General features: G+C 41.0%; 5 protein-coding genes and 4 non-coding genes across 9 annotated transcripts; 2 read left to right on the forward strand and 7 right to left on the reverse strand.

Annotated features, from left to right (window-relative positions):
* Positions 1–12,004: 12,004 nt before the first annotated feature.
* On the forward strand, positions 12,005–21,678 carry map2k1 (mitogen-activated protein kinase kinase 1). The gene is made up of 11 exons (XM_041038897.1): positions 12,005–12,228; positions 17,997–18,207; positions 18,712–18,858; positions 19,076–19,153; positions 19,345–19,396; positions 19,820–19,944; positions 20,321–20,528; positions 20,931–20,995; positions 21,127–21,185; positions 21,327–21,372; positions 21,463–21,678. Exons 1-11 carry the CDS (start codon positions 12,146–12,148, stop codon positions 21,574–21,576), a joined length of 1,188 nt encoding a protein of 395 aa, XP_040894831.1. The 5' UTR covers positions 12,005–12,145; the 3' UTR covers positions 21,577–21,678.
* A 304-nt stretch (positions 21,679–21,982) lies between these two features.
* On the reverse strand, positions 21,983–25,863 carry rpl4 (ribosomal protein L4). Its single transcript, XM_041038899.1, has 10 exons — positions 25,727–25,863; positions 24,809–24,980; positions 24,569–24,675; positions 24,180–24,318; positions 23,775–23,899; positions 23,225–23,354; positions 22,792–22,948; positions 22,499–22,582; positions 22,194–22,314; positions 21,983–22,108 (listed from the first exon to the last, which is right to left on the reverse strand). The coding sequence occupies exons 1-10, from the start codon at positions 25,727–25,729 to the stop codon at positions 22,037–22,039; spliced, it is 1,110 nt and encodes a 369-aa protein (XP_040894833.1). The 5' UTR covers positions 25,730–25,863; the 3' UTR covers positions 21,983–22,036.
* On the reverse strand, positions 22,386–22,453 carry LOC121182764. The gene has a single exon (XR_005894163.1). It is a non-coding gene; the product is annotated as a small nucleolar RNA SNORD18 (small nucleolar RNA).
* Positions 22,663–22,734, reverse strand: LOC121182763. Its single transcript, XR_005894162.1, has one exon. It is a non-coding gene; the product is annotated as a small nucleolar RNA SNORD18 (small nucleolar RNA).
* Positions 23,987–24,086, reverse strand: LOC121182767. Its single transcript, XR_005894166.1, has one exon. It is a non-coding gene; the product is annotated as a small nucleolar RNA SNORD16 (small nucleolar RNA).
* LOC121182765 lies at positions 24,384–24,483 on the reverse strand. Its single transcript, XR_005894164.1, has one exon. It is a non-coding gene; the product is annotated as a small nucleolar RNA SNORD16 (small nucleolar RNA).
* Positions 25,864–26,240: 377 nt separating the features above from the next.
* Positions 26,241–31,497, forward strand: zwilch (zwilch kinetochore protein). Its single transcript, XM_041038840.1, has 18 exons — positions 26,241–26,414; positions 26,554–26,596; positions 27,024–27,116; positions 27,346–27,485; positions 27,608–27,798; positions 27,940–28,019; positions 28,096–28,251; positions 28,485–28,556; positions 28,646–28,739; positions 28,838–28,890; positions 29,000–29,102; positions 29,189–29,268; positions 29,372–29,528; positions 29,688–29,716; positions 29,798–29,934; positions 30,039–30,134; positions 30,601–30,716; positions 30,816–31,497. Exons 1-18 carry the CDS (start codon positions 26,365–26,367, stop codon positions 30,902–30,904), a joined length of 1,779 nt encoding a protein of 592 aa, XP_040894774.1. The 5' UTR covers positions 26,241–26,364; the 3' UTR covers positions 30,905–31,497.
* On the reverse strand, positions 31,487–35,737 carry lctlb (lactase-like b). The gene is made up of 14 exons (XM_041038841.1): positions 35,611–35,737; positions 35,338–35,498; positions 35,148–35,235; positions 34,856–34,965; positions 34,625–34,753; positions 34,405–34,500; positions 34,258–34,312; positions 33,990–34,151; positions 33,627–33,904; positions 33,349–33,475; positions 33,017–33,216; positions 32,768–32,831; positions 31,867–31,911; positions 31,487–31,674 (listed from the first exon to the last, which is right to left on the reverse strand). Exons 1-14 carry the CDS (start codon positions 35,735–35,737, stop codon positions 31,559–31,561), a joined length of 1,758 nt encoding a protein of 585 aa, XP_040894775.1. The 3' UTR covers positions 31,487–31,558.
* Positions 35,738–37,937: 2,200 nt separating this feature from the next.
* Positions 37,938–40,439, reverse strand: snapc5 (small nuclear RNA activating complex, polypeptide 5). The gene is made up of 4 exons (XM_041038844.1): positions 40,286–40,439; positions 39,729–39,856; positions 39,558–39,638; positions 37,938–38,848 (listed from the first exon to the last, which is right to left on the reverse strand). The coding sequence occupies exons 2-4, from the start codon at positions 39,816–39,818 to the stop codon at positions 38,645–38,647; spliced, it is 375 nt and encodes a 124-aa protein (XP_040894778.1). The 5' UTR covers positions 39,819–39,856; positions 40,286–40,439; the 3' UTR covers positions 37,938–38,644.
* Positions 40,440–69,912: the final 29,473 nt, after the last annotated feature.

A 69,912-nucleotide genomic window follows, 5' to 3' on the forward strand; every position in this document is an offset into this window, starting at 1 on the left:
TATTGTTTTCATTTCCTCTCCACAGACGTGCAAAATGTAAATGCCACAGCTTTCAAAAGTAAAGCAAAATCCAGGTCCTGCCTCCATATATTTCATTAACTTTTGTTAATGCAGTTGCTATGGCTCCAGGGTATTTGCTCAATGTTCAATGCACTTTTGCTGAAATAATAAGATCTATCACTCAGCACGAAGCAAAAACAGCTTAATTTGCAGAATAAAGGTCATTGGAGCTGTTACTTTTGTGGGGCTCTGACAGAGAACAGTGTTCAAAACAAACTCCAGAAGAAACTCTTCCTTCGAATATTACAGTATTCGGAGGTGTTCACGTGTACTTCTCAAAATTTGTGTCAAGTTTAAAACGCTGAGCTGACTATTGTGATTTGCCCTCGTGAACTGGACCCAACCCACTCATTATCCTACAAGCACACTGAATGTTCTGTATATACCACTGCTGCTAGAGAGTACTCGCACTGCCAGAGGCATATCTGACCTGTAGGGGAAAACTGTTTTCAGCGTATGTACTGAGGAATATATCCAAATCTTTTAATTCATTTGTGATTAAGAGCTTATCGAGCCTGCTTGGGTCCAAACCAGCAAATGATGACGTGTTTAACTGTATTTATTGAATATTTAAAGAATGAATTAGGGTGCTCTCTAAATCAAACAGAAATTTAAATTGTACTCACACTCTTTTCTCATATATTCATTCATTATGTCTAATTTACATTGTGAGTGGCTAAGTAAAATCAAATTCTTACCATGAAAAGCAATTTCTCCCTGGTTGCCAATAGAATGCGTCCTTGTGAAGTGAGAAAGCTGTCAGCCTTCCACAGCCACACACTTTCATTAATCAGCACTAATTAAATGTATTGATTGAGCCAAACATCAGGATTTCCAGTTGAAAGGGTTTACTAGACTGTAAAGCGTGCACACACATGCACAAAAAAAAAAACCTCTACTAAATGCACAAGCCACTTATGTGCCCTTGAAGGATCCACTGGTTTAGAAGAGCTCAGAAAATGACAACAAAGATGTGTCTGCTCACTTCTCATTAAACAACGTCAAATTTCACGGCATCTCAGTGGCAACTGTCGTCCTTGGCTTTACTCAAAGCTGAGGCTACTGAAGCTGAACTGAGTGTCAATTGTTTTTCTGGCAGCCTGACCTCTCAAAAAGCTGTATGGAATCACAGCGTGAACCAAACCAAGTCCTGGACGACCACCACCCTGTATAAAACCACAACCTACAGATCATATGTTTTAATGAACAGCCGCTTCATTAGAAGGGAAAAATAACTTTAAACTTTACTGAACGTGTTACAGTACGTTCAAGTGCATAATAAATCCTGACAGATGGAAACTATTTTATGTGGGTCCTGAAAAAAAAACAATGCCTAAATAAATTAACAGATAATGCTGTCCAAAGAAAACCATGTATGTCCAAATTTGGTAATTCTGAATTTATCATTTAAAATGAGGGAGTAAGAAAATTATCCCACTTAAACATAAACATGTAAAAAGTCACGAAACTGAAAAATCCATTGTCAAAAGTGCAGAAAAACAAGGTGATTTTTCTGTGTTCATGGGAAGTTGACATTTTGGAGACACAGTTTTCACAGGTCAGTGTGGATTTAGACAGCCTGTTTTACAGCCTAAATTTCAGCTACATGGAGGTCACAAGAAAAGGAAAATGAAAACGCAAAAGATGTTAGTCCTCATTTTTTTTATTCTGAAGGGTCATAGTGGTCCAAAGTCACAGCTGGCTTTGTTGTTTCACTAGAATTGAAACCGTTTCAGTGTGAAACTGATCATCTACCGTCTTAATACAAAGCACACAGTAATTGTAAGTTAAATGAGTTTACAAGATGTGAATTATTTATTTGTGAACGCACAATTGCTGTGTTTGTGTAGTTATCTGAAGAAAAAAAAGAACGCAGGATGTTAAAATTGTAAAGTGATGAAAAACAGTAAATTTTTAGCTCAAAAAAAAGAAAAGAATTAAAGACATAAAGACATAAAGTCATCCAAGCAAACACAAAGCTAATCTTAATTTCTGAAAACATGATGTCTCAGCGTACTCGAAGTGTCAGTCTCAGGGTCAAAATAAAATCTGCATTGCTGTAGTGCCAGAGTGGATTTATAATAAATTACTTTATGACAAATTGCGACGATGCAGGGAACCCATGCGGAGCGTGGGCTACAATGTACGCAGCTCCAACAGGGCAAAACAACAGTAGCTACTGTAAGGCTCCAGTTGTTTCAAATGGGAAAGTGTGTGTGTGTGTGTGTGTGTGTGTGTGTGTGTGTGTGTCTGCATGTGAGCATGTGTGAGTGTGCTGCTAATGTATCTGCAAGTGATTTGATAAAAATCATTGATTTTACAAAAGGGCTCCTTGGTCTGTTTATTTTTCCACAAAGAAAATCAACAGCAGTAATGGTTTCATTATTAAACCATGGTGCAGACCTGCTCATTGACTAATAGAGTAATGCAACTTTAATCAGCTGCTTTAGCTTGCACTCTGTTGTCATCTAGTGGCTCAACAGTGTCATAACATACTAAATGTCTTTTTTTCTTTTTTTTTTTTCTTTTCCAGGCTGAATCAAAATGTACATCACAGCTTCTGGATTCACGCATCCTCCTTGACTTTGAAGGACAAAACATTATCTTAAACCCTGGCTCAAGAAATTCATCTCAGGCTGAGAAATGCACTGTGACATTGGTAAAAGGCAGGCGCCACTTAAACCTACATTGATGTCAAATGTCATGTTTAATAGGAGCCCAGAAATGAAAGACGGTGATCAGCTACAGTCAACAAACTTATCAGAAACGGGAAAACCATTAAGACCAATAGGACATAATCACAACTTGTACTGAAGCAGTTCAGACCAACTGCTGCTTATGCATCCAGTAACACGCTTCTAAATCATTAGCATTCACTGCATTACAACAGGCTTTTAAATCAATGTATCTTCAAACTAATAGTTTTCCTGGCAGAACATAGGCTACAGGCTATGAGCCATGTACAAAACAAAAAAATACATAGCTGCAGTAGATAATAAAACTCTCCGGAATGAAACAGCCCTTTTCTTTGGCACATCACGCACATTTCCATGGGATAGACTCGCCAATAGCCTAATTAAATAGAAAGCACAATTTGTCACATCAACCAGCCAACAGCAGCTCTTTCCACATGCCAAAAAAGACTGCGCCCCAAGTTAGTAGGCTACTGCGGGGCCGCTTCAACAACACAAACAAACATCTGCAAAGCTGTTAATCACCACAGATACTGTCGATGGTTATGACATGCCTCCTGCAGCATCATTCGCATTCTCAGCCGAGTAAATCAATCTCTCTTTTTCCTTCCTTCTTTTCTTTTCTTTTCTTTTCTTTTTTTTTCGATTGTCAGGGAAAAGCATTTGAACTCACCCGTCGGGAGACTTGAGATTTAAAGTTATCGCCCTCGGCAAAACGGAATTCAGCGGGTCCACGGTGCAACGCGGTCTTCCATCTTTAACTGGTGTGTGAAACTCAGCACGCAGGCAGGGCGAAGCGGGTAGTTTCTTGGGAGTTCAAACCGGCATTTTCTGAGACACGGCGACGCGCAAGAAGTCAGGTGTTGCGAGAGGAGCCGCCGCCGCTGCTTCCTCCCTCTTCTCTCTCCTCTCCTTCACTGGGTGAAGCGCGGCCCACTTTAAACTCCGGTGACGTCATGGGCGCTGATGCTGATGCTGCCCCCCCGACTTCTCACCCCCTCCCAGGGTCCAACCACCTGCCCACCCCTTACCGTACACCCCCTAAAACACACACACACACATAAAACACACATATATACTTCAGTTCAATTTAAATGTGCTTTATTGGCATGAAAGTGGAAAAAACAATGTTTCCAAAGCATCAAAATAGAATTTAACCAACTACCTCATAAAAAAAGAATAAAAACAACACCAAGACTGATATACATGTATGTGTTTATTTTATGTTTACGGTATTTTCTGTGTGTTTGTGTGCGTCTAGGTCATTCACTGTCCATCAGGTTGTGTCCTGTGAATATATACTGGGCAGAAATATTTGTCCTTTTTCCTTCTCCGAGCACTAACTTTAATTTTAAGATGTCATATAGTTAACTGAAATTTGGAATTACAGAATTGAATTGGTTACAGAAAATGTTCCTTGTTTCGTTGAATGATTTAACTTTTAGGAGGAAGTGCATCTCTGTCTCAACCTTACCTATCGAACACTGACTACATGTTACTGTGATTTTTTTTTGTTTTCTTTGCTCGATTGTGAGTTTGTGGTCACAGATTAGCACAAACTAGGATCTGCCTCTGTTTTCTATCTCTGTTAAGACATAGTTTCTTCTTTCCCCTGTTTCTGTACATTGTGTTGTGATTTTGTTCTCTCTGATTGGTGTTTGGAAACCAGTGTCATTGTGAAACTATTCAGACTGAGTTGGAGAGGCAGTTAGCCTCACCAACTGGCATAAGGGCCTCTTTTCTGGACTCAGCGTATAGGGCTTTCCTTAAACACAACTCTGTAACAGCATCACAGCGTTCCTACAGCAACTTGAAAATATACCGTTAACAGGCACAGAATCTGTAGGATAATTTTTTTTGAAAAAATTACAAATGCAGATACTTTTTTTCCAATTCCTTGAAGGATTATCTGTCTTCTTTCCATACGTGGCTGCAACATTCAAAATTATATGAGGTGAAAGAGGGTAAATTGCCTGGAACAGCATAATTATAATAATTAGATCCTATATTTTTCTGCAAGGGTGAACACTTCAGTTCTCCTCTGAACCAGGAAAAAAAAGATCCAGTCAGATCAGGTAGAATCAGGTTTTCCCTCGGTATTCAGCCGATCATTGAAAAGTCCACCTGTATGATGACAGATTTATGCTCCAGTTTAGATAAGAAGTTGACTAATGATTGATCTCATTGATCGATTTTCAGTAGTGAACCTGAGCAAGATTTCTAACCCTGCAATTCTAATGTTTTCAAGGACAGAAAAGATTCCCCTTTTAATTTTTCACATGGATGATTTGGAAACCTAGTAATGTTTCTCACACTGACATTTAACAAAGAGATGTTTCTCAGTGGGAGGGCAGAAGGAGCTGAGTGTAGTGGACAGAAATTTTAAGGTAAACGTTCCTTCTTCATTGGACGATTGTGTCACCTGAAAAACAATATTTTTCAATGACAAATCTGGTGATGCTCCTTTTTTTCCCTTTCTTTTTCTTTTTAGCAAGTGAAGCCAGTGGAAGAGGCTAAAACAGCAAAGTGATCCTAACAACAGGTGTTGTTTTTTTCTGTATTTAAAGCCTGGTGTAGCTTCATACATCTGTCCACAGAAGAATTTTGAAAGAAACTCAGCGTTTGAAAGCTTGGAATTTTATTTATTTATTTATTATTATTTTTTTTTTTGCAGTGTTGCACAATGTTTTGATAGGTCGAGAAGATTTTCACATATCTGTAAACATTATTTTGTAATTTGAGTTGTCCTTATTCACAACTGCACAACCGCAGCGCATAGCGTTTCTCCAGCACATTTTCAGAGTTTCACTGTTCTCCAGGTGTGTTAGTTTGTTTTCCGGGTTTGACATCGTGTGGCGTGGGACCTGAAAACTGATACGCACATGTTGGGGAAAATTGTCCAAGTTCTGAAACGTTGAAACTTGACAAATCTTTACTTTGAAACTTTTACCAGTCGTGTTGGAGACTGTTCTTTCAGAGCTCAGTTTAAAACACCCACTCCTCAAAGATCTGCCCACACAGTTGCGAACTTGCGAGTCACGTGATTTCAAGCGGCATTGTCTCTCAGATCAGGTGTGAAACTCTGAAACAGACGGTTTGAAAAAATCAGTTCTACATTGAATTACTCCCTGGGCGATACCCCCTCCGAGCGCCCCCCCCCAAAAAGAAAAGACATTTAACACAAACAGCCATGTTTTAACAATATTTATATGACAACAATCTCCAACTCCAACTCCAACTATTTAGAAATTAAAGTTATCAGAAATTAAATAAATATACTCTATATACACAAAAGTGGCAAAAATATACACAATCACACATAACAACAGCAGAGAATAACAATAATATAAAAAAAATATAATTTTATTACTTGAGTACGACTTGATCAACTTTAGCTTTGAAAAGCTCCTCTCTGCTTGAGCCACAGTGACTGGCAGAGTAAGTGTGATCCTGAGAGCAGGATTATCAGAAAAACAAAACCGTGCAGGTATTATAGGCCTGTATTTATAATATGAATGAAATGTGCGTTACTTGGAAGAAAGTCGAGGTGATTTTAGCCCACTAATTCCATAAGAGTATTTGTTTACATAACCTTGGTAAAATCCACTTTTGCTTTATACATCCCATACAATACCCACAATGCCCAACCGCCCCTCCCTTCTGTCATGGTGTTGCTTTATACACGCCTCCCAATACCCACAATGCCCAAACCAGTCAGGTGATTTGTATCACAGCTGAAGCACTCACCTGCTTTGGATGTCACTCAAGTGCTTCAGACGTCAGTGACCAAACCACACCTCTGCACAGTGGTTCAATACAACTGCCCCATGAGCTACCGTGCATGTGTCAGAGCCTCGGGTGTCAGAGGGCCATCACTAGGGACGACTCCCACACTCTTCCAACCTAGCCACCACCCTGAGTCAGGGTGCCGTTTCTACATGCATATGCTGGTGGTGCATGACGTCAATAGGGATGACGCCAATTCCCAAATTCCCCACACAGTAATATGATAGATAACAGAAAACAGCTTAGCGGCACAGATGATTTTTTTTTTCACGCGGTTGTGCCGCCCTGGGTGGCTGCCCGGTTCGCCCGTGCCAAAAACCGCCACTGGGTGGAGGAGGACCTGTCAGAGCAGAGGGAGGATGAAGGAGGAGCCCAGCGCGATCAGGGGTTTATATATAGGATTATGCTCAAGTGTGAGAACTTTCACTTACCTGCAGCTGGTCTGCCTCCTGACTACAATTGTTAGTCTGAGCGAATATGTGAGTTCTTTTGTTCTTACATTCACATTTACAGTACCATACTGCCTGAGGTGGTTATGTGAAAGTTAGAATGATTATATGGGTGATTATATTCCTGTTAGAACACCCGCTGCCTGAATCAGCTGCTACCTGCCATCTCCTGGCAACAAAGTCTTTCCTATAAACTATGGTTGGATTGGACTCTTTGACTGATATTATATCTGACATTATCTGATTGTTAATAGTGATGCGTCTATGTGTGAGCAGCATTTTACTGTTGCAGCTGCTCAAAATGGAGCCGCTTTATCTACTTTGGTTTGGTCGTTAGGTAAATGAATCTGTTGGCTCCAGTCCTCGGTGGGCGCAAGTCGAAGAAGAAAGTTATAAATTAAGAGGGGTAAAATGGGAACACTGACAAATAAATCAAATTAACATAAATCATGGATGGTCTGTGAAAGTTGTGTTTACTACATATTCCTTATTATAAGGGAATAGTATAAGATAGTCTTGTCAGAGTCAGTTACTGCAAAAGCAAAAAACTGTGTATAGCAGTGCTGTATAAAAGCAGTAGCAGTATATATAAAACTGAAAACTGACACATGTTTTATTCAGGATCTCTCATCCCACCATTATATCCTCATAAATTATCCAAAATCTGGGATAACAATGATGCATTTGGCCCTTCCAATAATTTCCATCCTGATATGTATTTTTTTCAATGATAGTGTTTGTGGTAGTTTGTCCTTTTACTAGGTTAGACTAGATGATATATCCAAATAAAGAGGCAAAAATAATCTACTGAAAAAATTAAAAGCACAAGGGATGAAAAAGTAAGATTACTTTCATGGAAGTTGTGTGTTGTTATTATGCTAATAGGGTAAATGCTTCTAATGCACCAAACTAATGTGAACACATTTGAAAGCCACTTCATGTGATTAATTCATCACATGAAGTCATTAATTTCTGATCAGAATGGAATACGTTTATGACCAGTGGCCATTAAACAGAAACCATATAAGTTCTAATTTTCGACAATGTGAAAGATACCAAATCTAAGAACTTGAATATTTGAAGCGATTCCCTGTTTCTGTCTGTTGCTCCGACATTACTCCAAACCTCCAAGCTTTTTCATTTTTGGTAACTAACCAGTACACTTTCATTTGAAGACGGCCCTTTAAAATCATTTTAGCATTTTAGGTTATCGTCAGCCTCTCAGACATCAAGTGAACGTTTCTGTACATGCTCTTCCCCTGTTTTATTTATTTCCGCCCAGAATCATCAGAGATACAGTGTCTGATTTCATCCACAGCAATATCCTCCCCTCTTCAATACTTCCCTTTATACATTTGTCATCTTTTGTTATTGTTGACACTCTGTGGCCGCTCAGAGGATCATAATAAGCAGCTGATGATTGTTTTTATGTTGTACAAGAGGTCTGATTTTTTTTTTTTTAATAGGAAATCAGACTTAGCCACAACAGTCCTGTGCTTTCTTTTCTTTCCCACCAAGGCTCTGCCCAGCATTTATACACTTGTGTCAAATGACTTTTAAATGTGACAAAGCCGTTTTGTTAACTATAACAGCTTGTAGCAATTTTCTTTTGTATAGACGTAGAAAAATTGAAAACTTTTCGATCTATCCTCTCCTTTTTGGGGTACATGTATCACTCAGACTGTTTGACCTCTGTGGAAAAAATTAATCAGAACTAGCAATGAAGGGTGTCACCTGTTAGACAGAAGCCCATCACCTTCCCTAATGAATGATATGTCAGCTGTCAGCCTAACCGAACCATGTAGATTAGATATCAAGCACAACTTGCTGAAACTGGCTGCCATTTTTACAGTCTGCTACGAAGTCTGTACACATTGTCCTGACAGACACAAGGCCACTGAGCCGTGCCCGGTTTACCAAAAGCATCTTGCTGCTAAAATCATCTTTTTCTTCATAAACCGGGACTGACAGAGAGGAAAGATTGGTCGTGTCCTATCTCGAGCCCATGGACAGGAACCGTGTGAATTCTAAGTTGCTTTTGACAAATTGGTTTGTGGGCACTTGAGCATTTCAGACCTGACTACAAGGGAGACTGGTGTCCCACATGGACCATAAAACATCTGCAACAGTGTTTTTTTCTCTCTGACTACCACAACTTTTTCGGGGGAATTAAAAAAAAAAAACATACCATACACAAAATATTATTCAAAGCAAAGTATTTCTTAACATGTCTGGAGGGCATCTTTTAATCATTTGTGAGTCAGTGTCCCTGAAACTATAATGATAATATGAATCCATATATAACCCACAGACCTCACTGTCAACAGTTTTTATGAGGGTTATTTCTTTGTTAGAATGTAGTTACCATGAAAACTTTTGACAGTGAGGTCTGTGGATTGTTCAGAGCAACAGGGACACATTTTGGAAAAAGATATTGTTCATTTTCAAAGCAGTGGACACCACAAGCAAAATCCAGCTTTCCTTAATTGCATTGTAAAGGCAGCAGAGACACTTATAAACCCCCCTTTCCTCCACCACAATTCCACAATATTAAATTTTTTGTATAATTTAATCTAACCCAAATTAATTTTGGGATATGCAAAATTTTCTCCTAAAACAATGATCTTAAAATTATAAACTTAACTAAAAGACACCCAGCCCCCTTCTCCAGCCTTCTCCTGAGCCATACTGCCAGACCTGCCTTCCTCAAGCTGTCCACTAGATGTCCTTGGACTTTCTCTCCTTTGTCTCATCACCTGACTGCCACACCCATACACACACCTGGTCCTGCTATGTTATGCAAATAAAACTAAAACTGCTGCTATGGATACCATGAGCAAAAAGAATGAGCATTGCCAAATAATTTGTTTTTGCTGTATTTTGTAACTGTCAGAGGAGGAAAAACTAACTGTCCATTTTGCACTGGCAAACAAGTAAGAAATCACTACTGAGCAGAGAAATTTGGGTCCTTATAAAAGGAAGATGAAAATTGAGAAATGAAGCGGACATCACAAAGACCTGCAACCTGCAGCCGTGGCCCGGTCAGAACCAGCTGCACTTGCAGTATGAAACTTTATTTACTGTGCTTTCCAGACATCATTGTGCCATGAGGAGACAGCAGATGAGACATAAAAGGAACAAGCTCAGATGCTAGGATCGAGGACCAGCAGCAGCCCTGGAAAACCAGAATACGTTATGTCTTATTTGATGCTGTGGATTTGTTGCCTCTTCCACCACTACTTTGTCCGGGGAGTTGGGGATTTATGGCCAGGGATTACAGCAGGCCACAAAAGCAGCTTCTGAAGCAGACGATAACAGCAGCCAGTTGCTCCGGCTGAGAAGAAAGGCCAATAGTTGGAGTCCCAAACATACACATATGCCCAACTCTAAGACAGAAACTTAACCACAGGATGCGACAGCTACAGTTTGGCAGGACAAGTGGATACTAAATACAACTACTTAACATACAGAACCAAATTATTTGCTATTTATTTAATTTCAAATTCCATCACAGACAAGGTACTCACCCGCACCACATGGACCTAATTTTCATTTTTTTTGTCATTGTCTCCTTCACCTTGGTATGTTTAGCTGGAGAGTAAAGCCAGTGTCTTAATTTAATTTATTTCCTATATTTCTTTGCAATCTAAATGTTTAAATTTTGCCTAAGGTAGTATGTTGTCTTGACTAATGGCAAACATGGTTGCAGGGAAATCTTTGAAGAAACAATATAACAATATATGCATGAAAAGGAGGGGGAAGAAATAACTTCAGGAGAGCATTTTTCCAAAAAGGAATTTGTTTGCCAATCTTTGAGTGGTGTGATGGATTTTCATGTTTCATCCCGAACATAATGCCCCTTAGCCAGTGGCAATGGGAAGGTGGAGCTGTGTCTTTCTGTTCGAGTAAGATAACTCAGCAAGCTGCTACAGAGGCAAAGGCATCCGTGTGTTCTTTTACTTTTGGGCGCATGTAGTTCATCTGGAGCAGGGCCAAAAACAGTGCGCAGAGGACTGCACGCGCTGAATGTGACCTCAAACACATTTCTGATAAAGTGTGAAAAACAAAAGTCCAACACCCTGAGGCAGAACAAGTCCGTGTAAATGACTGAGACATGAACACACACACACATACAGAAAAGACACAAGTGGGATCCACCTCTGGGAATACTGCAGGAGATGGACAACTGCACATGTTCATGACAAAATACACACATGCAGCATCCTCCTGAGAGTTCCAGATTAAGAGAACACACTAACAATACAGATTTAGTGCATCAAATTTCTTTATAAATAAACATTCCATAAATCTGAAGGGAGTGGCGGTGGGCATTGTGGGTATTGGGAGGCGTGTATAAAGCAACACCGGGCCAAGCGCCAACTGGGACAGGGGAGCAGGTTTCATATGATGACATTATTGATGATTTTGCATCAAGGAAGGCCAGAAAGGTCAGGTTTTAGTTTTAGTTTTTGTTTGTTAGTTTTTTTTAATAATGTTATAATTAGATTTCCTTTAGTGTGTTTTTATTTGTGTGATGAAGGATTTGTGCTATTCAGAATATTTATTCTATATTTTATTACATTGTTGTTATTCTCTGCTGTTGTTATGTGTGATTGTGGATATTTTTAGAGTATATTTATTTAATTTCGGATTAATTTCTAAATTGTTTTGGCAATGTTGGAGTTGGAGATTGTTATAATATAAATATTGTTAAAACATGGCTGTTTGTGTTAAATGTCTTTTCTTTTTTTTGGGGGGGGGGGGTGGTCGCTCGGAGGGGGTGTCGCCCAGGGAGTAATTCAGTGTAGAACCGCCACTGCCTCCACCTCTCCCACCTCCGGTCTGAATGAAACGGTTTCAGCATTGTAATCCCACCCATCGCCAGCAGAGGGGGGCGCTTCCATGCTTTCCGGAAGAAGACGAGTGTAAATATTTTTGTGACGTTTCATCTCCCGGATCATTCACATCCACCCATTAATAAGAAGAATATCAGTCCTTCTGTCCCTGCAGCGCATGACAACACTGCTCGGTTTCTTATTCTGTCACTTCTGGCCTGACTGTGTCTGTGTTTGATAGCGGAGCTCTTTCTTCTTCTCTCTTTTTTTTCTTCGGGTTTTCATCCATAGTGCTGTAGTTTGTGTGTTTTCTGTGTAGAAAATGCAGAAAAGGAGGAAGCCAGAGCCGATCCAACTCAACCCGATCCCGGATGGAAACACTATCAACGGCACCGGAGCCACAGAGTGAGTGACAGTCTTCATCTACCACTGATATTCAGACTGGTGGATGTGGTATATTGATAACGTTTTTTTGATCACTCACATAAGATTCATGTGCAGTGTGCTATAAAGGCCAATGACTACTGCCAATACCATAGATAACTATAGATAACCGATTAGTGCCTGTACTATCTGTGTGAACTTCTGCCTTGGGTCTCTAATATGAGACTCTGCACCAGGTGTGTGTGTGTGTGTGTGTGTCTGTGTGTGTGTGTGTGTGTGGTCTTACTGTGGTTTACTCTAGATATTAAACTAATGGTCATTTTCATTATTATGAATTCATATGACTTTAATTAATTGAATAATTGAGTACCTAAGTTCCCAGAGACCAAGGTGAAATCTTCAAATAAGCAGTAGTAGTAGAGATTGCACTGATTGATTTCATTATTGATTTATCAGCCCATATATTTTCAATGAAGCAATTAAGACTATAACATTTCTGAAAATTGTGAAAAATACTCCCGAGACCAAGCTGATCTCTTCAGACTGCATTTTCTAAAATACAGAGATTATCAATTCAAAAATCAACAGTAAAAATTCAATATTTAAATGATTAGGTTGATTCATTTTATGTCGATCAACTACTCAGTAAATGGAGTGATTGTTTTAGCTCTAACACCTGAAAGTCCAAAGATGTTTTTATATTTATAATGATATCAAATAGAGAAAACTAGCAAATGCTCATATTTTAGAACCTGACACCAGTAAAACTGGAACTTTTGCTTGATACATAACTGCCAAAAGTTAATTGATTATCATATTTACTGTCAATCAGCCATTCATTTCAAGCACAACTTTGTATTAAATACACTGGCATACACTGGTTTATTTTTTTTATATTTTATATATACTTATGCCAAAGCTTTAGGACACTCTCATACTGTAAATGCATTTTGTTACAGTACTTCCCAACATAAATGATCTAAACATCATTGTCTGTAGTGTGCAGCTCTCAGGTCCTCAGGTTATCTCTTCAACGTGTCATTGATGAGTAGGCCGCTCCATCGCTTTAACAGCGCAGTGAGTGCAGACAGTGATTAGTCAGAGATTGACCTTTGCAGGGAGGCAGCGTATACAATAATATTTCTGTTTGTTTAAGAAGTTTTGTGTAGGCTTGTTCTCACCGCTGTTTGACAAAACACAGTAATGGAGACATTAAATTGTTATGACACTGTGCTCTAGTTCTCAGTTCACAGAGAAAAGCCCAGTCGGTCCGGCAGCAAGCTGGATCAGATGAGATGAGAATTACATAACGTGCCATCCCTGTGATGGCTGATTTTCTAATGTGTCGTAGAGGCAGAATACTTCATTGTTTCATCGTTAGATCATACAACTGCTTTTTAAAGTCAATTCCGTAAAAAGCGATGGATTAAAATCAAATCAAATCATGCATTAAATCTGAATATGATTCTACATTAAATTTTTAGGTGTCACTTTCTATAGCTCAGCATTTTAATACAAATTCATAGTGCAGCATTCAGCAATTATTTACCATTGACTCGTCAGGTATTTTCTTGATTGATTGACTGACTGATTATGAAATGCTAGAAAACAATTTTTATTTTTAAGACAAAGAAAAGCAGGCACTTTAGTATATCAGAATCCTAAAGTATATTTGCTGATGTTAAAGTTACTTTGTGCGTTTATGTTGGAGGATAAGCATGCTGAAAATGTTGAGCAGAGGAATTGTGCTTTGGCTTTGTTCAGTTGTTGATGATGACATAATGTTTGGCAAGCGCACATCACATTCCAGCTGTTGCTGCTGCTGCTGCTGTTGGGCAGGCTGTAACGGGCCAAGGAGCAGAATGTCAGGACGAAGCAACAATCAGGAACTCAGATTCAAAGATTTGGCATTCTCTGATGTGGAGGGATCCCTTTTGCCACCACAGTCTGTGTGTGTGTGTCCAATAATACTGCAGTGTTGTGCACTGTGACATTCAGATTGACATTCTGCTAACAGAAAGAGGTCTGCAGGTACACAGCTGGGATAAACATTTTGTTCCTTAACACAGCATAAAACTAAACTCTTGCACCCCAACACAAAAAAGGAAGGGGGGGTAAAATTTGCCGTGGCCACACAGTTGTGGCATTTCAAGTACAATGTTATTTATTTAATAATGAACTTGTTGTACAATGATACATGTACAATTGATGCCAAGATAACAAAGACATTTTATATATTCCTGATTCACAGAAAAGCATATCTATTATTTTGCCCACCCATTCATTTCAGTGAGGGCAGCCGAAATATCAGAAACATCTCTGGGTATAATGCAATACAATTCGAGAGCACCACAAACTACATCCTCCAAAATTATACACTTCAATCAGCACCCCTCCAAAAAAGTTTGAATGAAAATTGAACATTATAAACTTCAGGAAGGTAGGGTTTATTAAAGTAGGGTAAATATAGTAAGATGTTTAAAGAATGATAATGTCCTGGATGGATGAGAGGTTAAAGTCTGGAGAGTCATCTTTAAACCCCAAATGAAAAATAAATGACATTAAAGTGCTGCTGTCCAGTTTCATGTAAGAGCTGAGCAAAGGGCATCTGAGATTCTAAGTGTTATAGAGAAGTGGACCACCCCAACATCACAGCTGGCTGTGATCAAGTGCTGTGTGAAAAAGAACAGCACAGAAAAAGAAAAAGCACAGATAGAAACAATGAAATTAATAGTAATAGTAATTAATTAGTAGTTGTTAAGTACAACTGAGGTCTAACTAGCCAGTGACTCAAAACACCTGTGTGGGTGTGCCTCTAAAGTTGAGCTCACACTTCATTTTGATTATGTTAACTATTAGGCAATAATGACTGCTGTGACATCAAAGGAGGTTTTGTGCCTTTGTCAATCAGTCCCATCAGAGCAAGTGGGGTTTGTGTGCCTTTGCTCGTGGGCACCTTGGCAATCCTAAAGCACCATAAACTGCATCCTGATTAAGATTCCCGATGGTTTGGACATTGATCCGGCAACTTTAAGGTCACAGTGACATTCCTGGCTGAAAGAGAATTTGAGCTGCAGTAGCATTTCAATGGACAGACTACAAATTTTAAACTGTTTGTTTTTTAATTTGCCAGTATCATGGCCAGTATCAGTGATGCAATATTTTGTCAGTGAGTGTTTATGGTTGGTGCTTTCATATAGTATTTCTATATGAAAAAAAAACGGTACTGATGTAGTGCATGAGAATGTTAGATAGCAATAATTGCAGATTATATTTGGTCTCATTAAACAATATCTATATATAAACAAATCCCACCAGCTGTTTTGAATAGAGAAGGGAGAAACAGCTCATGTTTCAAAACTGGCACATATAAATTATTTGGACGAGCACACAGGAGGTACGATGCTCATACTGGCAGCATGGCCTGGGTGTTGCATATTGGGTGTGCCTAATGCGATCGACGAGCCTCTTACTGAAAGTCTATTCCACTGTGGTGAGAAGGAATTGCCGGTCCAGCCCGCCAAATGCTTCCTCAGCGTGAAATGGCTGGCAGCCATGGGAGAGCTGTACTGAGTGGCCCACATAATGCCAGCCAAGCATGTAATATTATCAGAGGAGATCTAAGAACAAACAAAAACAACCTGTTCTGGATGGACCTGTTCAAGCAATTTGCTACTGGCTGAATATCTTGGATAAGATCCTACTATCACAAACAGTACATCCAGACTCCAGGTATCTACCTCTAATCTTTTGGGAATGAAGTCATCTAACCTATTGGTATTATTTCTGTTCTAAAGGCTGTAAGGGTTTTATTGACGTACATGATGTTCATTCTCACAGGTGAACGCAAAAGCAAGTGTATGTGTTAATGTGTGAAACTGAAATTAATAATTAACCCATATAACAACCACATCTTTCACTGGTTACATACCACTTACTATATCCTGTTCTAGCACAAAGGAATTGACATTTGTTTGCCATGCACAGAGATATGGATGTTGGGCTGCAGAAGCATCAGTTTTCCCTCACTTTGTACGCTGTTGTATTTTCTTGTTGGACAAAATCTGTACTGTAACGATTGACGATGTGATTATCTTGGATCCTTAATAACTGATGCTTATCTCTGAATGAAATACTGATTCTGTAATTCTCCTGTTTTCTGGCACTGAATCCATCAGTTATCTTGCTGTCCACCGTGATCCATATTGTTGGTCTTGTGGGAAAACAGCGGCAGTGAAGTAAAAACACTGTGTAAGCCTCTCAACTGTAGCCTCTCAAGTTGATCTATAAATAAATTTCATTTCATTTCAATTTAATCACTTAAAATTTCATAGGGTTTTTATATTACTATATTGTAAAATACCATTCTTGGACAAATTGAATTTAAAAAGATTTTTATAGTGTACGAAATAGTGTTAAAAGTTAAAACTCAAATCACAAACCAAAACCTGATCTGGCTCCTGATTACGATAAATGTAACATACAACAGCGATGCTATCTTCTTTCTGGCGCTTTATGGTAAGCTGCAGAAATATTTCATCTCTTGCATTCAAGTTCTGCTGGTTGTCCTTGGACATTGTGTGGATGGAGGCACAAAAGGCCACCGTCGTGCTCGCTTCCTCGTGTGGTGTACGGGGGGGGCTGCAGTGTGCGGCAGCTGTAGTCCCTCCCACATATTGTGTGGAGTGTGTTTCAGGCTGCTCCTCTTAGTATCTCCAGCCTCCTCCACCTCCAGCTCTTGTCGACAAAACGCCCATGCCACCCACAGCCAACTCAAACTCAGCACCTCGTCTCCATGGATATGCAGGCCTGCTATCAAAAATAAAACCACTTAACCCTCTCTTTGCTGTGTGGTGAAGCAGCAGAGAAAAGAGCGTAGCACCGTGCTCTAACAGCTCTCCACTGAGTCGTGATTGAGTATGAAGACTAAAAAGAAAAACATAATTACCACTAAGCTTGATGAAAAGCATCTTCATCACCAGATGATTGAAGAACACGTGCAGATGTGAAATGTCTTTCAGCTCAAACCATACATGCTTATGTTTGATTCATTGATCATTTGCAGCGTGAAGTATTTTTCATACAATGCTCATTTTTCTCTCTTCCTGATTATTCTAAATGAACAGAAATCTATGCTTTTGGGGTTTTTCATAACAACAAAAAAATCTGACAGTTGACAGACCAGCTGTTTGACCACCTAATCAGCTCAAATGACATAATGACTCCTTGGTTATTATGTCATTACCATTGTTTTGACTGACTTTATGTTGCAGTGTGTGGAGTTTTTCATACAGAGGAGTGAGAGAACAAGGAGAGGTCAAAGAGCAGCAGGTGAACAGAGTTCACTCTACAATTGACTAGTCAAGGAAATGCATCACTATGACAACAGTGCCAAGGGAGCATTGTCAGTGCTCAGAGGAAGTCCGAGCTTCCTCACATTGGGATCAGGGAAGGAACGCTCAAACACAACCTGCGGCCGTCTCTGTCTTCCCGCTGGCTCTTTGGTTGGTTGCCATTGTTCGCAGTGGTACATGCAGCAGTAGCTGTCACACGCCAAGGTCTGTCTTTTCTCAGAGGATTCAATAATATATCAGATACAGTAGATCTGAAAGCACCATGCATTACCTCACTTCTCCTTAGGGGACAGCCAGTACCTCCAGTAAAGAACATCTGCAAAAGCTGTGTCTGAATGAACTCAAGAACCTTTTATTTAGGCAAGAATACATTAATAATAATATACAAATTGCTCATCTTTCTCCTTGTCTTTTCTTTATCCTGCTCTTTGTAAGAACAAACTTGGAGGCACTGCAGAAGAAACTAGAGGAGCTTGAGTTGGATGAGCAGCAGCGAAAACGCCTGGAGGCCTTTCTGACACAGAAGCAGAAGGTGGGGGAGCTGAAGGACGATGACTTTGAGAAGATCTGTGAGCTGGGTGCAGGCAACGGAGGAGTTGTCTTCAAGGTCTCCCACCGACCCTCAGGCCTGATTATGGCGAGGAAGGTAAGCTGTGGCCCTGATGGTTGGTTATAGGCAGGGATAAATTTTGTGGAAAAAAAGACAAAAAGGCTAAAGCCTAAACTGTGTCTAGTATAGATGTGTATACAAGTATTACATAACTATGTACAGATTTTTGTCCAGTATGTCAGACAGGCATTTATTTTTACAGAAATCATCACTGTTTTCAGAGAGCATGCAGGGAAATTTGTCTCTTTTTTTTAAGTATTTTGTGCACAACATAGAATCCAGGTTACTGGGACAAGTCTGTCCAAAAATATAGTAGCCACAGTATGATGTCTACGCTTTGTGTTCAGATTTTAAAAATTAAGCAAAAACATGCATCCAAATGAACACATTTTCTACATACTAACATGCATGTAGCGTGTCTAATTTGTGTGTGCGCACACCCAGACATCCAGTAGGAAGAGTGCATCACCCAGTATTTATGTATTTATGTCCCATGTGATATGAGAACATAAATAAAACCTGCTGTCTCTTTTGTTCCAGCTGATCCACCTGGAGATCAAACCAGCCATCAGGAACCAGATCATTAGGGAGCTGCAGGTGCTACATGAGTGTAACTCCCCCTACATTGTGGGCTTCTACGGAGCTTTCTACAGTGATGGGGAAATCAGCATCTGCATGGAGCACATGGTACAGCCCTCTAATACGTTACGGCTGCCAGGATTCACTTTGAGTGCTGCTTTACAGATCGTACTGAAAGTGGCCAGCATTTGTTTCTTCCGTGTTCAACATCTTTTGGAGGAAACTAATTTGTTTTCAGTGTGTTGAATGTTACAAATCATACTGTGGATTTCAAAGAGCCATTTCAGTTGATGCTTTCCATATTTTCCCTCCCTGCTGGCTGCAGGACGGTGGCTCCCTGGACCAGTCGCTGAAGAAAGCAGGCAAGATCCCAGAGCAGATCCTTGGCAAAGTCAGCATCGCTGTGGGTAGCTCCAACACCTCTCCCACTAATTTTGTGCTCTGGCCGTCACATTGCAGCTATTTTTGTGTTGTTTTTGGATGTAAAACTGGGGTTTTAACTGATAACTGCATATGTACTAGTAGATTATTTGTTTTGTAGTACCAGATAATTTCTATCTTTACTATGCTGATATGCGGTATTTGTCTTTCCAGGTCATTAAAGGGCTGTCCTACCTGAGGGAGAAACACAAGATCATGCACAGAGGTCAGTCACTAATTTACTAAAATATGTCACAAAAAAGTACAATTTGCTTAGCAATTAGCTTCAGATCATTTTTGCACACAACAAGGATTGCGGATTTTGTTTGCTATCACTTACACTGAAAGCACATTAGGCACAAATCTCTTAATGGCCAGTCTAAGTAGGAGAAATGATTCCAGTTCCAGTGCCCATGTGGGTACCTCTTCTGTTTTAACACATTTGAAAAACTGTGGATACTGTTGGCTCTAAACAATTTGAAGCAGGGCTTTACTTTATAGTAATTCCCTATTTCAGATACGCAGACTAGATGTTTGTTGCATATGAATTAATGTGAAGAAATTAAAAAAAAAAAAAAAGGCTGCCTGCTGTTCTGCACTGAACACTTGCCCACTGTGTTCTCCTAAATACTGCATGTCCCTCTTTCAGATGTCAAGCCTTCCAACATCCTAGTGAATTCCCGGGGTGAGATCAAGCTGTGTGACTTCGGAGTGAGTGGACAGCTCATAGACTCCATGGCCAACTCCTTTGTGGGCACTCGCTCTTACATGTCTGTGAGTTCAAAAGGACACGCTCCTCGCTCCCTGCTGCACTCAGTCACAGATTAGGCTTAAGGATTTTTGCCACAGCTGACATAACTGAGTCCTGTCAAGTAGGCCATATAGCTTTTCAGCGTTAGCAGTGTTTAAAGAAGGCCCACATGTGGACATAGGCTTTGAAATTTATATAATTTATACTACTGATGTCATAATGTGTCAGTGAGATAATTATCAGCTAACATGTATCATGTTGCATCTGTATGTCAGCGTACACGGTGAATTTCACCTTCCCGCCTTTTTAGCCGTTCATTTTTGATGCTGTGACTTTTTACTTAAATTACAAAATACTAATTGTCAGAATAATTATCTAATTGCCTCCATCTTCTTGCAGCCCGAGCGATTACAGGGCACCCATTACTCTGTTCAGTCAGACATCTGGAGCATGGGTCTGTCCCTGGTTGAAATGGCCATTGGTCGCTTCCCTATCCCACCGCCTGATGCTAAGGAACTGGAACAGATTTTTGGCTTCCCGGTGGAAGGGGAAGCAGCCCCCAGCGAGTCCTCCCCAAAGCCGCGGCCTCCTGGGCGACCAGGCAGCTGTAAGTCTGAGATGACTTTAGTTCAGGGGTGGGCAAACTGTTCCACAAAGGGCCGGTGTGGCTGCAGGTTTTCATTCCAACCAAGCAGCAGCACACCAGACTTGACTCATTTAATCAACGGATCTCAGTCTTCAGACAGTTGATTGGTCAAACTGTGCGCTCTTCATTGGTTGGAACAAAAACCTGCAGCCACACCGGCCCTTTGTGGAACAGTTTGCCCACCCCTGCATTAGTTCATCCTGATTCCTCATGGCAGCATTTTTTTTTTAATTTACAACAGCCTTTATTTCAATTATTGCCATAGTAAATAAAATACAGCATTGTCATAAAGGGACAGCTGTTGGTGACCTTGAGTGATGTTTAGTGCAGAAGACACAGTGAATTTTTTTTTCTCCCTCAAAGCATACGGACCTGACAGCAGACCACCAATGGCTATATTTGAGCTGCTTGATTATATAGTCAACGAGGTGGGTGTCCTCACTTTATTACCATGATGAACATGCCTGTGTTCTAATGTACATTGTGCTAATGTCTTTTCCTGCAATTTGATGACATCATATTTGAACTATTCAGTGATGTCTGTTCTTCTAATTTTTAGCCTCCACCAAAGCTACCAGGGATATTTAGCTCTGAATTCCAAGATTTTGTGAACAAATGGTATGTAGAAGAAGTGCTTGGATATTTACTGGAATCAGGCACCAGTGGAATTTCTGTAAAATCTTTTAAAACTGTGTGCCACCTAGTGGTGTCAAAATGTACTACACCTCCTAAAGTTTTTTTTTTGTCTCTTGACTGCAGTTTGATTAAAAATCCTGCGGAGAGGGCAGACCTCAAACAGTTGATGGTGGGTGTTGCATGTTGAACAAATGTTTTCATTTGCTGCTAATTGGTTTTCTACCCTTTAACCAGCTCACACCGCTCTCCATTTCTCCAGGTGCATCCCTTTATCAAGCAGTCAGAGGCAGAGCAGGTCGACTTTGCAGGCTGGTTGTGCAGCACCATTGGACTCAATCAGCCTGTGACACCCACCCACGGTACCGCAATGTGAGACCTGTTCCATTAACAAACCCCCATATCCAAAGGTCCTCTGTTGACTGGATTTGTATTATGGATAAATGTATCTGTTTATACTGAGTACTCAATGGGTTAAGAAAAAAAAAAAAAAAAAGTTGTGCAATCATGTTATATATACATATATATTTAGTGTACAAACCTACCTGCCAAGTGAAATTAACTATGTATCAAACAATTCTTCAGGCTATATTGCAGGCCTGCCTGAAAAGCCATCTTTTTCTAATGATCAAATTATTTAATCATGACAAATGCTGCTAAACCTGTGTGCTTGACATTTCTCTTTGCCCCCCATGTCCTTTCAGCGCCAACAGATTCTCTTTGTAGCTTATGTGAAATAGTCTTGTGAATTAAAAATTTGAATGACATGGCTGACTCGTGAATTTGAAACCATTCTTTTATTGTTACTGAACTCCAGTCTGTATGTATGTATAAATTTATGCCTTGGGTTTGGCAGGTGCTCCCTTCTTTCCAGGCTTCTTCTTGGGTTTCAGCATCTTGGCCTTGATCTGTGGAAAAACCACACAAGATTTCAAGATCACAAGAAACAAGTACACAATTTTTGCTGCTAGATTGAATTGTTTCACTTCTTACTGCAGGGTCATGCTTGAGGATGGCATGACGTCTTGCTGTCTTGGCGTAAGGGTTCAGTTTGAGCATTATCCTCAAGTTCTTCAGAGGGTTCTTCTTCAGTACCCTGCGGTTGATCTTCTTGCTGTAATGACAATATAGCCCAGTCTTAATGTGAACTGCTAAACTGCATTATTTGTAATCCATCCCCTTATGTCTCTCAGGACTTCCATAATAATCAGGGTTCAGAAACACGGACCTGAAGTGGAACATCATCATAGTTGACCAGCCAAAGCAAATTTCAAGAACTTAAACTGAGCAGTGCTTACCTGGGTGTACGAAGTGCTTTCTGGATCTCCTCACTCTTGAGAATCCTGCTCAGGTCTGTGTTGGTCATCTTGTGCATTGGCAGGCTGAAATAGGAGGCATTAAGACTTAGGTTAATGTGTGGGAATAAAACAAAAACAGAAAACTGACCAGTCTTGTGACAGTCAAACTCAGAACTTCGTTAAATATCACACAGTTTCAAAAACACGGACCATGAAGTGGAAGCTCATCACTGTAATGTGATCGACACCAGTTTTTGCTTGTGCTACAGACGGCATGCTCCTTAAATACTCACTTGTAGTCAACCTTCAGGGAGGCAGGTTTACGCCAGGTGCCGTAAAGCTCATCCAGCTTGCGGAAAGCGCTTTCAGTCCAGATGCAGAAGCGTCCGACGTGACCACCAGGGGCGAGCCTCAGGAGATTCAGTTTGTTCACGTTCTGCAGAGTGATACCTGCATGATACAGCACCAGCAATAATTTAACACTCAGGTTGAGAGTACATCATCTTGTTGCTTCTTTTAAGGAATAATTTGATGTTTACTTATTCAAAACTGAAAAAAAAAAACTGCCATACAATTCACTAGTTGAATTTTGATATCTACATAAATATAGTTACACAATGTGTAAAGCAAAGCACAATGCCACTGCCCATCTTACTACCATGTCTCGCCTTCATTTAAGTCTAAGTTAATGCTCCAACATCTGTCTACATACACAACAAAACACACCTGGGATATTTCTGAAGGCTTTGGTGACACCAGCATCTTGGTTGTAGATGATGCATGGCCCTCTGCGTTGGATTCTTCGGCGGTTCCTCATCTTACCTTTACCGGCACGCATGCGCTGAGAGGCGTAGACCTGAAAATAAAATATTAACAATGTTAGTCCCATACAACACTGACACAAACACAAAAAAGACAACCAGTAATTCACAAAAAAATACACTAAAGCTGATCCCCTACCACTGGATGAGGCACTGTTTTTCAAATAACCCAAGTGACAACTTCAGATTCATGATTTTGTGCTACGTTCCACATCATTCATATGAATTGGGTGTACTGTTGTACTGCTGCCTCTGCAGCTTATTGTCTTCACTCTTTTATCCAAATAAGTGAAATATGTTCAAGTAATTCCTGTTCCATTCACAGAATATGGACATTAACATAAAACATCATTTAAGCTAATGTCTTTTTTTAATGTTTAAAACAGCACATCTGACACTGCCCAACCTAAAGACCAAAAATTTTAAACCTTTAGCTTATGACCAAATTAAGTTACCTTTTTGATGTCATTCCAGGCTTTAAGCTTCTTCAGCAGGAGCACTGCCTCCTTAGTCTTCTTGTAGCCCTCAACCTTGTCGTCAACCACCAGTGGAACCTCAGGGATTTCCTCAATGCGGTGTCCTAGCGGACAAGATCAGTAATCAACTAAAAGGTATCCACACACAGAAACATGTTGTGATCTTCAGACACTAAAGTGTTACTAGAGCTTGCTCAGAATTTAACACACATCAATACCCTGTGACAGCTTTGAGACAGCAGGCAACTGTCACTGTTCACTGAGTCAGACGCAAATTACACCATCATGGCAAGTATAGTTCAACATATTTAAGAGTATTTAAATAGCCTTTTCTCTATCTACAGCTGTCCGAGTACTATACAAACATGGTTTACTAGATCTTACCTTTGGACATCACAAGTGCAGGAATGGCAGAGGCAGCAAGGGCAGAGCAGATGGCATAGCGCTTCTGGGTGGTGTTGATCCTGCGGTGCCAGCGGCGCCAGGTTTTGGTGGGGGCAAACATGCGACCTCCACGACACATCTAGATCGAAGTTAAGGAAGTCTGACAATTGCTGAGGTGCCTTAAGTACTGAAGTAACAAATACCCGCTCAGACTCAATGTTTCGTCAGCCATCTGTGCCAGCATATGACAGCAGGCATTCTGTCACTGGTCACAGAGTCAGACGCAAATTACACCATCACAGCAAGTCTAAAACTTTAGCTCATCATGATAAAGCATTTTTAAAAGAGTGAGAAAAACTGTAAAGTTTCAGTTCTGGTCAAAAGGATACATTTCCAAAAGCACCCTGGCCAGAGCGGTGAGTACCACCACCTCTCACACGAGGGATACGGGCCACAGCTCGCCCTGTACCCCAGGACTCTGCACTGGTCTGGTGGCCTGAAACATACAATTACATATTAGAGTCATAAAGTTTTTATAATTTTATATAAACCAATGATCTAGAACATCAGCTTCAAAGAGACAGGAGCCTTGCTCAACATGCCAGTTCAAGACTGACAGAAACACTCACCTGCCAGTTCACTAACTGCGTAAGGCTGGCGACTGTTCTTGCGCATGTTGGTGTGCACAAAATTCACAACATCAGGGCGAATTGGAGCCTTGAACACAGCAGGCATGACAACATTTTTGCCTGATGATTCTCCTTTCTCGGAATAAACCGAGATCAGGGGTCGAGCACAGGCCTGGGAAGCAAAACGAGGAGAAACACTGAGCTTCGGGCAGGCAGTTACACAATGCTGTATTTGAGAGGTGCATATCTTGTAAGATACAATAGGTCATTCAGAATAATATTTAAGACAACGTGTTTTGGGAACAAGCCATCGTGTCGACTAGCATGTGCGGACAAACCTGCCCGGTGAAACGTGATGTAGATGGATGGATGGTTATGTCAAGTCACAGCTATCTCTCGTATAATACACATAATCATATAATACAAGATATTACGCAGCCTCCTTGGTATCACGCATTTTGATAAATTCACCTAGAAGTATGCGGCTGATGGCCTTAGCTTAGCATGAGTCTGCTAACGTGACTTAGCAAGCCAATCTTTAAGTTACCTTGGCCACTCATTGTAAACGGCATTAACCTATATTAGGGTATGAACAGACTCCTAACGTCAGAACTGGTTTCTATAAAAAAGACAAAAAGGCAGAGGATATGAAAAGACGCGACATCTTCTAGTTGCTTATTACTGGTCTGCCACCGAAGCGACAACCACACGTGTAACTGCTTAACTGGAGCCGCTTGACCAAAATGGCTCCTCGTGTTAGCTTCGCTAGCCGGGAGCTTTCCAGCTCTTTGCTACGTTAAACCTAAACTTTGACTTTCCAGAGACGGAAAATACAGCCATAAATGTTAAACATAACGAACGACATAACACACACGTGTTGTGTGGCACATTAACAGCGATATCAGTATAATTTCTTACCATTTTCGTAAATAATTTTTCGGCTCGCCGGGAACCACGCTCCTCTAGCTATGGCGGCCACAGTGAAAAGGAAGTTGGTAAATCACCTTGAATGCTTTATGCCTCCGCCTCGGAACATACCACTTCCGTCAGGAGCATTATTCTGACCATTCTTTTGCTTAAGCCTAGATAAATATGCCTCATAAAACTTGTATCGATGTAAAAATAATTACGTAAGCAGTTTTAGTCAAATACTCAGGACTAAACTAAACATTTTTAAAGTGGAAGGCCACAGCTGGGACTATTTCTTTACTCCATGTTGGCGAAGGATGAGCGTAGTAACCGAACTACTTTCTCAGTAACATTTTTTTTCTGTCGAGTTTTTTTATTTGCTTAAATTTTATCATTCACATATATAAGATTATATATACACTTTTTTTCAACACTTTAGTTGTTAATATCTTTTGTTTGAAGTCATGACGACTGAGTGGTAACCTGTGACCTCATGACGTCATCGTTTGAGTGAGCGCGCGACTGTCAAAACATCAACAGTGGCTGCCAAAAGTTTGCTGTGTTGAAGTTAAACTCTTGCAACTTTTTTTCTGTGTTTTGTCCTCATACTTTGCTCTGTAACAGTAGATCTGTTGTATAATTTCGCGATGGGCTCAAAGGTGATATCTAGTGCCAAGGAGTTTTTTAATATTCTTCGGTGAGTTTTGGTGTGTGTCGTTACTAAGCTTAGCTTTTTAAGCTAACATTAACGTGAAGTTACTGTCAGAAAGTTAGTAAAGAAAGAAGAAATACCTATCTTGCTGAAGTAACGTTATTTCTGTTGTGTTGCGTGCCAGGTCTCTCCAGGATGAGGAAAGCAACCATACATATACATATGAGGTAATTTCATTTGACTTTATGCAAAGTCTCTCACAGTTTGGTGGATCTCCTTATGTTTAATGTTTAAGATGTTGATTAGCGTTGCAATGACAACTGATCAATTAGTTGATCGAAAGGAAATGAATGGCTGATTCTTGGTAATCGATTAGCTGTTTAAGTAATTTTTAAAGCAAATTTTCAAATGTGAGAACTGGCTACATTTCCTTGTCTTACATTTTAGTCAATAGATTATTTCTGGGTTTTGGTCAGATAAATCAAGATATGGCGTTTCTTTATGCTCAAAGACATTGTGATGGGCATTCTTTTAGTTTTTTTATGCTTTACAGATCAAACTATTAATCTAGAAAAATAGTCTCCAGATTAATCAGTGATTAAACTAATCCTTATTTACAGTCCTATTATTCATACAGTATCTGCTGGGTTTCAGGAGGACATCCAAATATTAAAGATGAATGGGGACAAAATTGCTGTGGTGAATATGTACTGTGGCAACCAGCCAGTCTTCATCTGTCAAAAAGCTGTAAGTAATGTTAAGACTGTGACTCATTAAACTTATTCAGGGTGTATGCAAGCCCTACACAAGTGTTACAGTGTAATTACAGTGTAAGTGTATTAGAAGCCACGAACCTTTGTAAAAGCAATACATATAAGTCAAGATACCTGTGGGTGCCTTTTTTTCTATACAGCCTCATCAGTTCTCTCACTAATGCTACCCATTGTTCCATGGTTTTATGTGTTAAATTCACAAGGTTCCAAAAATGAATGAACCTGATGATCAGCAAATAACTGAGTATTCAAACTGTGCTGGTGATGATGCTGATGAAGGTGTTGATGCCGATGTACTCCAAACAGAACTGGGACCACAGCCACTTGCAATCATGAAAGCAAGGTAACCGGAGCTAGGGTTAACTTTATATTCAAATGAAGCAAGTGCTAATAGGATAATAAAACTTGTGTATCTACCGTAGCCGACATATCAAAAATAAAGATTTTTTTCTTTCTTTCTTATAGGCAGTTGCTGTCTTGGTACACATTATCTCAAAATGCTCATGTGTCAGCTGTGGACAACAACCCTGCCTTACACCCTCTGTGGGTGCGATGTGACATGTCTGATCCCACTAGAACAACCTGGTTTGGGGCCGAAACAGTCTGCACGGGCAGTAAAGTATCTGGTGTAAAATTATACTCAGTTACCTGCAAAGGTATAGTTCAAATACCCCATATCTCTTTGAATAACTCACTCCTGAAACATTTTCAGGATAGTGAATGTTTGTTTATAATTAAATCCTGTGTGATTTTGATGTTTCTGACATTTTATTTTACTCCAACTTGAATGTTGCTAGGTTCAACAGTGGACACAAGATCTCTCATAACCTTAGATGAGCTTAAGCAAGAGCACAAGAAAAGGCATCACCCATCCTCGGTAAGAGAGTGTGTGTCCTCTCTTTTAAATCAGTGTGAATGAATGTTTCTTCAGTGACATCTGTCTGTGCTTCCAGATGGTACTTAAAGGCAGTGCCAGGTTCAACTTGTTTGGCTCCACTGTTGTTGAAAACACCATGATTGAGTCACAAAGTAGTGTGACAGTGGATTTCAAATGGAGTCACGTGGAGAGTATCCTTGAGACCCCTCCCCTGTCTTCTACAGCTACACTGGTAAGTAGCAATCATGCTTTAAATATACTCCTCCTCTGCCACAAAACACTGTCTTTTTATATGTCTAAAGTGAATTTTTAATCATATTTCAGAACACTCTAAAAAACAAAATGAAGTGGTACATTTTGAGACATAATCACCATGCATGTGCATCTTATACTCCAAGAAAATAGAAGCCTTATCTTTTGGCACAAACTATGATTTCTACTGTGTTTATATTTGTTCATGTGCAGAATATCAAAGTTTCCAGCGGAGACATGAGAAGCCCAATGTTTGAGATGTACAGGGAGCTAGAGTTTCTTCAGGTTTGTGTCACGCAATAATCTGAAATGAACAACCCTGAGTATCAGTACACAAAGAAACAAGTAAGTATATCAGATTCTTGTTATTTCAGACCCTTGCTGATGGTTTGAGAACTGGTGAGACTGAATGGATGGAACCTTTGGAAAGCACATCAGCTGTAAATCTTACCAAGGCTTATCTAGAAGGTATCTGCTTTGTTTAATAAATGCACCTTAACTATGATTTAACACTAACAGTTAATTAACAAGATTCTTTTCTTTTTCTTTTTTAATCCTTCTTCCAGAGCTTCAGAGCACTGCAAAGACTCTACAGGATCAGGCTACAAAACCAGCTGAGGTATGAAATATGTGTTAAAAGCAAGAGACTGTTCATGATTGCACTCACTTCAGAACACATGTGGTATCTCCCTAGCTTCTTCATCTTTTCTCCTCATCTTTCCTTCAAGACCACAAAGCCGAAGTCTGAGACAGACACTCCCATTTTCAACTCTCTCTTGGAACGAGGCGATTTGGATTTTGTGGAACAGTTGTGGGTTCGCATGAGAAAGAGTGAGTCCTCTTTATCAAAGTTTCATTTGATGTAAAATGACCATCAGAAACTATCATTTTCTTTCTTTCTTTTATTTTCATCACAGGTGTGACCTCATACCAAGACATTGGAGACTGTCTGAAATTGGTCATCGAAGCTCTGAGATACGGAGACATCAAACCCTGGGTTGGGAATGATGCAGCTTGTGAAAACTGTTGATCAGTGAGAAAAGTCTGAAGGTGGTTGTGTGTGAAGTTTTTGTGTTTTGTTTTTTGTCCCTTTCATCCAGATTCACAGAGACAGCAGTAGCTCCCTCAGTAAGCTCATCCTGCAGTCCTACCACCAGCAGATCGATCACGTGTCTCTTACAGGGGTCACCCCTGTCCACATGCTGCTAGAGATGGGTCTGGACAAGATGAGAAAGGATTACATTAACTATCTCATTGGTAACCTCTGACTTATCATTCTGATTTTCTATGTAACCCTGTGTCCATTTTTGTTTAGTTTTAGAGTAATAATTAACCTCAATGTATATGAATCAAAAAGCACACATTTTGCTTTGGCACATATTGTTTATATATGTTGTTTTTTTTTTTTTTTCTCAGGTGAGGAGTTGACAACTCTAAACCACTTGGTAAGCTTAAGACTATTTTACTGTCAACTATTTTCAAATGACTCTTAACAAAATACTGAGTTTGAGAATTTTACTCCACAGTGTTACTACCTGAGCACGGAAGTTGATCTACAGGAGCAAGTGATCCGTCTCAGAAAATTGCACCATCTGCTGGAAATAATTGTGACCTGCAGTACATTCCTCGGTTTGCCCTACGACCGACTGTTCCTTCTCACACAGTAAATAAAGCAGGCTTTTTCCTGTGATGCAGGAGTGTGCAAATTGTCATTAGATGACATTAAAGTGGATAATTAAATATCACTCTTCCTTTCCTTTCTCATAGATCATGTTTGCAGCACTACAAAACATACCCATATGATGAGGAACACGAGTTAAAACTCCAAATCAAACCAGCCCTGATCAGCCATTTCTACCAGAAGTAAGGCATAAAACCATTTGCACGCTAACTGCTCCATTTTGTACAAAGAAAATTGTAAATGAAATTGTGAAATCTGTCTTCTCATTCATGTTTTAACACAAACTAGTAATTTGTTTCACCTATGAAAGTGTCAAAAAAAAAAAAAAAAGCAGAAGACAGGACTATTCACTCAAAATTGGTTTTACATTATAGCCACTGTTATTTATTATTTAGAAGCAAGTCCACTGTATTCAGGTGTTCGTGAGCTTGGTTATGCTCAGTCAGGAGCACATCTGCTTTCACATTGTTTTGTAATGTGACCCAGTCTCTGCCTTCATTGAAATGCAGCATTAGTGACTCGGACCCAGCATATCCTCAGTGTGTTTTTTTGATGCATTCATCTTCACCTATTTCACCTAATATTCATTTTAGAGCCAACTACTACAATATATTAACATGGGCCATTGTCTCATCCCTAATGTTCCAGAGAGCACCCAGTTTTGTGGGGAGTTGAGGTGTCCAGTGGACATGGTCCTCGTGAGGTCAGGACATCCTTACAGCTCAGTGACAGACCACTGGTTGATCATGTGATCTTTGAAACAGGTGATCTTCATACACTGCACTGACTATGCTTGTCATATATTTGCTACCCCAATGAAGCACAGATAACCTTACTTTGTTTTTTCCCCCTATCTTTTTTAGATTACCCAAATGAGACAGTGAACGGGGACAGTGAGGACCCTGCCTTCTTCTCCACCATGGTGTGCTGCAGTCTTGTCAACTTTGCATAAATTTACACAGAGCAAAACTGAACAAAGGAGGTGTTTATTTTCATATTTGATATTCTCATTAGCAGTTAACATGTTTGGAAATACTAGAAGAACTAGCCAGATGGACCCATTGTATCACAAACCCTACAGTGAGCATTATAGGGTTTTCTATTAATGTGCTGTTTTTTTGTTTAATGTTTTCATTGAGCAACTGTTAGTCCTTTGTTTAGGCTACATGTTCTGCAACCCTGTCAGGGGTTTTCTAACCATATCTTTATTGTCATATTTGCTTGTATTTTTGTATTGGACAGAGCAGGAAGAGGCTTTTTGCCGAACTCCCAGTTTCAAACAAATGAAAACACAAAATACACTAGATCATAAGGACTCTTTGCAATGGCAATATTCCACAGCAATATTTTAATAAGAAAATCCAACTTGTTGCAGGGCTATCCACAATTTGGATGTGTTGTACTAAATTCATTATTAAAGGTTAACCTGATGTTTTTACAGCAAACACTGTATACACGTCAAATGAATGAAGTCAGTAATTCTCTTGAAATTCAGTTCAAATAATGCATTTATGTTCACGCATGATCCATTAAAGAAATGATGCATGTACAATATAAGTGCTTGTGTGTATATGTGCATAGATGTTATTGTAAACATGCACACTTTCTAGTTCCGTCTCCGCAGCAGGAACATAAGGAAGACGGCACTGAGCAAAATAGAGAGTGTGCACACAGTGGGAACAACGATCTCAGTTACCATCTCCATATGGCTGGTCAGAGGGTCTGCAAAACACACACACACACACACACACACACACACACACACACATACATTAACAACTCACAAGCATTATCACGTAGTTAGGACACTGCTTATAAAGCGGTGATGCTCAAGCACAGCACTCAAAGGGTTAATATGTTTTTCCTAAATCAAATCATCTAACTGATTTATAGTGAGCATGAGTGATTCCTTACCATGTATAAGTCTTAGAATATTGGCAGCAGTACTCCGCTGTTCCTCTAATAAAAAACAGAGAAATGACTCAGAGTTGATTAATGTCACTTTAACCCTTTGAGAACTGCATGCAGCTACTGGGGAATATTTCAGAAAGCAGTATTAGTAACGCAGCCAGGTAACTTTAAAAATCTTATTTTTTAGTTATTTATTATTAGCAGTCACCACCATCATGGCTGAATCATGTTCCTGAGCCTCATGTTGAAGTTTTGTTTTATAAATTCAATTAAGATGTAACACAGGCAGGTTCTCATTATGTTATTAGTTTAAATTTACAGCTCTTCTTCATGAAATCCCCTGTGGGCACAAGTCTACTGATAAGCTTTATGTTTACTGAGTTTTTGTCAAAGCTGCTATGAAGTGTATTAGATTTCAGCACACTTGTAAAACTTAAGATAAATGAAGAAGTAGCTGCACACTGTATACAAGGAGCACAAACTTATTTCAAAGGCAGGACCTGGGGTTGAACTGCTGAGGCCTAACAACAAAGCAAAGCACAAGCATACAAGAATAGAAGACATATACCATAAAGTTCTAAACTTCATCATGCACTGGCCAAACCTTTGGCATTTCTGCATGTTCCTTGGATTTTCTTCTAGCTGGAGGGGCAAACAAAGAAGATATCTCAGATAGTCTGTAGGAGATTTTCCAGCATTCTTATTTAACTACAAATTTGCTCGTGTTTTCTGAGGTGCTTAAATAACAGCGACACACATTCAAGTCAAATTATAATTATAGATTTATTTCATTAAATTCTGTTGGCAAGTTTCTGATATTTAGGGCAGAATCTTTATTTGTTTACCCCAGCTAGTTGTTTACCTCTGATAACTGATAAGTCAGGGATGTTAGAGATGAACTAACCTGCCGCCAGGAGCTGGTTGCTCGAAGAACAGGTCTCAACTGCCTTCCTCCTCCAGTTCTCAACCTGTGAGGGTTTGCAATGCAGTTACACATTATTACTGACTTATTTCCATGACATAGTAGATGGTTAACCAGTTAATCTAAATATCTTCATTTCAGAGGAAATGAGCTTATCTGTATCTGGAGCATAATGTGTATAAATACTGCAAAAGGAGAAGGATCAGAAGTAGGTCCTTGTAGCCATCTCACCTCTCTCTGATTAGGAAATCCATTGGAGCTGATGATGCGTTTGTAAAACTGAACAGAAGCTTTGGGATAGCGAGGCTTGTTTTTATTCCTGAAGTCCACATAGTACAAGCCAAACCTCTCGGAGTAGCCCTCATCCCACTCAAACTTGTCCAGCAGGGACCATGCGGTGTAGCCCTTCACGTTGACTCCATCTTTGATAGCTGAGTGACACCACAGGGAACAGAGGGTGAGCTGACCACAAAGGTTGGACTAGAGTTTGAATTAATTCGCTATAATTCCCAGACCAAAGGAATTCACTTTCTTTTAATCTTGTTACGTGTGAGTTCATTCACCTTTTAGCATCTCATTGATGTAGTCTTTAAGATACTGTATCCTCCACTCATCACACAGCTCTGTGCATAACATCTTCTCAGAGACTCCATTCTCAGTCACATAAATCATTGGGTTTCCATACTGAGTCTAAATAGAGAAGAAATCAGAATGATGTATAGTAAGTCACATTTATGTAATTTAACTATCATTGCAGTGTGCGACGAGAATTTCAGGTATAGAACAAATGTCGAAACGTCTGTTGTGCATCTCTAACTGTACACTATACACCAGGAGTCACCTTGACAAAGTTGAGCAGACGTCTGAAACCCCAGGGCACAGAATAGAGCCACTCTGACCCGGGGTCAGGCCATCGTGGGTCAACCAGCTCGGCCAGGTCACGGTCAGTGAAGTAACTGCTGCTACTACGGCCTGATGGGTTGTTCTTTTGGGTGATGTAGCGGGTGGTGAAATGGCCGATGCCCAGGAAGTCACAGGTCCCCTTGATGTAGCTCTTCTCTTGAGGGGAAAATGTGGGCAGTCGAGATGTCCCAAGGCCCTGCTGGACACTCTTCCTTCCTGCATACACAGTCGCAAGCAGTGATTAGTTAATTCCACAACAGTTAATATTACCTCAGGATTAACTGCTCCCAATTGAACTTACCAATGAAGTCTTTCATTACTTGAGGATAGTCTCCATGAAAGATGGGTGTGGCGAACCAGCCCAGGTAGAATTGGACATATCTCTCAGCTGCTTCAATGTCTTTCTGGTTGCTGATGTCCACCGGCTCACCCCAATCCCCAGACAGAGAGATGCCAACCAGACCTGGAGACGTGAACAGCAGCTCTCAACACTCAAACAGACAGTACTGTTGAGAGGCAAATGCTGAATTAGGTCGGTGTGCTATTTTCAAAGCTGTCAACTTGTTTACCTTTTTGTTTTCCCCTCCATTGTGTATCATAAGTGTGCCAAACTTTAGCATGTGCCTACAAAAAAGATGTTTACGTGTCAATTAAAAGTAGTCACGGTTTGCTCAGTGTTTTTGATACTTTAACTGAATGCATTTGCATTCTCATACCTTGATTATGTGGTGGGCAGCTCTGTATGCCCCTGTTCCTCTCAGCCTCAGTCCAGGAGCATGCTCACCTGTCTCATAGCCTTCAACTGCTACAGACTGTGGTTGAAAAGAGTATTAGTGCAATAATGGTGCATTCAGTACCAGGTAAATACACGTCTGCCCAAGTTCTATGATTAAAAAAAGTAAATTCATATGTGGTGTATGTTTATTTTGAACCTACCCATGGATTATTGAAAGTGATCCAATACTTCACTCGATTACCAAATCTTTCAAAGCACAGGTTAGCATATTCATTGAAGTAGTTGACCATGCTTATGTTCTGCCATCCACCATATTTTTCTTGTAAGACCTAGTGAGGCAGAGAGTTAAGTAACTCAGTCAGGAAGGGTAGTACTGTAATGCAAAAATACTGCGGTTAAAGTTTGGGATCATCAGTGTTTTGCATACAAACCTGGGGAAGATCCCAGTGATACAGAGTGACAATTGGAGTGATCTTGTTCTCCAGTAGATGGTCAATCAGTTCGTCATAGTACTGTATTCCTTTTTCATTTATATGGTCAGCTGCAAATGGTGATAAAGGATGTTCAGATTTAACAATTAGCAACTTGAATCATATATATATGTGTGTGTGTGTGTGTGTGTGTGTGTGTGTGTGTGTGTGTGTGTGTGTGTGTGTGTGTGTGTGTGTGTGTGTGTTCCAGCAGAGAGCTGCAAAAGGGCTTCAGCCAACAGCAGTTACTCACACTTTATGCCAGTAGGGATGAGTCTGGGCCATGAGATGGAGAAGCGATAGTGGTTAAGCTTCAGCTCATTCATCAAAGAAACATCATCCTGTGCAACACACACACACAACAGAATGAAATATGTAGATTTCCTTGTGCCCCATTCTGTTCTCTCCACATCTCTAGGACACACCACACCTGATCACCCTACCTTCGCTCTGTAGTAGCCTTCACATGAGGAGTCCCCAGTCTCATTTTGTTGGATTTTGCCTTTCTTATGACTGAACACATCCCAGATGCTCAGTCCTTTTCCATCTTTGTCCCAGGCTCCTTCTGTTTGATAGGCTGAACTGCCGGCACCCCATGAAAATCCTAATACACACAAAATACAACAACCTTTCCATTCTGACCAGCTCAACAGTTACTAGGTACTTCAAATGTACTGCATTTATCCCACTGCAGAAAAAAAACAAGTTGTGTGTACCAGCTGGAAAAGTGCCATAATAGAAGGAGCCGTGGTTGTTCTTTGTCCAGTCGAAGTCCTCAGCCGCAGACAGACACAGCACCAACATAAACACATGGCACACACTGAATGCACAGCGGGGCAGCATGGTACTCCTGAACCTGCAGCACAGTCACTGTCTGGTTCTGCTCCAGTCCCTCACTGATGTCTGTTCACAAACAAGAGCCATTCAGCATCAACACTCAGTCACAATAATAATCTGGAAAAAACATGTTATTGTAACCAAAACATAAATACACACTTTCAACCCTCTTTTCTGAAAATTGTCAAAATTAGCACCAGAAAAGAAATCTTAATAGAATCACAATAAACACTCTGGAAGCATCCAGTGTGATGCACTATGGGGGTCCCACGTCCCTAATGCAGAGCCAAATACCCCTATTCAAACTCAATGGAGTGTAAGCTCATCTTGCTGAGGCAGACAGATCCCATACAAACTGTGGTTTCACCTCTGTAAGCAAAGCTGATGTTAGAGAGGTTGATATATTTACAGAGCACAATCACATGACAATGGATGAACCTTTCCACACAAATAGACTAAATGTGAATAGGAGTACATCACAACCCCATTGTTTGATGGCTATAAGGAAATCAATGCTATTTGCTGCATTGTCATGGCTAATGTACAGATTTGAGTAAACAAATAAACAAAATTGTCTTTTTCCAAGTCTGGAGTGGTTGTCATGAACAGGATTTATCACATAATGCAAAACCGAAGACACTGAACTATGACAGCTTAAGGAGTTTTAAATCAGAAATGTGGTAAAAGCTTAGATATATAATAGACAAAACTCAAATGTGCCTGAAATTGTGAATACTAATTATAGTATAATTTCCTGTCAATGTTTACCTTTGTTTTCCCCCCCCAGTTATACAAGTTTCTTACTTTTGCATTTTTTAATTCAGTGTTCCTCCTGCAAGTATATTTGTTTTCAAATCACTTGTGCAAAATCCAAAACCACCAAATGTAGCAGATGTCCAATTACCTGTGTGCCTTATGAAGAATTCATTTGCAGCAGGTGTGTGCTGAGTCCAAGTCCCTGGATGAATGAGCTCTCCTGGAACAGCAGACCATGTAGAAAGCTGAATATATCTATTGGTGCAGTCTCTATTGTACATTGCCTGTTGGAGCACCACCCTTCTCCAGAGCTGTCCCTGCTGGCCTGAAAGCTGGCCTTATTGTGAGGCTCACTGTATTGTTTAAAATGTTTAGAAAATGCTGAATGGTTTGTGAGTGGAAAGTGTTTGCACTGCATTACCCATTCGCCTGGTTCAGGTTAGGACAATTTAATGTAGGTATTGCCTTTACTGAGGATCTGAGAATGAAACTGAAAACAAGATTTAGACTTTTCTTGCATGTAAACACTCATTAAATCCGAAAAATATCACTCTATGTTGGGAAGCGTATCGGTGTAGAACTTCAATTTCAATTAAATTCAAAATACTATATTAGTCACCTAAGGGGCAGTTTACAAACAAAAGCAAGCAAACTGTGCAAGAGGGTAGAACTGAGGTTAACAACACCTTGCAATCGGGTTTTGTCCTTCTTTGCAAAGGGAAGTAAACAAATAACTGGCAATTTAATAAAATACTTTCTTTAAGAGAGGAAAAAACAATGTCAATATTTTCTGATCTTCTCCAAAGGAGTGAAATTTATGTAGGTAGTACAGACTCTGCTGAGTCTTTTTCATAGCCACATCTGTACTTTCACAGAATCTCAATCTGTCATCAAAGACAGTTCCCTAGTATCTGTTATAATAATATATAATAATTTGCACAATTTCAACACCTTTGCCATGAAGGCCCCTTGGCAGATTGTCTATGTGCCAACTTTTTGTGAGATGATTTTTTTCATTCATTAAAATCTAAAAAGATATGAGCCTTTATTTTACTGACACATGAGACTGCATTGTATTAAAGGCTGATGAGAAGTCAACCAAAAGGTCTGTGCGCATGTACAGTGCTCAAAATAAAAAACTTTTCTTCGTCAACACCTCTCCCAGGCTTATTTGCAAACTGCCGGGGAATGAGATCTGGCCCAGTTACATCCACAATTTCTGATTTAACAGTTTTCTCCAGAGTTTTCATTACTATTGATCTTAATTCTATAGGCTGCAAGTCATTGAAGATTTTAGGTCCAGTGATCGTTGGAACTGGAATGATGTTAGAATTCTTTCAGAGATAAAGAAAAAGCCCAAAGTCTAAAAAGAACTGGAACAGTCTTTAAAATACATCACTCAGTTCATCCGTACAGTATGTTAATGTCCTCCCACATATTTCATCTGGTCCTTTAGTTATATTCACTTTGACACATTTAAAATGTTTAGCAAGACTGAGTGGAGATTTGCAGTGCCTGCCCCAGTGATACAAAGTGAAACAAAGGAAGAAGTTATTTAATTCATGTGGCAGAGTCTCATCTCTGACATTCTCTGTATGGATGGATTCAGGATGGGACCACAATAGCTCGGAGGGCATCTCTTTATCCACACAGAGCTGTGCATTATAAAAATCATTCTGGTGAACCCTATGCAAAACAGTTTATTTTGTGCTTACAATGGTCATGTCATACATAGTGTATAGACACTATATTCTTATATGGCCCAGCCATACATTTTCATGCTAACAGACACATCTCAACTTCTGATTCTCATGTGAATTGCTCAGTTTCTCATTTTGGAAATGCACAATATATCTAGTAAGCTAGAAGCACCTAATAATACTGTCTTACTGCATTTCAGTGAGACATTTCTCATAAAGTTTAACACATGAATTCTAACATAGTCTGAAATCCTGATGACGGGCCTTAAATCAGGCAAAGGAGAGGATACTGTTAGCACCACACATCATTACACTGTTACTGTTACTCACTCCATCCAAATAAATTAAACTTCATACGTGATAGTACAAAACAGGTGAACAGATAAACAGCTGTCCAGTTACATGTGGTTCTACTTCAGTGGTGCAAACTTAGAAGCCCCATGAAACACTGAGAATCTCAGTAATCATCTTCCTCCTCATCCTCCTCAGGCACAAATCCAAGCTCATTGTCACCGTCTTCATCATCATCTTCATCTTCCTCTTCATCATCATCATCATCATCTTCCTCCTCCTCCTCCTCCTCCATATCATAGTCTACAGCAGCATTCAGTAGCAGTTTGGTTTGATTGATCTCGCTCTCATCATCAAGATTAATATGAACCTGAAACAATGAAAATAAATAATAGTCATGACAGGTGACCACTTTTAAATGAAATCTTAACAAAATAAGAATGCAAGACACAACTTGACTAATTTAAAACACTTATGAAGACAGGAAAGCACCTTCAGAAAATATTATTATGCAGTTCCTTTTCATAGTTAATTCTTTTACATTACTCTGTGCACTTTTTTTTATAGCATTGAAGATGCAAAAGCAAAGCAGTTTGTTGGAATGCAGTTTCTTTTTTAAAATGTGACAGAACATGGTCCTAAGCAAATGTAATCTAAAAATGACATGAACATCTTTCTTAAACTGCCTTTACATGCGCTGGAATAATCTGACTATTCCCTACAAGTTAAGGGACTACAAATAACCTAACTCAGCAACATTTCGGATAGATAATCATGATTACTTGGCTAAATATATCCTAGACACACAGTATGTTGAATGAGGTTTTAAAGAAACTGAAGTACTGCAACAAACACAAACATGTTAACTGATTTCCTGTCTTAACCTTATGAGTCTGAGTAAAAAGTGGTTTTAGTGTGGATGTTAATATAATCACTGAGGTTATCCAGACCTGCAAACTGTAACATCCACAGCAAGGCAGAACAGAACTATAGTTTAGTAGGAGTGCAAATATATGATAATTTAAAAATAGCATTTAGAAGGGTTGTCCCTTGATGCTTTCTCTGGTATGGTCATTTACCTCAGTTTCTGGGGATAGGCGCTGAGAGGCTCCTTCTTCTGTTTGAGCATTAATGATAGATTTCAAGGCCCCTTCTTCAAACTGAAACACAAAGTGAAAAAAATATAAACCACAGGCATCACAAACATATACACAAACAACAACACACTCCTATTCTGAACTCTCACTCACCTTCAACCTGTTCAGTTGGTCTTGTAGCATCACTTTGATTTTGAGGAGAGTCTCCTCTTCCTTCTTCAGCTCTTGTAGACGGCTGTGCATCTTTACTGATGCTGCAGCAGTCAGACCATTCCTCAGCACTGAACAGGAAGACATCAGTAGGCAGAGATTAAGTGTCTTGCCAAATTTTATTTTGACTTTGTTGCCTTTACAAACTATAGTGATTATGAAGCGGATGGGGGCGGCAACGTTTTCGACCTGTCTAAGTGAGTCTGCCTTCTAGTTGTGCTGGACAGCAAGTATCTTTATTAAACACACTGAGAAGTCCTACAAATATGCTAGTCCAAATTGTGTGGAATATGAAGGGGACATTTTGTTTGCAAATTTATCCCGTTCCTTTCCTATCTATATTTCATTTAACAAAATTCACAGCAGTACTGCGTCAATTTTAAAAAATGGTCAACAGACTGTGTTGTTACTGCTAGCTAGCTGCTACGGAAAAAAACAATTTGGCTGAATAGCCGTACCCCCAAATTATGCAAGAGTAAAACCCAGTTAGAGACTTTTACCTCTGTTTATTAATCGTGGCTACAGCTCCATATCAACGTCGAAAGCGGCAGTTCACAAGATAACGCGCTTCCGACAGCCTTTATTTTGGATACTGATTACTTAGCTGTTGTGCTACAGTTACAGCTACAAGCTAAAGTTTAGTTCCTGCGGTCATGCGTCATATCCGGTGCTTGATGTTACTTCAAATGCTGTCGGAAAATGGGGATTGAACGATGTGCGAAAGAGGACTAACAGAGGTTTACGAGCTTGGGTATCAGTAAATGACACAAATGTCATAAATGACAATGGTTGACCGTGAAAGTCATTTGCTGTTAGAAGGTCCTAAGATCTTTATAAAACTTTTACCATAAAGCATAGGGAAATTGCTTTACACGTCGCAGATTATGCACATATTTATCTTGTATTTTTTCCACGGACCATTTGGTTAATTAATTGCAGTCGATCCATTCAGAGAATCCACAAATCATCATCAGAAACAGGACCTAACGAAAAGCACGTAAAGGCAGCATTGACCTTGGAGGACCGTTGATTCTGGCGACACCCTGTGGTTAATGATGGCAGTTGCTCCCTTGCCCTTTGGGGTGAAAATGGGATTGTTTGATCATTCTTTCAACAAAACTGGGTTTTTAGACGGTAAGAATACCCGGCAGTGCCTGTCAGTTTAGTTAAAGTTCAAGTGAAAATTTGTTTGCAAACCAAAGAGAGAAAAGAAAGAAATTTTACACGTTACTATCCACGGTACCCTTTAGTGAGTAGTTTGACTTGGTGGACAGGAGTTAGCTAGCTTAGCTAATAAACGTACATTAATGTCCTGGCTGTCCTTCTTTCCAAAGAAAGGTTTGAAGTGGCAGGTGTCAACTTTACGGCACCAGGAAGCCTAATTTGTAACAAATGTAGTTCATGGTGTTAGTCTCCCTCATAAAACATAAGGGTCACACTATTGGAAGGCAAATAGGCCTTAAAACTTGGGTCTGTTTGCTACTTCACTAGACTGTGTGTAGGGTGTAAATTTGTCTTTCATGCTGGCGTGACACCAAAAAGTGGTTTAATTTTATGATTAGCAAGACTAAAAGTGAGTGACACTTAAAAAACTAAAGTTTGCAACCGTGTTTTGAGAATAGATTTGTTGGGAAACGAGATGTATGTCAGCATCTGTGAGAGTTTTAAGCATTTTCATGCATGTTAAGGAAGCTGGAATCATTTTCATGGTAAAGAAACAGCTAGGATTTCCATGTAGGCCTATGCTTAGTTTGTCAGTGGTTGAAGAGCCCTCTGTGTTTATCCAGGTATCTGACCTGCCCCATAAGCAAATATTCTGCAATCTTGCACATTACCTCCAAAGCATGCAAGCCCCCTTAAGTCCCCTGAACCCCAGGCAGCAAGTAATGTAGATAACAAATTCAGTGAAAACTTAAATAAATCACAGATGGAACTCATTGATGTGAACAAGATCTGAAACGGCTCTTAATCAGTCTTCAAAAAAATGTTAGAGGAGCCCATTAGGTTCTTTATAGGATTCCTTGACTAAGTCCATCCAGATGTGTGCATTGATAATCACAGCACCCAGGCACGACTGGAGACTAACAATGGAGGCCGGCCAAAAGGAGAGACATGCCTGTCTCTGTTCACACACATGAAAACAGCACTGCTGTAGGATGGTGGTTGCTCAAATTTCCTAATCCAGATTCCTTCTATTGCTGTATTAGACTTTAATTTCAACAGCACATAACATTATTGTGGTGAAATGTAATCAGGACCCTTGAAACTGTGATGATGCATCGTATCCTACAAACAACAGATTTGTAAAAACATAATATTGCTCATGCCTGGCTAACTGATTATAGAATGACTTTATCCTGAATATCCTGTAACTAAAATACACTTCAATTGTTTTCACAAACATTGACTCATAGGTTTACAGTGTAGTCATGGGCTGTATAAGATTTTATCAAGATGGGATGTAGCTCATTTACCCTTGTGGCACTTGTGTGAATGTCCTTAATGGCCATCCTGTCTGTGAATCTGCATGAGTTTTATAAGCATACATTTGCCACCCTACATGATATTACTAAAACAGCCATACTGTTTTTAGCTCGTCTGAAGATTAAAGGTGCCTGGGCTTTCGCTATCACCCCTCAGCTTTTGAACTCCCCACCTGAGGATCTGAGGCTCACAGAATCAGTAACATTTTTTAAATCACTTCTTAAAATATCTGTTTTTGGCATTTTGATATGTGTCATTGTATGTGCTTTCTTATGTTTGTTTTATTTGTCAACCTTTTTGCTGTTCTAATTTTTACTTTTTTGGGGGCTGTTTAATTCTGTTTCTTAATTTGTTGGATCCTTTTTTAAGGTTAGTGTGGTCTTGTTTTAATCTCTGCTTTCCTCTGTAAAGCATCTTATAACATTGTTTAGAACAGTGGTAAATAAAGATTATTATTATTATTATCATTATTATTATTATTGTTATTAGTGTTATCTGTAACCTGAATTGCTATTTTGATCTTTGTGCCTATAATACGTATAATTTCACTTTGTGAAAATGCTGTCTGTTGTTTGTGCTTCACGTGTGAAACAGCAGCTGTCCAGTGCAACTCATTGCTGAAGACCACTGATGACTCAGTCCCAGACGACAGACAGCAGCGCAGGTTATGAGAGGTGACAAGAGGGCGCCCTTGTGTCTCGGATACAGGTTTGATACCATTTGTTTTAAAACAAATGTTAATATTTTCCAACACAGTACCAGCATGTTTTTACAAAATGCAAAATGGTTCATATTCTTTGTGGTGAAATCAGGCAAACCATGATATTTCTGATGTTTCTGCTTTTCTTGTTTCGGTGCTACTGAAGGAAATGTGTGAGGGAAATAGTTAAGGTTGGAACCCATGACATTTGTGCTCGTTAACTAATGGATTAATTGACTGTTCATTACAGTACTGTGCATCTGTGTTGTGGTATGTGACCATATACAAGAACATTATTGTTTTGAGAGCTGAGCACATAGGGAGCCTTGGGAGGCTGAAACTGGAGCTGTATGTCAGCGTAGTAGAGACCTCAAGGATTTGGGGGTCAGATGAAAAGGTACTCTGAGGCCTGCACCCCACTATTGCAGCTGCCAGCCTCCCAGCACAGACATGAGAGGCCCCACTGTGGCACGAGGGTTTTACTTGGAGCTGGTTTCAGCAGCTTGGAGGTGGCTAATACTCTACAGTTATCACTCTGCTGCTTGAGAGCCACAGTTGGTTTCTCCTTGTCATCACAGAGACTCTGTTGCTGCTACATTGCAATTTCTCCCCAGTCAAAGCTCTCCTTGGCAGGGCTTGAGCCCTACTGCTGAGGCCTGGTGGCAGCTGAGGCCGTGGCTCAGTCGCCCTGCGTGCTGCTGTGAGTGGTGGTCTGCTATGCTTGTGCAGGCTTTGAAAGTGCTCCCACTGTCTGTGGAATGCAGTGCTAGGCGTGTTGGATGAGGGGCCTCCCAAAAGGGAGAGGAGGGAGGAGGACGGAGAACACAGAGAGAAAGAGAGAGAAGGGGGGGGGTGACCTTTGAACAGTGCCGTCAGGAAGTTATGACTCAATTTTCAGTTGGGGCAGTAAAACAGAGAGCAAGAGTATGAAAATAGAGGCGAGATGAAGGATGGAAAAGGAGAGGGGGAGGAAAGACGATGATACAAATTGTAAGAGAGAGATAAGATTGTCTTTGGGGTCGGTGAGACGCTGGGGAATCGTGGGTTTTCTTGCAGTGAAAGCTGAGGAAAACCAGATCATGGCCATTGCTTATTATTCGTCTCTAGTTCAGAAATAAGGCACCCAGTCTGGCAGAGGTTTACTCTGAAAGCTGCTTTTGTGTCACACAGTTGCACATTTTTTAAAGCTAACATAACATGACTGTGATGCACTGTAGGTCAGACCATCTGTAGAAGGTGAAGGGAAAGGTGGGGGTGGCAGCTTCAGGGCTCCAGGATGTTCCCTCTCAAGCGTTACAGTGATGTGGACAGGAGCCTCGGGCGCCTATGAAAGGAAAGGGCTCATGTGGAGATGCCGGAGCCTTTGTTTCCAAGGAACTACCTCAACCTTTACATTTCCTGTCCTGAACTCCCACACACACATGCTCATGCAAATTGGCACGCACACGCAGTGGGACAAATGTATTAGAGTTCATTCATTGTAATCAGCACAATCTTCTGCACGTACACAGAGTCAGAAAGATATGGATGCATACTTTGGTGGTGAATAAGTGGATGTGTAAATGTTCTGATCCGTGTGTGCACAAATGCATATTTTGTGGTTAAAAATATTCCTATTGACAGTCAGGTGCTTGCATGCAGTATACTGTGCCAGGAGAAGGAAATATATGCTCATATTTCATGTTATGTAACAATTGCAGTGAGTAGAAATCATCTACATGTACGTGAAGACGTAGAGTAATGGTCCAATGTGCCTTAGTTCTTGACACACTGAAACCTTTCACACTAATCAGTCAGATGATTAATCCCAGTGGGCACACTGTCACTGGATCGCAGAAGATGATTGATAATAGTGTTAATCACCAGATTACCCACACCAGTACGGTATGATCCGCAGTGTGGTTTTTGTCCATCAACACTTGTATGTGTGCGTGTGTGTGTGTAAGTGTATAGCTAGGCTGCCCATTGCAGCTATGATGCCATCCTCATTCGTCAAGTGAGTGTAGTAAAAGCCAAGCATTGCTCTCTTGCCCAACTGGAAAACCTGATCATCGTTGCCATCAGCATTTTATTATCTGAAGCACTGACGTTCCAGGAGACACTCTTGATTCAGTGCCCTATTCACGACAAGCTCAGGAAAGAATATTTATTCCATGTTCAGATTTGATTTCAGTCCGCTTGGCTTTCATAGTTAAAATGATCTGTCCAGAGAGAAAGTACATTCAGTCAAATCGGAAAGGATGTGCAACATGTTGTGATCCCAGGGAAGTGAAAAAGCAGAGTGACAGTGTAGTGGAGGTCTGGTTCTGAGAAGTACATTGGACGCATGGAAAACTGAAAAGGGGCTAAAAGCGCTGGCAGATCCTGGATGCAAGGCAATCCAGTGCAACCACAGTAAAAGGCTGTTGATTTAGGTTGGGCTAAATGGAGTGAGATTCTTTATGTTGCAGCCCAGGGAATGCCTCAGATCACGGCATGAGGTTTGGGCCCTGATATGATGTGGTTTGGTCAGAGATGGCGGGAGGGAGTCTGGGGCCAGGGCTGAGGAGAATGCTTCTGTCACAGCTGAAATTTGTAAACTAATTGACCACCCATACACAGCATTCCTGTTCCACTGGCCTTTCTCTCGAGACCGATAAACAAACCCAGAACTCAAGAACACCTCCACCAGACCAGGCCAACTGACTGTAGTCTGGTTAATTACATTTTCCCTTTTCCTCTCTCTCTCTCTCTCTCTCTCTCTCTCTCTCTCTCTCTCTCTCTCTCTCTCTCTCTCTCTCTCTCTCTCTCTCTCTCCCTCCTTTCTTTCTTTCTTTCTTTGTTGCCCACTCTCGCTCTCCTGAGCCTGGTGTATTGGTCTGTGTAGTTCACCTCCCTTGGTACCCTAAGTTAAACACCCTTGTAATGTCAAACCAGCCAGAAGGAAATCCACCGTGTTTACCTTTTCTGCTGTCGTTTCTTCTTTTCATAATGATTCATTGGTAGTAAGTCTGCCGGCTCGTTTTCCTCTTTTGGTGAGCCTTTTCAGTCTCAAATATCTCCAAATGCCTGGCTACAAAATGTGGTGAAAGATGTTTTGGAGTAAGGTAAAAATAAACAAATCCTTTTGACCCTATTCACCACAACTGAAAAGAGTGAAAAATGACAGGGTTGTAAAATAAGGCTTAGTACAGCACTGGGCAAAAGGAAGGCTGAGGTGCTGATGCCAAGTACAAAGGGTCAAAAGACAACACAAGGTCAGATTACTCTCATAGGACTGGTTGTGTGATCATGATATAGCAGCAGCTAGTTTAGTCAGTATTTATCCATGTGTCATGTTCTAAAGGTGATTCAAGTAAAATATTTTGCCTGTTTCTTTGCTGGTTCGAATGCGTTCCTTTGAGCTCAGTGTTTTGGCTGCCATTTCAGTTGTAGCCTGAGAGAGACGTCGCCCTGCCAGTCATTTCATCTAAAGCAAATTTTGACTACACTTTTCTGGGCATTACTCGCATTTCTTATGGAAACACCATGGGACTGGTACTGCACTCCTGCCTTTCTTCCTTATTTCTTCACTCTCATTAATTAAAGCGCTCTGCTCCTATTTTACTCTAGTGTAAAAAACTAGAGCCCAACTCATATGTCAGTCAATAGTAGCAATCAGTATTTCTGTATATTTCAGCTGATAAATGAAATTGAAGTATGGAAATGCCAAATATATGTTCTAAAACAGTGTCAAAGCTTTACAGTTCGTCCACCAGACTAGAGACAAATTTATTTTTCAACTGTTGGCCAAAACAGATTCAAGGGAACCTTATCAAAAACGTTTATCGCTCCTCTCTGTGAGGTCCATGTGTATGAGGTGATGTCAGCAGTCAGCTGCGAGGATGGCAGACCTAATGGAGGTATAAGTCAGAGCAGGCCCATTGGTTGGAGGAATGTGTGAACACAGTGACAAAACCATTTATTTGCAGGCACTTCCACAGTGAGATCTAGCACCCGCAGCCCAAGTGCAACCCCAGGGAAGACACAGCTGCGTGTGAATGTTGTAGCTCTAGCCCTGCTCACTTTGATCGGCCGACATGAGAGTGGCCCTGATCTCTAGGAACACCACACCCATCTTGTCTGATATTCTGAGTGCACAAACTGAGACATTCCAGACATGCAAACGGCCTGTGACAAATGATTGCCCTTTGGGTTTTTAGCTTTCACATTCTGTGGGCTTCTTGGCACAGTGAAGAGGGTCTTGGGCTGAGAGTTTTCCCCTCTCCCCAGCTTCAGTAACTGGAGCAGCACCCCAGAATGTGGACAAGTCCTGGTGTGGATTGTTATGTTAGCGAGAGCCTCCAGGGTGGGGCTATGATTTAATATTGACCTTTTTTCAGCACCGGACAGCCTGCACTGACAGGACTGTGGGGACTCTGTGTCATTTAGTGGACTGTTGACTGGATTAAATCAACTTGAATAATTCAGGTCCTAGGCACAGCACAAAACAAAGTTGATTTCGTCTTAGTTTCAAGCCATAACCCTTTGAGAAGAGAGGAGTGAAAATAACATCTATTACTGCCAGATTAGTCACTGCATATTAGGGGGTGATGTTGGTTTTGATTGAATTCCAACTCTACTCCAATTTCTTCTGTGGTTGCATGAAATATGTCCTTTTCTAATTCACAACTGTAGTCTTGAGGTGTGCTCCATGTTTTAAAAGGCGCTATAGAAGCCCATTGATTTCTCCATTTCATTAAACAGGCCTTGCACTATGCCATAGCTGATGTCATTCTACTGTTTCCTGTCATTTTCCAGCTCAGGCACTGTTCCACATGCCCTTCTCCAGAGTCCGTCCAGTCAAACCCTGGCATGATTGATTCTTTTACACTTCATTTGTAGCATTCATCAAAATTTCACTGAATCATGAAACTTGGGCTGACTACTGTCCAAAGTAATCTAACCGCAGCAAAAGAAACGCAGGGCCCTCGTGGGATGTGGATTTCCCCAGGGATTTGATGACATTTGGTAAGACAAAGAGAACAAATATGCTGCATTGAAAATGTTCTGCCCGGACGCAATCCTACATTCAAGTTTGTCTAAGTTGTATCACTCAAGATTTTATAAGATTCTTGTTTTGCCAACCAGTCTTACACTGGCACCAGGACTATTTGGAAGAAACAAATGTAGGCCTGTGAACATTGTTTTTCTAGACTGCTACATTTCTCTCTCCACAGACTTGGAATAGGTTGCTTGATTGCAGTTGAAGTCACAAGCAGTATTTGCATGAAGCTGACCCTTCCCCACTCCTACTTTTGCTACACTCTGGTGCAAATGGAGATTACTGCCAGAAAAAAAGATGGCAGCAGATTTAAAAAGCATGCTCCCAAGATCTTAACTACTCTTGTGTGTGCGTGGAAGCTTACGCGTGTTCATGTCTGCATTTGTGTGCTCATGTGTTTGAAGTACTGTTAGTAGGAAGATTGTAATCTCAAATGTCACGTATGACCAGCTGTGGTGTGTCTGAGACATTGTCTGATTAAAATCTAGACGCATACCTATGACAGAAAGGGGGTGGATTCTAAATCTCTCAAGTCCTCAGTGCCATTTTTCTGTTGCAGCAGCTAACATGATAAAGGTAAAGAGGGTTTCACATTAAACACACTGTGTAGGAGACAGGGATAATTCAGGGTGCACTGTTGGGTGCAACAGGAAAAGTTGATGCATTATGGCTGGCTTAATCTACTATATGTTCTAATAATAAGACGACACTGTAGCAGTATATTCATCTTATTTTTTTTCCTGTAGCTTGACTGTGTGGAAGTAGTCCTCCATGACTGCGAGTTACATTGTGGGACCAGGGAGGAAGTGTTGTGGAGGGGCTATGAGGGCGTTGCTAGGCAACAGGGTGGGCAACTTGGCGTAATGAGCACGGGGCTCAGGAGCTGTCTGCTCAGTGTTCCAGGTCCTGACAAGAACAGACAGGCTGGCCTGGGACGGCCTGCATGGAGCTGCCACCACGGCCACCTGCTCACAGCAATCATCACCAGTACTCCAGCCAGCCACCGATACAGCATACAGACCCAATTAAGAGCTCTGCATGTCCCCCTCCAGCCAGCCATCACTAACACTCCTGCAAGTCTGACAAGGCTGCCTTTTTTCCCCTTAGCAAATCTCTAATTAACAACGTTGGTAGTGGTGAGGCCGGGCTGTGCAGAGCCGCTGAAAAGGGCTGGGACACAGCTCGGGTAATCAGCTTAAATACAGGTTTATTTCCTGCCCCCTGTGCCTTGCTACTTCCAACAGCGATTGAATTCTTTTATCTGTTTATCTCCAATTTCCTCTGACTTGTAACGTGTCTCTCCGACACACTGTCACTTCCACTTGAAGCCAGACTGGTTGCTCCCGTGATCAGATGGTTTCAGAGCAGTGATCAGAGTTGGTTTTGGCAGGGCATAGCTCTCAACAACATCTCTGTCTGTTCCATTACTGCTTTACCACTTCCTCTTACTACACTCCCACTTCACTGAAGTCCTCTGATCTTCGCAGCAGAAACACTGCTGAACATCTAAAGGATGAAAGATATTGTTTTTGAAAGGTACCCTTTTATCAGATTACATTTAATGATTTATTGTTTTATAAAGAAAATCCTATTGAAGATCAATCACAATGTTTTGATCCTGTAACTGGGCAACTCCAGATTTTAATTTGGTAAAATGAAAAAAAAGAAGGGAGAAAAATTATATTGTGAAATGACCTCATTACTAGAGCAGAATTAAAGGGGCAATGTGTAAGAACTGGCTAACTCTTGAATACATTCTCCAAACAAAAAGGGTGCAGCATATTATCAGAAAGTTGAAGTGTCCACCCCTGTCGTTAGAAACAAGGACATGTGCTCTTTGGTCCCCCTTTCCCCCTCAGCTTCCCCTGTGCCATAGTCGGACTGGCCATCAGGCATACCAAGACAAATCCCGGTGGCCAGCTGCATCGGTGAGCCAGTGGCCCGACCAAAAAAAAAGTAAAGTCATAAAGTTTTTACCGGCCCTCTTTGTGTACCTGTCATTCGAGGTGTGCATGAGAACATGCTATGTGCGTGGACAGGGCTCAGTGACCACTCACAACCAAGTTTCAACCCTCACCCTCACAGGCCAAGGCTAGCTGGTTAGTATGCTGACTTCAATTGGTATCTCTGCAAGGCAGTACATAGACGTCTTTGACATAACGTCAAAACTGTTCCTTCCTCACATTTTGTTGATAGTCTCAGTTAACTTTTGAACCTTTTATAATAAAATACTTTCATATTGCCCCTTTAAGAGAGTTGTATGTTTCAGTCGAGAGCAGAGGAGGCGGAGGAATTTCCTTTTAGTGGGGAGGTGTTATTGTTGGAGTCCTGTGCAGAGCCGCTGGATGAAATATCCTCTTCCCCAGTTTGGGATTGGCTCTTGATACAGGAGGGCCACTCTTGATTGCAGGGAATCATGCCAAATCATCTGTCTTGAACATACAAAAATAATATAGACTGATTTACATTAAAATGACAACAATGGCCAAGTGAAGAGGCCATCTGTGCCATTATTGAATACATTTGGAAGTGCCTTTTATTTTTCAGCCATAAATCATATGACACGTCTCTAATGTCTTTTCTGGCTTGCAAGGAGAGAAAAGTTGGCTGTCATAAAGATTTCCAGTGGTCCAGAGATTTGTGCTCTTGGACTTGGCCGTTGCACTTAATAAGATTTGTTGATAATAATACAGTATTGCACTCTGTATGACTCCTTGGGTACTTTATAAGGCTTTTTGGCCAACATTGAAAGAATAGGCTGACTGTATTGTCTTGGTGTTTTTCCTGTTCTATTCCCAGAATCTAGATTGAAGGTGTTCACTGTGGAGGACAGAGTGTGAACAGTGTTTTTGTTTTGTTTGTCATGACAAGCTTAAAAGAATTTTATGTGTTCATTTAGTTAAATCTTGCAGGCAGCCTCCTCAACATGTATGTTGTTCTATGTCAGGCCTGTTTTGTTAGTTTGCAGAAACATATTTTACCACCGTTGCTTTGAATAACAGTTTTTTTTTCTCTTTTCCGTGGGTTGACTTACCCCGAAGCTAATTCAGCAAATGGGTGTAAATGTGAAGATGAATTTCTGTGATGAACTTCTGACTGTGACTTGTTTAAAGCTGTTCACTTGTTCGCCCAATGCATGCTGGGCTAGGCTTAGACCCCCTTGATCCTGACCAGTTTGGTTTAAACTGTAGAAGAAATGGATGGATGGATAGTGCAGAGGATGAGCAGCAGAGGGTGCTGTTTATCAGAAGGGGTGAGCCAAAGGCAGCATGTTTGTAAAGAATGACTGCAGTAGATACAAATAGCAAACATGTGTTGAGTGGTGGAAAGATTTTTTCTTTTAAATCTTTGTAATATTGAATTTCACTATGTACGTCTTCATGTTAGTGTGCCAGTCATTCAGCTTAAGGTGTTTGCTGTGATGGGTGATGTATTAATTTGAGCTGGGTAAACCCGTGACAGCTTAGGTGTTAGCTGACAAGCTTCTGGGGGCTGAATCAGAGGAAACCACTTGAGCAGCACCTGGAAACACCTCTCTTATGAGACAGCATACAAACACACGCTTTCCTGTCCCACTGAAACACACAGCCAGACAGCCTGCTTCAGAGGTCATCTTTCCACAATGGATTTTTGTTCATTTTACTTTCCTTAAGGACAGTTTCCATTTCTAAATGTTGATTTGTGGATAAAATACTGTACACTATGTACGTGTATATATAAATGTGCGCATTTGTGTGTGTGTATAAAATATTATTTTGCATTTTTTAGGCTATGATATTATGCGCTGATATTTAGATCTTCTAAATTAGAAAACCTTAGGGGCTGCTTATTTCTGCTGTTTTAGTTATTCAAGACATTTGTTACTTTCAGTAATAGTTGTGGAATTGGGTAGGCTGAAAGCTCATTGAGCTCTCCTTTCATTGCCTACCATGCATGGAAACTTGTGTGCTGCCCAACACCCAGTCTGTTCCTATACAGGCAGTGGTTTCAGTGCAGGAGGTTCAACAAATACCGAAATGGGGTAGAATTGGGTGTGGGGCTGAAAAGAGGGGAGCAGTCAAGCACCAAGTTGCACTCTTTACCTGCATTAGGTCATCGGCTGAAAAAGGGTAGCGCGTCAGTCATTACCTCCAACCCCCTTCACTCTGGTAGCCCCTCCATGACTGATTGTCATGAGCATGCAGATTTTTTTTTCTGTCGTGAACAATGAATTTGTGCTACCCAGTCCCCCAAACAGACTGTGAGGAGTGGAGGAGAGAGAGGGGAAGAATGATGAAGGGGGGCTGTCTTTTCTCCGGCTGCCCCAGGACTGGCAGTGTCTACTCTGGTGAGCCTGGTCTCCAGGGCCCTCGTCTCACTTAGCCCCTCAATATCCCTCTTTCTCTCTGTGGGGCCAGGGCTGCTCTGGATGAAATTTCAGCAGGGGTATGCGGGAATGGTTCATGGAGTTTAGCACCTTCTTTAACATAGGCAAAATAAATGACTTCTCCTAATGCTCTAATTGGTGGCAGTTTGATGATCAGGTATCACTGGCCTTCAGGGCTGAAGCACCTCGTTGTTTTGCTACAGCTGGGTGAAAGAGCCAGTCTGTACCTGTTGCTGCTAAGGTTTTTTTTTTTTTTTTCAAGCAAGGAAGGAAAAATGCTTGGTAGCATGTGGTCTGTCGGTTCCTCTGAACTGTCTTTTTTCCATGAAGTCAAAGTAAAGCATTTGACATTTTAAGTTAAGCCTGGCTACTGATCTCTCCTCCTCAAAATCCCTGCCCCCTGGCTGGGATCTGCGTGTGAATTGTGAATCAAATGAGTGGCTTAAAAATGGTTCAGCCTCTCTTTCACTCTCACCCCCTCTCACTCACTCTTTGTCTCCCTCTTCGTATAGTTTGATAGGTGACTGTTTAGGCTGCTTTATAGTCCGACCATGTGTTAAAGATTTTGAGAACAAAAACAACCAGGGGTGGATGGATGAGCCTATAACCGACAGAATTCTTCCTAACTTTTCTAAAACTCTCAGACTCTCAAAGTCAGTCAGACCCCTGCTGTTCTGCTGCACCAACAGCAAGGCCTCACTCAGCCTCACTGATCACATTGTCTCGCATATGAGACGACATCAAATGCGTCCATCGCTCTGCAAATAGCTGAACTGACTGAATGAGCCGTCAGCCAGTTTTTGACGTCACTGAATGGCACAGTTTCTTTCATAAAATAATCCTTTGATTTAGCCAACATATTTTTTTTCCCTCCTGAGGAAGACATGATTCCCATGCCAGACCTTTTAACCTGTGCCAGAATGGGCTTGTTACACTGCCTTGTATATAAAATGGGGTAAGTAAACTGAATTAATGATCAGCGAATCAGGCAACCCACAGACAGGCTGGGTCTGTGCCCAACACAGGCTGATGTAGGGTTGTGGATATAAACAACTGTTTACTTATTATCTGAGAAGCAGAACCAGACACACTATCTACTGTACAAGTATTGTAAAAGAAAATTGTCTGCTTCATGGACATTTAAAGATGGCATGTTGCATTTTTTTCAATATAAAATGCAGAGTGAGCAGTCCACTTTGTCTTCCCACAAAGATATCATTTTTTGTATTGTTTAAAAGGGTCACAGGGAAGTTTTGAAAGTTGAAACCTGTCAGAGACAGTGTTCTTACTGTAGAAATAAACATAAACCACAGTGTTTTGTTGCTTAACCCAAAGAATGTTCTTAGCATGCTGTTTTGCAAGTAGGTTTTGGACAGTGTGAGGTAAAACCTTAATATGTGAAGTGAAGGACAGTGGTCAGTGGTAAAGTGGTGTCAGTTTGTTATTGTACTGTATGGCTCATGGCTGTAGCATGTCACTTTCCATCACTTTCCCAGGTTAGCCCTGTGTAAGGCTTTAGGCTGGTTTGCTGTTTACAATACCTCCCATTCAGCCTGCTGCTCCTCAATGAAATTTCTATTTATAGAGGCCACTGGCGTGCAGAGTCATCTGCTTGTTCTGAATGAGGTCTGGTGGTTTTGACAAGGTTAGCTGGATTAAAACATTGGAGGGGGGGGGGGCTGAAGGACAGGTCACAGGGGCTCGTTGGGGTGAGAAGGCCACCACGAGAAGACTGACTGCCTTTATTGTATGTGATGGTCAATGTCAGCACACTATTTAGTTAAATGCCGGACATGTGATGAAGCTGAGTTAGCCAAACATTTACTCAAAACCCAAACTCCAGTTTTATCCCTTTAATGTGGCGTTTCGTGTCTGCCCTTCACCTACACTGACGCCAAGTATGCACAGATTTCTGTTCTTATGACGGGAAGTCAATATAAAGTAAGAGCTGTTACAGTCAGTAGTGTCATGCACATTGATGTAGTAATTTTGACAACACTGCCCTATAGATGGCCCTATGGCCCCACCCATTCCCCCAGCCAATAGCTCACAGAGAAATAGGCATTCTCCAATCAGAGGTCAGCTTTTTTGCCTGGAAAATATTTTTGACTGAATACAAAATGTTTTTGACTGATGCACAAATGAACTTTATGTCTGTTGTCAGTTTTGTTAAAGGTGTGTTATTGTGCTGCCAGACCTTTTGGCTAATATTGCTACTGGAAAACAGAGATGTTTTCTGCAGAATTGAAACGTGGCAAAATAGAATGGGGAAAATATGGCAATTTCCTTAATCCTTGCAGAGTTTTTTCCCTTTCTATGTCTTTGTTTTGATTCCTCAGTGTGTGATGGTGTTTCCCACACAGTGGTGCTGCAGCCAACTTGCCCTGCTCTATTGTGCTGCTGGCCTCTCTTTGAACCTGTAGAGCTATAAACATGGATAAGTGCTCTCCATCAGAAGCAGGCTTGCAAGAGGACAATACTGTGACAGGAATTTTCAGTACACTGTCCCCAGCCATGCACTGGAGCAAAAGGGAGAGAGAGACACGAGACTGGATGAGGCACATACAGCTCAGTTACTACACTCTCTGACCCTTGCAACAAATCTTAGCAGAAATGTCTGTCAGATTCTAGGAAACACACACACACATACACCATCATCGTCATCATCTGCCTCCCATGTTCCTCCAACCTCGGGCTATTCTCTCCTCCTAGCAGAGTTCAGCCAAACCTAAACAGAGAACCGATCTTTCTCTCTCTTTTAATATCGAAATGGAGCCTCTTGCTGATCTCTGTAAGCTGCTGATTTGGCTTCAAAGATTTGGCCAGCTATCTTTCCAGTATCTCCCAGAAAAACATTGTCACTGTGTGGTCAGGATAAGCTGTGTTGGGATGAAGTGCAAATGAATGCCAGTGTGGTCGTGTTTGGACAATTTAGCAAGGCTGCAGAGTAAAAACCCTCAAAGTCATCTAAACATAGGGACTCCTAAACCTCCCAGTCTCCCACAGTCCTGACTGAGTGGCTAGATGATAGACGGTCTCTGAGATGACTTAAGAAGGATGCTACTCCAGAGTAGTGGACAGCTTTGAACAGTTTATGCCATATGAAGCAGTATTTTTTCCACTCTTTAAAATCCTTAAGTGTAAGTTTGTCTTTTGATATGCTGAGTACCCTGTTTGTCTCTCTCATGTGTATTTTTACAGTGCCTCAGCTCTGAGCTCCTCCTCTCCAGCCACAGCTCCCCCTGAGCAGAAACCCTGCCACCCACACAGCTAAGATACCATCTTGTGCATAAACACAAGCATAAGGGGTCTCTCTAACACATATCATTACATACATATGCACATACAATTGCTGGGAGATGTTGTAGGTTAAATACTTGGCCTACATTATGTAGACACTTTGTTTGTCATGTATCGGTACCTACCTAAAACACCTTGTCCTAAATCATGTTGATTTTCTTGACACAAATGCACATTCTGGCCCCAACAAGAGTTATTCTGGCTCTTAGTGAGGGTTGAGACCTTCCAAGTTAGTGCAGGGTTTACTCAGATCAGAGACAGTTTCATTCAAGACTTCAATTAAGGCCTCCACAACCCTTGACTCATTTTCCACTCTCTAATTTTTCTAATGGCTGGGACAGGAGGCTGGGAGCAGCACAGCCAGCTCTGCACTGCTCATTAGCTCTAGCACCGCCGCCCGCGCTGCATTTAACTTAATAATGAGGCCAAATTAACAGCAGCCCTGGCCTTGCTCCAGGTGCATTGTGGGTGAGACTGAGGGTTTGGAGGACGGGAGGGGGAGTACCTGGCCAGCTGAGGGGGATTTAGACAAAGCAAGGCAGTAATGACTGGAAACACAACATCTTAGGACTGCCTCCTTGGTCTCTAAATGGCTGTCTACTCCCACCCATTCACTCCACCCAACATCCACCATGTCTGTTTTGCCTGTGATCTAAAATCTGCTGACTTTTCTCAAGCTTTACTCTGCATTAATTGCCTCTGTTGAACCAAAGCATAAAAATATTCAATACATTTGCCCTCAGGACTGGGCCAGATTACACTGGAGAAAGGGTGGAGGGAAATGATATGTGCCAGAGCAGGGTGCTGTGCAGGGTGGGGTAAGGCTGAGTGTGGATGGGTGGAGACGACATGTCCTCATCTCCTGGTGTGTGGACTCTGCACAGCCGTGGTCGTCCTCCAGCTTAACCCTGTGCCAGAGTGGGTGCTGCCAAGGGCTAAGTGTTAATGAATCCAGGCAGCCTGGGAAAGAGCATAAACAAACAAGGCCCTGGATGACAGACACTTTCTTTAGCCTGTATACGCCCTTTCTCATGATTTATTTTTTTGTTCTGCATCATGTGCTTCTTTAGTCAGTTTTTGTCCACTGCATTTCACAGGAAATGCCACCCAAGTCCATCAAACACATGCCCGCAATTTTGTATGATACATACATGTTCTTACTCAACCAACAGGTGGGGAGTGTGTTCATTTTAGGCTGCAGTGAAAAGAGCGTCATTACAGCTGTGCTGATTAATATGTACACGTGTACTTGATAGCTTTGTTTCTTATTCTTGACCATGTCATAAGAAGTATCTTTGAATGTTTAAAGAACTCAGAAATTGGTTTTACAGCACTTACTACTTTCCTACAACTACCCCCCCCCCCACCCCCTCAACCCCCCCTTCTAAAATCTGGATGAGTAAATATTACTGTTATATTGGCTACTAAGCTGTCATTAACAAATTTCCTTTCTTGTTTTGTATGATCTATTTTCTTGCCTTAATCTATAGACAAATGTAACTTAATCTGGAAAAAAAAAAAACTGGTTCACATTGTACTGATTGAACTACAGCATATGCCATTTCTGGCTATGTTTTTTGATTAGATTATAAAACACAGTTGCAACGTGGGAAACTCATTTAATATGCAATTTAATTTCCTCCACCTGTTTCGTGGAGTCATTGAGAATTGTGGAAATACCTTCAACAGTACGTGTTGTTAAACACTTGAAATATCATCAGGTATTTATTTTTCAGAAAAGGCAGAGCTGTCTTACTCAAATAGCAAATAAGAGGTAATAAATAAAATAAAGAGGCTCCAAACTGGAGCTACAGTAATACTAGGTCGGCTTTTTAATGGGATTTTGCAAACATACAGCAGTTTGCTTTTTAGAATGCTGTGGGAGGTCAGGATTGGAAATCTTAATTAGACACAGACCCACTAAGACAGTTTTGGATGTGAGAGAAAACACTGCTCTGAAAGCAGCATAACCTCCAGCTCTGTGCCAGGTGATGACAGCATCAGCTCCCCAGAAGCTGCTGCATGTTGTGGAGAACATAGAGTGAAGTGTTTGTTCACCTGTTGAAGACCTGGTAGCCAATAACCTCAAACATCAGTTGCCAATGAGGTGGTCATGTGACTTCTCTTCTGCTGTCGTACCCCTGATGTGAACTCTGACCTCATGACGAGGTTAATTCATAATTCCGTCTGTGGAGCGTTCAGGAAACAAGTGCCCATTTCTCACTCACACTTACTCAGTGTAGTGGCAGGATGCGCTCTATTTAGAAAACTATGTAATAGCATAGTTTTAGACTGCTGTTATATTAATGACTTGGCACACTTTAGGCTGTTAATGCAGTGGACAGGCCAGAGGTGATGCAGGTGATGCATGCATCAGGATTTGATGTAATGTATGTGTTTGTGTTGCAGTAATTTATTCTGACTCACTTTAGTCAACAGTGAGGAAATGACCGTGCATGAATTGAAGCTTGCTTGTATGTGGCTACACACACAAATGCAAAAACACAGACTGACTGCCTGTAAAATTTCTTGGTGTCGTAAACAAAGAAAAGTGTTTTTTTAATGAAAAATGACAATGCTATTGGACTCCTTATGTAACTAGTGGTTTTTCCTGTTCTCTGTGCTGCATATGTATATTTTCCATGACCTGGTTTTCAACTGGCAAGCAGCCTGGCACGTTGTAGGTAATTGTACAATTTTCCCCTCCGGATAGATGCTGTTTTTTTAACCAAAGCCTTTGATATTTCAACTTCTTTTTAGTCAAGCTTTTAAATGTCTCCCAACAAAATCACTCAGGAATACGTTGCCACTGAGTCAAATGTATTTGCATCCCTGGACCATGTAACATACGGGTGTTTCTCATTACAAAGAATACTAAATGCTTGCATAAAGTCATTTGATGACTTGTAGGAAAACATAACCTAAGTAATATCCAGCACTAATAAGGATAAGATCCGTGTGTTGTTTCTGATTTAGCCCTAGTGTATAGTTGACTTTGAGTCAGTCAAACTGAGTATCGTCTCTGCTAACAACTGGCTGCCCATGTTGTGAACATTATGATTTTACTAATAGTTTGTTTCAATATAAATTGAATATGATTTCAGTATAGTTCTGCAATGTTTATGTACTTTGTGTATTTAAATGACTAGAGGGAGACTGAGTGCCCGTGGCCTATAATTTCTTCACATCCATCATCGTCCCAGTGCTCTGTGTGTTTATATGCCAATGTGTATGTGTGTGTTTCTATGTGTTTAGAACAGAGCCCCTGGTGTTTGGACAAAGCAAACACACTATCATTACTGGTATGATTATGGGGCATTGAAAGTTTAAGCAAATACGTAAAAGGCTTTGTCTGTTTTTAGGATTTTTTGATATACGGATGACCACTGAAATAGCTAAAACGCTGACAAGGCCAAGCGGAGCCTTGCTTTGTTCCCAGGCCTGACCTAGCCTTCAGATGCATATTTCAGTAACCAAGAGGACCCGCAATCTGACTTTTCCCGAGACCACTAAAGAGCCAACTCATGTAAAGAAAGAAAGTTAGTGCACTTTGACCGGCATTGACAATATTCCAGTCCCTTAGGCTTTGCCTGCAGTAATTTGTACAGTAAATGTCCTTCTGCATTGCAAAGTGACTTTATGTCAGTTAGACTAATATTTGCATCACTGTTCAGACACCAGCTGCTTTTGACAGATGCTGAGGGATACAGTAGGAATTTTTCAAGTCAGTTTGAGAGTGATGCCAACCCTGTATTGTATGCACCTGGACAATAATAATGTCACACAATTTCTGTGGCCAACTGATGCTTTATCACATATTTATCTAAAGAGCAATGTGTATGGAGTAGTTTTTCCATGTCAGCAGTGCAGATCCATTATGATTTGATGTACCGATATCACATTGTGGACTCTATCCAAGGAGCTGTATTCACCATGAGTTTAGAGACACTTTACACACTTCAGTCACTCTGGTACACGGTCAAACAGCCTATCACTCATATGACAGTGTGAAGTTGGTAACTCTTTGTCACAAGTACAAATAGCAAGTGAAGAGGAATTTACTCAGCATTAAAGGACTCCCCCGTCTCACTCCAAGTTAAAATAATGTTGTTCTGGATGTAATCATCCAATTAGGGTGAGGGAGGCAGGACTTGGCTGGGACGAAGATCACATTTCAAAGACTTGTGTCTGCCAGCCTCCACACTGATGGTAAGATAGTTCAAGATTGTGTGCAAGTTAGAAGGAGAAATGCATTCCTGTATGCCTATGTATAATCACGCACTACTTTGTGTCGCTTGCTCCACCAATAGCGTGTAAGATATTGTCCACATTGCATTGTACAACGTTCATCTTAAACATTCCTGTCTTATTTCTTTTGTTATGGTTGGAGGTGAATTAATTTGAGTACTTTCTAGTGATTTGCCAGTGAGATTGCTAGTGGAGGCTCTCGGTTATTAATGGGACATTAATTATGTCCTGATTTTTCAAAAAACATTACTTCCCTGACCCAGAAGCTGTTTTCACTTTAGTACAAACCAAGCATTGTAATACTAAATGTTGAGAAGTGACATTTTTTTCATAAAGGAATCATACTGGCACACGTAACTGTCTTTTTGCAGTTTACCATCATCTAGCGCAAATAGGTAGACACTGAAGGTCGCTTCCCTACTTTATATTCTTTGAGAGAATGTATTCGACCTTCCTCTCGTGTGTAAGAAAGTGTATAAAAGAAGAGGAGAGACATCCTGCCACTGACACGTTTACAGGCTGCCAGGCCTGCAGAGTGCTGGAGGCGTGGCCTGATGGCAGCAGTGCTGTCTGAGTAATTACAGGCTCCCTGGTAGATATTACTAAGGTCCCAGCGATCCAGACTCCACACAAGGCCACTCTCCCACTATAGTTAAGGCAGCGGGGGGAAAAAATCTTGACCAAAGAAAAGTCAGGGAATGAAAAAAACAAACCCTTTCCTTCTTTCTAGTCTAATTCAACAAGTACGGCTCTGTTTTCTGTGCATAGAGCTGTTTGGTTTCTGCCAGAAATATGTACCCCAGTATAGGCACATTTTTATTATCCAGCAGGGCTCCTGGTATTTTGAAAATGAGGTAAGCTCAATTACCAACAAAGGGCTCCTCTCAGGGGTCTGTCATCACACGGGGGTGAATGGGAGGGAGAGAGAGGAAAGAGAGACCCCTCTGCCTGTGCTTTGATACTACAGGATTACAGGCACAGTGGCATGAATTGTAGCCATATTTCAGCTGGCAGTGTGTGGAGACCAGATGTTTAGATGACATGCAGGAGAGGACAGAAGTGAAGTGGTACTCTCCATGGAGTATTTTTTTTTTTTTTACTTCTACTCAGTGGGGATGCTCTTATAAAATGTCTCCATCATAACTTTAAAATTTGAAAGAATTTCAGTTGTAGAAATAAACAAAAACTTTTGGAGCATTTCAATATCTTTACATGTTTTTGTATAGAAAGATCTTATATGTTATAATAATGAATGTTAATCTTGTTTGTGTGCAATTTGTTACATTCTATTTAATATCACTGTCACTGACAAAAAATCTATTAAATAAGAAATAATAATTTTAATAAATGCAGTAGTATGGATGAAAGACATGGATGAAACAATGCATTGTGAAATGATTTTGTAACTCAATGATAACATGATTTAAAATTTCTTATTTTCATGACCAGGCCTAAAAACTAGCTGTCATAAAGAAGTGACATTATGAAATAAAGGGAAAAAAAATGGAAAACATTTGGTTAATACATAAATGAAATTAAGAGCCATCATGAAATAAACATGAACCGTAATAAAGTTATACAATAAAACCATAAGAATACTACAAAAATAGGAATGATGAAAATGTATTATGAATTTATGGGTCAATTTATAACTTGGTCTGCCTTTAAACGTGATTTTTTTTCATAATACTACTTTTTTTAAATTTAATATTGGCCATTTTGGAGTCACATCAACATTTGGCCTAATTTAAATAGAAATTTAAATTCCTTTGCAATATTTAAGATACAATGAAGTCTGCAATTAAAACATTTCAAAATAAGGATAAAATAAAATACAAACAGACAATAAATATTAGAAATTAAATGCAGTTTCTGTTAACAGAGAGACTGTTTTTTTTTGTTTGTTTGTTTTTGCCTTAGAAAAGGATATTGCTGGAACTTACCATAATATGGGAATGTACAGAAATGTAAAAACTGCCTATTAATTAATTACTTGCTTACTTGCGTATTCACTAACTTACTTACTTACTAAATGTTATTTAGAGCAGACAGTGTTCAAAAAATGTCCGCAAAATAGGAGCTCTAGAGAAATGGTCCAAAATAGCTTGTTATGTTAATCATGTTTATTAAATGTGTCAGTTTGGTTCATGGGTCCGCTGTATGTGTATGGTGCTTCCTGAGGGCAGAGGGCCTCCTGCTGTGGTGACGCAGTAGGCACCAGAGCTGTTTGGGTTCCAGCCTGTCCTAGGAGCCGCCTGACATCTCCTTGCTTCCTTATCTTAATGACCATTAACCGTTTCTGCTCTGTGTCAGCTCTGCAGCTTCAAGGAAGGGACAGGAAGAGAGAAAAAAGAGCAAGGGAGTCAGAGTAAGAGAGCAAAAGAGATAGTGAGGGAGAGAGAGAGAGAGAGAGAGAAAGAGGGCCTCTGATAGAAAATTCCTGACAGCTGATAAGAGGGAGAAGGAGATCCAGTTTACTGCACAGATAGGGTAGGAATGTGCGGCCAGATGATGATGACTGGGTCCATGACTACACTGCCCCTATCTGTGCCTGCCAAGACACATCACCACTGACTGCCTGCATGCGAGCCAGTCTCCTTGTTTCCCAGAAAAATACTGGATTCGGTGTGCTCCTTCATGATGTGCCTTTACCAGTCTTTCTGAATTTTGCACTGTAATATCATGGACCCATAATTATGTTACTGCCATAGTGCAGTGCAGCCTGTCCAAAATCACTATTTTCACTTTTTTTTGTACCTGACAGCAGAGTGTATATGTACAGCTACATAATATTGTGGTATATAAAATATTCATACGTGCCAGCTGTCTAATTTTAGCATGATCAGTATGCACCGCAAACTGCAGGGCTAAATGAACCTTTCCTTGGAAACACACAATTTCATGTGAATTATTGCTCTGCTACAATAGCAACGAAATGCACATGAGAGGAAATGGAATCCAGCTCAGACAGCGTGGAGCATGGCCCAGCAGCCAGAGAGGGCATTTTAGCTGTGCAACTGAGCTCCCAGCTTTTTAATTTGCGATAAATCACAGTGAATAGATGTACCCTAAAAAGGCGTGCGTAGACGCCGTCTCTCAGGCAGAGACAGAGAGAAAGAGTGGGGTGAAGCAGATTGGGTTAGTGGGAGCCAGGGCTGTATGTGGATCAGACTCCTGCTGAGCTGTCTCCAGAGGAAATCAAACAAGCCTGTGCGGTTCATTATTTCGTCAGTCGACTCAGCAACAGAGAGCACTGGCGACACGGCCATTTACTGGGAGTCTCCACTGACCCCGGTTAGCATGGCTACAATCAGAGCAGCCAGTCAGCTGGAAAAGCTAAGGATTCACTGCCTTGCAGTGTTGCTGTGGATTTATTTCACAACAAATCCATGTTATGTTGCACTCTCTTTTCATAAACTAATGAAGAAGTTGAAGTGAGAGCTAATTCTCTCAAACTTTTGAACTTCACACTTAATTTGGAAATGGAGTGAGAATCTCTTCCCACAAACATGGCTAGTGTGAACATGAGCAATGTCACTAAGTCTGTAGACGCCGATATTTGGAAGGAGACTGAGGAGTGGGGGAGGGTCAAGGTCTCCGCTGTTTGTTCTCCTCTTTGAATACAAAGTCCTGTGTGGTGACCCCATCGTCAGACTACCAGCAGACTTATAGTCGACAGGAAGCAACAGCACACATGCACAGTGGACCAGTACTCAACCTCTGAATTGCAGTCACCTCACCTTTAAACTGAAGTCAGGAAGAGGGAGACATGTAGAGAGGCACGTTCTCCTGCACACATTATGTTTTTTTTATAGAAATCTCTTTTAGAGAGCGATAAAGTCCAGCAGGCTGGGAATATATATTGTATGTCTGTGCTTCTTACAAAAAAACAAATAGATCATCTGCGAGTCAAACCGGAATTAAGGTGTGTGTACCAGTGATGTGCAGATGATGCAACAGCATTAAAGATGGAGAGGAAAGTATAACCGGGTTCATGATAATTTTCCATTCTTGCACATCTCTATTTATGAAGAGCGCCCGACAGCTATCAGCCAGCTCAGACGCCAGTCTCCACACTATCATCAGGGTCCGATGAAGCAGATAGCACTGGGAGCGTTCACTGCTTCACAGTGTGCAGTCGTGCGTGCCGATATGGGTGGAGTTGAGGGTGGGAGCGAGGGGGGGGGGGGTGGTTATTCAAGGATGGCTAGACAGTTTGCAATCTGCTGTGAGAAAAAGACAAGTATTCAATCAGCTGGTGTGCAGAAGACAGAGTGGCACCAGCAGAGCGCCAGCCAGGCACGAAGCTGGCCAGAGGCATAGGTCACAAATGTTATCACTGGGCCTCCGGTGACATGCTAACTCTATCTCCATCATCAAGGTCAGGTCATTGTTTGCTTTGTCTGTGGCTGAATCATGGCCAGATCCCCTACTTGTTAGTAGTGGACAAGCAGGTTGGTTTGGGTTTGAAACCTATGGCATTTAGCAGCTTTAGACCTCAGGCAAAAGTATTTATTTATGAGGTGCACTAATATCATTTTTTTTTCTGAAGCAGTCCATATATCATATATACAAGCATCTGCCATTGCCAAGAACCAGTTTGAGTACTTGTTAGAGTAGTCAGTCATATAAAATTGTCAGTAATATCTCATAAAATAATATAATTATAGTTGAATGTTGTGCAGTAGGGTGGGAGTAAGGAAATGAGGGAAGTGGACAGCTGGCTTTCTCAGTTGTACCGCAATGACAAGAAGTGCACACTTCACTTGGCCTTTCCATCTTTACAGCTAAATGTTGTCCTGTTCTTTTCTCCCATTAGTCTACAACCAAAGGCAGCAACCTTGATTGACTACCTGTACATGCCTGTCACAGCAAACACATTCAGATGAGTCATGTGAAATATGGGAAGGCGTGATGCATTCAATCACTCAGTGTCATTTATGAATTTGAGTCTCTAGATTGTGACTTTGTTTCAGCAGCACCCATTCGGGCATGAGAGAGTTCCCAAGTATGCTAAATAGATTCCCGCCGAGACAGAAGCCTTTAAAGTGTGACTGTTGTCTGAGTATGCTCAGGCACAGTGTTAAAATGCTGTGAATCAGCTAATTGCGCTGATAATTATAATGGAGGGCTTGCTGTACAGAATCAGAGAATGCCATAAACCAACAGCGCTGTGTTGGTGCTTGGCAGAGCTGAGCCAGTCTGAGCTGGCATAGTCGTAAAAGGAGCCAAAGGAATGCCAGCATAGGATCACAATGGAGGAAAGGAAAACTCACAAAAATGTGGTCACCACAATGCTTTGTTGGGAGAGGTGGCAAAGACAACAAAAAAGTGATTACACTCATTTTTTTGTTTTGTTTCAGTTAACTGTCGTTTGTATAGACATCACATATAGGTACTTTTATTGTACATCTACTTAGCACGCTTGCTTTGGTGTATACTAGTTAACTTACAATGACATAGGACCCTGAGTGCGAAACTCACGGATTTTGCTTTGTGCTTGAGCTTCCAAATGAAACTATTGTGCTGTGAAATAAGGAACTAGCTTCATACACAATTTTACAGCTGTAGTAATCAAAAGCACACCATCACTCCCCAGTGAGGTACACAAGTTCTTGAAAAATTCCACTGTCTCTCCACGGTGCTCATAACTTGACATCTAAGTGTAACTGCAGGAATCCCGGAGCCGCTTGGGAAATGCAGTGTAAGGTGATCTGGAGTCATAACGGCTGTCGTACTGTGCATGAGGAGCTTAAAGCTGGGACTAAACCACCCAATGGCATCCTTCCAGCTTTGTAACATATCAGGGAATTCTCAGTAGGAGTTTTCCTTCCAGTGTAGCTCTCTCAAAATGTGGTCACTGTGGAAAACAACAAAGATAAAGTTGCGAAAGTAGTACGTGGAGCAAAGGCCGACAGGATGCCCCTGTTTCAGCAGTTGCTGCTAAACTCTTTCCTTTCCAAACAAGTCATCTTTCCCTTATTTCTTGTGAAAATTATATGACTGAATCATCTTCAGCAACCTGGATTTTGTATGATACGCTGTACTTTGTCATGCAAACATATCACCCACAGATAATATTGTAAGTGGATTTTTTTCCTTAGTTATCATTTACAACTAGTTTTGCCAAAGAGACAGAGAAACGAAAAAGAAGTTCCATCCTGGATATCCAGGGTAAAACCAGTGGCTCAGTGTTCTCCTGGTGCCATAACAATTTTAGAAATATCTGCACATTTCTGTAAGAAAACATTTTCTCTTAGTTTGTTTGTGGATTCCACAAAGTCCTCCAGGCACATGCATGTATCCCAACTACATGTTATAAAGCATATCCACCAAGCCCAGTGATCACAGTGACATCTTGTCCTTCATTCCTTGGCTGTGCCATAAAAGGGCGTATGTTTGTGTTGGTATTGGCATGAGACCTTGTCTGTATTTGTGAGTCTTTCAGCCTTTCGGAAAGCACACTTGATCATGATTGTGTAACTCTGCAGCACAGAGGCAAGTATATTAAAAGCAGATGTGGCCTCTTAAGCTGAGAATATGGCGGGGGGGTGTGCAGGTGGGGGGTGGTCTTGAAGGGTGGAGGGGACATGGGTTCTGGGCAAAACATTCCCCCATTATTGATTGCTGATGCTCTGGTATGTTTGGGCTATCAGCAGGGTTCTAAGGGCTAAGATGATAAATTGTAATGGTAGGGGGGGAGTTGTAGATGGAAAAGGAGAATAGAAAACACCATCGAGTTCAGTTCCTGACAAGATATAGGAAGCTAAGAGTTCATCCAGTTTGTTTTTTTTACTCCATACTTTTTTTTTTATAACCATTGATATTTGACTTGCTCCATTTAAATTGTACGCCAAGGCTATTAACATGCTTTCCAAACACTGATTTTATACGCCACACCTCACCATTTTATGGCTTTTTTCAATTAATCACTTGAGACGCCTGATAATCCCACCATCACCTTTGCCACCCTTAGCCACACACGCTCTCATCACCTCCTCCACCTTTCACTACACAGAATCCATTATCGTAGGAGGATATTCTTTTACTCGTCTGCCTCCGACACACACACACACACAGGCACACATACCCGCATTGTCTCAGAGCGACAGTGGAAACAACACTGTTTGAGACATGTTTTATCTGTGGCAGGTTACAGTGTGAGGGAGGGAAAGAAGAAAAACTTCCTTGTGAAAGTAGGAATGCAAAGTATTCCCCACAATGCCACACTGCTGCAATTACTCCAGAGCCTGGTACTGGGCCAAGACAATGAGAGGACAGCTTGTGGTGTTGAGAGGGAGAGCAGTTCAACTACCATCTTTCTTCTGTGTATTGTGGGCCTGCAGTAGACCTCTCTACACAGTAACTTTGTTTCTCAGACTTCTACATGGAGGCCTGCCGTGTCCAAAATGAATGTAATTCCATCTGGTTTTTGAATCAGTTGGTTTCAAAACATCATAATCCAATAGACCCTTGCCTTACATGTGATTTTTTTTTTTTCTCACCATGAGTAAAAGTTTTTGTTGAGAGACAGAGAAACATCGTGCATGAATGCGCTTTGTGTGCATGTGTGTGAGGTAGTGCATGTGCACATGAATGTGTCAGTATGTATTAACTGAGTGTCTCCTGGATTTACATCTCTCTCTGTTCTTTCTGCTCACCATGCTGACTGATAGTTTTCACTCTCACTTGGCAATTAACTGGCGCAGCCCTCCTCTGTGAAAAGAGACAGAAAAGAAAAGAGGTGAGATTAGCCAGGCTGGGAGGGGGAGTGAGGGATGTGGGAAGGGAGCTTGCTGCTGCCAGAGTGTCTGCCTCCCCTGCCTCCCCAGGCCTTGTCCACTGCCGCCAAGGGCCGCCTGCCCTCCCGCTGCTGTTATCAGCTGGCTCAGCAGCGGCAAAGAAACGGCTAAACAAGGCACTGTTTATCTGTGCAGACTGTATTCACTGCACATCCCAGCCGCTGGGTTGCGGCACCACTCAAATCTGCCCGGCTCTGCAAAGAAAGGGTCGGCAGACCTGCTCTCAACAACAGTCTGCATAGAGGTGCCAGGGGTACAGATCAATAGGCGACAGTGTCCCATCTCTGTCCGACACTGCAGACCCAACAACCCCACCTCTCCACGCCAGCCTCTCCCAAAACCCTCACTTATCCATTTTCAGCTTAGTGCATGCATATGTATACCTAAATTAGAAAGTTTGAGACACTTTCATCTGGAGGTACATTGCTTACAAATGAGCTGTGTTTACGCTCCATCAAAATTGATGGGGCTGATTTATTATGACCGACCTATTAAGCAAAATGCTGAATTGATGTGGCTATCAGATCATTGATGCTGACCAAGTTATAACCTCAGTTTTAAGGAAATTAATAATCCTGTTTTTTCTTGAGATACTCTTACCTAAGAAGTATCTCTGGCACAAACATTATTTTCTAATCTATAACACAGACATATGATGGAAACATCCTCCAGCAGCAAAGACTCTGTCCTGCAGCTGACCCAGCACCCAGAGTAGTCAACAGGTAAACAAAGAAACATGGCAGTGCAGAGAGTTAGGTGTAATCTGTAGACATGCTGTATTCTATTCAGTTCTTTCCTTATTGTCAGTAGCCATTAGTCTCACAAAACTCAGTGTCTAGGGCCTGCCCAGAGGGCTGCTCAGATACGCAGAATCGGTAAGTGCTCTCTCACTCTTTTCACACGCACAAGCATGCACACACAAAACCATCCCTCTCTTATCTGTGGGCTGAGGAGTCCTGACTCCAGTCTGTGCAGACAGTGCTATCTAACTGGGCCATGTCTCTGTATACACAAGGAAATCACCTACTCCTCATGAAGAAATGAAATCTGCTTCAGACATCCTGGCCCTGAGCTGGGGAAAAAAAAGAAAAAAATATTTTGAAAGGCTAATTCAGCTTGAGACTAGTCATACACAAGCCATTGTTGAAAAGAACAACAACATTAAAAACACTTATGGTTTTCAGTATTAGAACAAATCCTTGTTATTCCTGTGAGCATGTTAAGGACAATGTCTTTGTTGTGGTTTATTCCACCTTGGCCTCTGTCCCAGGCCATTTATTTATGAAGTATGACACGAGTAGTTGCGTTTCATTCGGATGTTTTGCTGGTTGAGCTGGCTTAACCTTTCTTCGTTCTTGTTCATGCCAAGGATCTGCTATGGGTAAAACGCATTTCTGTCACAGTGATGAGGCAGTGGCACTCTTTGAGAATGACAGATAGGTAAGCACAGCAGACAGCACACTGCTAGAGGCAAGAAGTCAGGGGTCAGAGGTCGCAGGGAAGTGAGGATAGCTGACCTTTCAACAGGACGAAACTGCTCAGTGGTGTTGGTGTCGCCCGGGCTCTGGTGTGGTTCTCACCCTCTGGTTCGGCTGACCTGTCCCAAGTGCTCACCACAGGAGAGATCAGCAAGATTCCTTGTAATAGCCTGATGCAGGACCCAGCACAGTTGGAGTTCTTTGACACTGATACTCCCAGGATCCTCAGTGGCAGAATATGCTGACTTATCAACACCACTTGATGAAACACACGTTTGGGATTCCTGGAGAGTGTTTGGTGTTTCCATGCCTCATCACTACAGGAGGTGTCACAGCTCTCACAGCACAAGCATACCTTACGAATCAAACACTCTGCTGTATTTCAACAGTGAAATGAAGGTCACGATGGAGGAAGGAGATATCCTGTCAAGTAATGTTTTGCAGTTATGTACTTCTGCATGAATACCATAAATATCTAACTTGAATATTTATCAAAAGAGTAATAGTAGAGATGAGGCTTGTTTTGGGTTTGTAAAGTAAATGTGTATAAAAAGGACAACATCATATATTTTCGTTAAGCACTTAGTCCAGCTCCATCAGTAAACACTGGGCAGGATGAGAGCCCGCCACTTGTTTCATTTTTGGGAACCATGAGGGGGAAGTTAGTTAGTTTGTGTTTACAAAGCAGACAAAACAGTCTGAGAGCCTTGCCCCATGAATAATTGA

Source organism: Toxotes jaculatrix, chromosome 5, assembly GCF_017976425.1.
Source record: "Toxotes jaculatrix isolate fToxJac2 chromosome 5, fToxJac2.pri, whole genome shotgun sequence".
NCBI classification, from domain to species: Eukaryota; Metazoa; Chordata; class Actinopteri; family Toxotidae; genus Toxotes; species Toxotes jaculatrix.

What these genes read in the sequence shown, in the direction of transcription:
- map2k1 (XM_041038897.1), top strand. Translation starts at nt 12,146, where the DNA reads ATGCAGAAAAGGAGGAAGCCAGAGCCGATCCAACTCAACCCGATCCCG. An exon ending in TTGATTATATAGTCAACGAG is followed by an intron (nt 20,996 to 21,126) that starts GTGGGTGTCCTC and finishes TCTAATTTTTAG; the next exon opens with CCTCCACCAAAGCTACCAGG. An exon ending in CAAGATTTTGTGAACAAATG is followed by an intron (nt 21,186 to 21,326) that starts GTATGTAGAAGA and finishes TCTTGACTGCAG; the next exon opens with TTTGATTAAAAATCCTGCGG.
- rpl4 (XM_041038899.1), bottom strand. An exon ending in GCCAGGGTGCTTTTGGAAAT is followed by an intron (nt 24,319 to 24,568) that starts GTATCCTTTTGA and finishes ACTTCGATCTAG; the next exon opens with ATGTGTCGTGGAGGTCGCAT. An exon ending in TCCTCAAGCATGACCCTGCA is followed by an intron (nt 22,109 to 22,193) that starts GTAAGAAGTGAA and finishes GTTTTTCCACAG; the next exon opens with ATCAAGGCCAAGATGCTGAA.
- zwilch (XM_041038840.1), top strand. Translation starts at nt 26,365, where the DNA reads ATGGGCTCAAAGGTGATATCTAGTGCCAAGGAGTTTTTTAATATTCTT. An exon ending in TGTCTTCTACAGCTACACTG is followed by an intron (nt 28,252 to 28,484) that starts GTAAGTAGCAAT and finishes GTTCATGTGCAG; the next exon opens with AATATCAAAGTTTCCAGCGG. An exon ending in ACGGAGACATCAAACCCTGG is followed by an intron (nt 29,269 to 29,371) that starts GTTGGGAATGAT and finishes CCTTTCATCCAG; the next exon opens with ATTCACAGAGACAGCAGTAG.
- lctlb (XM_041038841.1), bottom strand. Translation starts at nt 35,737, where the DNA reads ATGCTGCCCCGCTGTGCATTCAGTGTGTGCCATGTGTTTATGTTGGTG. An exon ending in CTGCCCACCACATAATCAAG is followed by an intron (nt 34,313 to 34,404) that starts GTATGAGAATGC and finishes TCTTTTTTGTAG; the next exon opens with GCACATGCTAAAGTTTGGCA. An exon ending in AGTAATGAAAGACTTCATTG is followed by an intron (nt 33,905 to 33,989) that starts GTAAGTTCAATT and finishes CTGTGTATGCAG; the next exon opens with GAAGGAAGAGTGTCCAGCAG.
- snapc5 (XM_041038844.1), bottom strand. Translation starts at nt 39,818, where the DNA reads ATGCACAGCCGTCTACAAGAGCTGAAGAAGGAAGAGGAGACTCTCCTC. An exon ending in ACCAACTGAACAGGTTGAAG is followed by an intron (nt 39,639 to 39,728) that starts GTGAGTGAGAGT and finishes TTTGTGTTTCAG; the next exon opens with TTTGAAGAAGGGGCCTTGAA. An exon ending in GCCTATCCCCAGAAACTGAG is followed by an intron (nt 38,849 to 39,557) that starts GTAAATGACCAT and finishes TCATTGTTTCAG; the next exon opens with GTTCATATTAATCTTGATGA.